Source organism: Aplidium turbinatum, chromosome 6, assembly GCF_918807975.1.
Source record: "Aplidium turbinatum chromosome 6, kaAplTurb1.1, whole genome shotgun sequence".
Classification (NCBI taxonomy): domain Eukaryota; kingdom Metazoa; phylum Chordata; class Ascidiacea; order Aplousobranchia; family Polyclinidae; genus Aplidium; species Aplidium turbinatum.
In genome coordinates this window covers 28,260,777-28,326,317 of record NC_137477.1, presented here as the reverse complement: position 1 = coordinate 28,326,317, position 65,541 = coordinate 28,260,777, and the positions used below count along the sequence as shown (strand labels likewise).

The 65,541-nt window shown below is 39.3% G+C and overlaps 2 protein-coding genes and 1 non-coding gene across 4 annotated transcripts; 1 reads left to right on the top strand and 2 right to left on the bottom strand.

The window, feature by feature from the left end:
• The first annotated feature begins 7,265 nt into the window (after positions 1-7,265).
• On the top strand, positions 7,266-25,242 carry LOC145771574 (stabilizer of axonemal microtubules 3-like). Its single transcript, XM_082583280.1, has 5 exons — positions 7,266-7,440; positions 7,684-7,884; positions 20,762-21,051; positions 21,527-21,738; positions 24,995-25,242. The coding sequence occupies exons 1-5, from the start codon at positions 7,321-7,323 to the stop codon at positions 25,183-25,185; spliced, it is 1,014 nt and encodes a 337-aa protein (XP_082439406.1). The 5' UTR covers positions 7,266-7,320; the 3' UTR covers positions 25,186-25,242.
• LOC145771572 (formin-binding protein 4-like) lies at positions 25,088-51,123 on the bottom strand. Of its 2 annotated transcripts, none has more exons than XM_082583278.1 (18): positions 50,982-51,123; positions 46,007-46,273; positions 44,957-45,139; positions 41,657-41,720; positions 36,823-36,908; positions 36,014-36,100; positions 35,513-35,546; positions 35,003-35,089; positions 34,597-34,656; positions 33,980-34,030; positions 33,626-33,788; positions 32,068-32,172; positions 30,635-30,768; positions 30,023-30,177; positions 28,070-28,648; positions 27,434-27,639; positions 26,684-26,874; positions 25,088-26,315 (listed from the first exon to the last, which is right to left on the bottom strand). In XM_082583278.1, exons 1-18 carry the CDS (start codon positions 51,055-51,057, stop codon positions 26,228-26,230), a joined length of 2,616 nt encoding a protein of 871 aa, XP_082439404.1. In that variant the 5' UTR covers positions 51,058-51,123; the 3' UTR covers positions 25,088-26,227. The 2 variants fall into 2 exon arrangements, with proteins under 2 accessions (XP_082439404.1, XP_082439405.1); XM_082583279.1 differs by having other exon boundaries at positions 25,089-26,315; positions 44,957-45,127.
• On the bottom strand, positions 43,231-43,333 carry LOC145773083 (U6 spliceosomal RNA). Its single transcript, XR_014289494.1, has one exon. It is a non-coding gene; the product is annotated as a U6 spliceosomal RNA (small nuclear RNA).
• Positions 51,124-65,541: the final 14,418 nt, after the last annotated feature.

The following is a 65,541-nucleotide window of genomic DNA, read 5'->3' as shown; positions in this document are numbered from 1 at the left end:
CAGCATTTTTTACATGGATTCAACGTGTCCAGGCCTTGAATCAATGAGAAAATTCTTGGAACGCAACACGTCTCTGAACTTTTCAACCCAACGCCCGAAAAGACTTTTGATATTGCTACTAGAGATGCAGCGAACGCAAAATTTTTATTCGCACACACTGCACCGCACCTGAATCACCTATCCGCACACCGCAATTTATCTGGAACTTTGACACTGCACCGCACACCGTAAATTACAAAATTTTCAAAAAATATTTTAACGCGTTATTTTTTAGAAAGTCAATTGTGGCAAAAAAACACCCATGGCATAGCCTATAACTGGTAACCTATACCAGCACAGTTGTGCACTAATTGACTAGGCTAACCAGATCATATTGTCTTATCAGCAATGCATCTAAGTTCTAAGACATCATGCTTTTTCAAATAGAATATTCCTGGATCCAGTATCAGGACTTTTGAACACTTTTTGTAAGCAATACCTAATGCAATTTTAATGTCACTGGTTGAATGAACTACACAGACAGACAGACGTCAAGAGTAAAACTTATAGCCTGAACTCACTGGGCTAATTGTTATAGTAACTAATGCAATAGTTGTGCTGGGCCTATAGCCTGGTAACTGGGAGCTGAGCTTATCAGCTAGGCTTTCCACCAAAAACACTCGTACAGCTTCCCTCACAAGCCAGCCCCAAAATCCCTGTCAACTGCAAGTCATTTGCAATTGCATAGCTTTCCAGCTTAGGGTTTCCAATTTAAATTTGAAGTTTTATGTTCGGTTCAGTTGTTTTTATTTCTGACCATCACAGTGTAGCGGACGCGGTAGTTAGCACGCGCGCTTATATGCAGCCGTCCGTGCTGACGGCGACATTCCTGGGCAGAACCGAGATCAGAACTGGCGAGGAATGACCAGGACACGATAGTCTTCTTCACAGCCTATTTTATTGACTAGTTGACAGAATAATACTTGACCACAAGATAGACTCTTTTAAGACGTTTATTAACTTGACCGCTGGTTTCAGAAGAACAGAATCCAAACATAGAAAAAAAAAAGAGAACACCGAACTATTGACAATCCCGCTACCGAAATACTAGCATGCTAGCGTACTACACTAGGAACTTCATCACAACAAAAAGAACTTCAACTTTGGGGAAAAGAAACTTTGTTTACAACTGCATCTTCCAGAGAACAGAATACTGCATATTACATTTCACCATTTAACATTCTTGATTACAAACGGAATAATAGCGAGTCTGAGTTGAATAATCCTCGAATCGTCTCGAACAGTATAGTATAGTGAAGGATCATAGTTGCAGTTTCTTAAAAAGAACTCTAGTTTAAATTGGAGAGGCACATCCACAGGCATTGCCAATTCTACATGCGATCATCTAACGTAATACAACGGTGGATTCACTAGTCGATGAAATACAGTGGTAGGGGAAAGTGGGGTTGGTTGAATCATTTTAAGGTTTTATTCCGCTTGTGGGCGCTACAGACTACAGATCATGGTGAAAATTGGTCTGCTGATACTTGGACATACACTTTACTGGATGAAAATGGTTTCAGATAGATACTACAAAGCAGTTAAAACTGATGCAAATTTCAAAAAAGGTACTATTTTTTGAGACAACAGGGTTGGTTGAATCACATGGTGGGGTTAGTTGAATCATTCATAAAATCATTTTAAAGAATTCCTTGTTGTGTTGTATAACATAACACATTATTTCGAATAACTACAAACTAACTTAGCAAAATATTTATAGCATTCCACAAAAACAAGCAAAACAGTTTAACATATTTTGTGCAAATAAACAGCCCATCTGTACAGAGCTCATGATCCCATTACGATACATTTCACCCAAGCTTCTCCTGTCAACACGGTTATTGTAATTTTCTCCACATTGGTTGCTTAGCCATGCTCTTCCATCTGCAGTAGCTGTTGAACCTTTTTTTCCTTTTTCTTGTGATTGAATCTTGTTCTTCTTTTGAGGCTTCTTAGCAATCCTATGCTCAATTGCTTTTTTTCTGGCGTGTCCGTCAGTATCGCACACTTGAGGCGTTTTCTTCCTCCATTTCTTTTACCTGTTTTGACAAGGGCCTTGGGGAACGCACGCACCATTTCAGGGCTGAATGGCATTGAATTAACTCTGGGACGTGTCAATGCGAGTCTTTTCTTACATGAACGAGAGGTTGAAAGTGTATTGACCGGTTCCTCATCGCTTGTGGCGGCCAACAGGCCTTGCACCTCAGAAATTGAGCTTTCGTTCGAGGCTGGTGGCTCATCAGCAACACCAATGCTCTGACATCACAGACGTTTGAACATGCATGATCACATATTATTTGACTCATCTCTGATTAATGATTTCATCAGGTGAAAATATAACGGGGTTGGTTGATCACGTGATTCAACCAACCCCACCAAGATATCATAGAAACTAAGAGTAAAAGCTATCTTACGCTGAGTTTGAACTTGGCCGTCATTACTGATTTCTTAACACTTAGCTAACTGGCTACAGAAATAACTTCCACCTTCTCATCTGCACACTATCTAACTAACGCTAAACGAAAAATACAAACAGCACTGAAATGTTACACACAGCTATAAAATATGGGGGTACTCAAAAACGCCAACTCAACACCAACTTCGAAACTCGTACGTCGCAGCATGTTGAAATGATGGCCATGCCATGCGAAACAAGTCATCTGATTCGGTTTAATGATTTTAGTCTTAGAGCAGTCGACCGTGATTCAACCAACTCCCGATTCAACCAACCCCACTCTCCCCTACTACGATTCAGGCACAATGCAAAGGTTGATTACGAAATTGCATTCCGAGAGCACGCGGTATTTGTTGATTGGACGGAAGGTTCCAGAATTCGACGTGGCGTCATAGAAGTGACGCGCTCTGCGTCAGAGAAAATGGCTCTCTAGCGTCACAGAGAATATTCTAGAATACGGCTTGACATCATAGAAGTGACGCGCTCTGCGTCAGAGAAAATTAGCTCTCGGGCGCCACAACAGCAAAAAAAAAGTTTACGCGGCAAGCGGCGCGGCTTTGTCATTTTAACCTTCCACGCGGCGCGGCTTGCATCGCTAATTGCTACTGCTGGTCGCTGGTGACGTATTCTCGAGCAGTGTTTCCAATTTTGCTAATTTTGCAAAAAATAAATGAAACATTGGACTTTGCGCCTTGCCAGCGCCATTGAAAACAATTTTTTTTCAGTACTTTTTTATGAAATGCATTCTTGAGTGTTCAGTTTACACATTTTAATGCTTAATTCTCGTTTGAAAATTTCATATAGTAGGACTTTAAGTTTGATAGGGCAATCAGTCACAACTACAAGTTTTCAATCAATATAAAACATAACCAATTTAGATAAAAGTAGGCTATAGTTTTTTTGGAAAAGTGTGAAGACCGTAAAATATAAATACAGTAGCCTACTCTCTTTCGCAATTTTTGTGTTTAGTTTGTATTTTCAATGTTTTATTTCCCCTTGATTTACTAAATTTTGCTTTCTCAACAATACTAATTTCATCAAAAATTCCCCTTTTCATGCATTTGTTGATCGGATTTCCTTAAATGAAGAATTTTCCTCACAAGTGGACTCGCAGCTCTGCTCGTACTCAACCACCACTGACCGCCATTACTTACGATAACCGCAAAACAATGGCGATTAAAATAAGTTACATTGAATTTCTTAGATTACTTACATTAACAGTTCGACAAGATGCACCAACTTCAAGTAGAATCTATGAATCGTTTCATTGGAACAAAAAATTTTTGGAAATCAAATAGCCTACAAGCAGTAGCGTATCTAGGGGAAGGATAAAGGGCGATGGCTTCCCCTAATGATCAGGTAAAAAATAAACAATCAATCAATCATTTTATTTTTCGTCATTAACGCGTCGGGACGAAAAAGATACTAACTACAAAAATCGATATAGACCTACAAGCACGTTAATGAACGGGAAAAGGTGGCAAAACCTTGAAAGGTTTAAAACGTGCCTGAATGAAAAATTATGTAGTAGGCTATATATCAGTAGTTAGCACGGCCACAAAACCCAAAAAACAAATAGCAAAAAAAAAATAGAGAGAAGCACACATGTAGTAATGAATGACAGCCCAATGAAAAATGTTGTGGATTGAATTTGCCAGTTCCAATATTGATGTGGATGAGCAGTCACAATAATAATAATAGGATGGAGAAAGAAAACTGGACATAAAAGAAACCCATCCTCAGGCAAAAGCCCGTTTCGATGTGGCCCAGGAGAGCAGGTGTTGAGCTCTTTCTATGGTCAGACTGCACATCATACATTAGCCTAAGACGATTGAGGTTTGATATCCAGTTTAAGTTATTGTTTCTTGTCCTGGTGGTGATGGAATGGATGAGCTGGTAGATGATGATGTCTTGATGGTGTTGATGAAGCTCTCATCTCCTTTTGCGACGTGTCGTGTTGATTATGGAGTGTTGCGTTTGCTGTTAATATTTACAAACATAAAGTAAAGCACAAGCAATCGATATTATTGTTAGGTAAGCCTAATCTTTTGTAAAAAATTTCGGATTTCAACTAAAATCTTCACAAGAATGCAAGAAAGCCTTTCTACGTTGTCTTTCTATTGCGTGTCCGTTTTGCTTAAATGTTGTTTTAGTTTGTGAATAAAAAGTGACTTTGTATCAGTCTTTCTAATTGAAGAAGGAAATTCGTTCCATGTTTTCGCACCTGTGAATTCTATTGAATGCTGAGTGAGCGTTTTTGAGAAGTATGGAATATTTAAAGAATCATTATCATGGTTTCTTGTAGACATAGGCTGTGAACCTCTTTGACATATTTAAAAAGATTGGAGAAGCAATCTGGTAGTAAATTGTTGTGAAATTTAAACACGAAAACACCAATTTCCAGTTTGAACAATTGCTCAATTGATATCGGGATCTTGCTACAACTATCATTGTTGGGACGGAAAATACGATGAAATTTGTCACAGATTTTTTGAAGTTTTTGTTTAAGTCCTTCGTTGCCATATTTCCAAGTCGTAATGCAATACCTCAGGTTACTTTCAATTAAAGAATGGTATAAGCAGATCAAATTTGACAAATTAAGACAGGGTCTAATCTTGGTAATTATGCCAAAATTTCTTAGAAGCTTTGCAGCAAATGTTGCATGTGTGGTTTCCATGAAAGATTTTCATTTAGAGTCAGGCCAAGGAAACTGATATTTTGTACTCTCTCAATTGGTTGATCATTTATACTTAAGATTTGCTTACACTTTTTCGCACGTAAACTGTTAGTATCAAATAGGCTACCATGTATTTTGTTTTGTTTACATTGAGTGATAATTTATTTGCTACAAGCCATTTGACAACTTCTTGCATTTCTGTATTGGCCGCTTCATGCAATTTATCCACACTCTTACCTGACATCAGAAGATTTGTGTCATCCGCAAAAATGATAGAATCAGTACAATTTGGGAAGTCGTTAATGTAAATTATGAATAATAGGGGGCCTAAAATAGAACCTTGGGGCACACCACACTTTGTCTCTAATGGAGTTGAAACACTAACACTACCAGACTTGCACAAATCGAAAATTCTCTGCTGACTCATTTAAAATTTTACGCAAAGGCAAATCCCAATTTGACACAAAAATTCAGGAAGCGCTATTAATCAAACGCTACAACCCAAATTTAAACAAACAATTATTTGCTGGTGGCGCGTCCTTTCTACTAAACATTTACTAAGTTAGATGGATCACGTTCCCTGTGGTGCTAATTCGTTTGTAGTCATGTAGTTGCCTTTTTCTAATGTAATTTTGTTTTCCGTCCGTCTGTTTGTTTTCCACACTATTGCTTTTAACCGCTGCGTATTTCTTGATGCTTACAATTAGTTAGCTAGTTACCTTCAAGAAGTTGAAATTTATTGCATTTTATTAATATTTTCAGATTCCTGATGAGGGCTTAGGTTAAGCCGAAAACGATTGAATGTTAAACTATTTTGTAAATATGTAAAATATATACTGTTGTAATGCTCAACCCTGTGGTATTGTTGTGTCTTGCCTGTCTTTGGTATAAATAAGCAAACTCTCTCCCGAAACTAGATTATTTAAGTAGCTTCGAAACCACTGGAGGAGTGTTCCTCTGATACCATAGTGATAAAGTTTTGTCGGAAGTATTTCATGATTTACTGTGTCAAAAGCCTTTTATAAATCTAGAAAAATGCCAAGGGTTGCTTCTTTATTTTCCATTGCTTTGTAGATCTTGTTAGTTAGTAGTGTAGTAGCCTGGTTCGTGGAGTGGTTATGTCTTAAACCAAACTGCTGGGTGTAAAAGAAATTACTCTGATCAAGGAAATAGTATAATCTTGAGTAGCCTACATGACTTTTTCTAAGATTTTTGAGAAGCAAGACAAAAGACTAACTGGTCTATAGTTACCGGTACTGCAATTGCTTGGGTCTCCTTTTTTATACATTGACACTACTTTACCGATTTTAAATGCTTTTATGAATTCACCATGTACCAAAGATAAGTTAAAAATATGTGTTAGTACTTTTATTGTGTTATCGGGGGTATGCCTTAAAATTTTGCCTGGAATGCCATCAGTACTATAACTTAACTTTGGTTTCAAGTTAACAAGTCTAATTTTAACCCAAGTAGAAAAATTTGAACCAATTAACAGCCATTTTCACCAAATTTTAGCTTTCTGTGTACTACCGTTGAGACTACCCCGTGCATACTACCCCCAGACCCCCATTGGCCTCCAGAGTCAGCCGCTACGCGGCTGACTGACACAATGTCTTGGCCGCCCCCTAACAAACTTTCTAAATAGCCTACGTCACTGCCTACAAGCCGTCACCGAATAGTCACCAAACAAAAAAATCCTGGCAAGAAAACTCAAAATGCAAAATAAGAGAACATTTGAACATTTTTGAGTGTCCTCGAAGGACCATTCATTCTTCTTGTCTTTGTCTTCTTGTCTTTGTCTATGTCTTCTTTTCAGAAAAGAAGACATATCTTCTTAAAAAAGGACATATGGTAGCCCTATGAAGGCTATGGTGCATTTAATGTCGCCCAGTAAGCTAGCCTATGTGTTGTCGTGTAGGCGTATGACTTTGACTTCACATAACAAATTAAATTTTTAGTTAAATGTTTAGAAAACAAATTTAGTCCTTAAAAAATTTGTAAAATTAAACTTTTATCAAACTATCAATATTTTATGTTTCTATGACAACATGTCAAACTGACTTCTGCTTAATCTGCAATCAAGTAGCACATGTATAGATACCATCCATAGAAAAGCTTAGACTGACAACTGTGGTAGACTACAAATAGAATGGAACTTCGGCATGGTGAAGTTGGAATGCATCATAACAGGCAGGATTTAAATCTGACAAGCACTGGTGTGGGCCATTATTATACCAAAGGATATTATTTTCCACCGTCCAGGTTTGAGGTAAGAGCGGTAAGATACCGTAGCCTACAGTTGCACAATTGCACATGTACCCGATCATCATAAACAGTTTACAGTTGTGTTGTTTGTTTGCAGACAAATTAATTTTTTGTACAACTATTCTGTTGAGGGAAAAAAATAAGTAAGTTTTTTGCTACGTTCTAATCATGCTAAACCACATAAGCTAGACCTACATGGTTAAACCAAGGCTAAACCTGTAGGCCCATGTTTAGCTTCATTTTACAGAGGATGTTTCTCAATGAGCTTCCACCTCCATTGACATCTCCAGATGAAGTAACAGCTAACGACGCGATAACAAAGCACTATCAAACTACCACAGGAGCAGCTCATGATTTCAAGTATATGGGTGGGAAGTATGCTCATCCAAGTTACAATAAAGCTCCTGGATCGTGGAAAGTTTTCTATGTTAAAGACATCAAAGAAAAGGTATTTAGGCTATGTATTTAAAGAAAAAATAACCTAAGCCTAGCGAGAAAGAATTTCCAGTGGAGGCTATAATTAATGAGCAAAACTTCCGGCTTTGGTTTATAGCCTATTTATCACATAGTTTGCTATTCTCATTTTTAGTTCAAAGCGTTGGGGCGGCGATTTAAGAGACCATAGACTGCCTAATAGAATGAAGCAGTCTAGACCTATGGTAGGCTATAGCCTACATCCTTTTACCACACCTGAAAGTCAATGCTTGTATCCGGGCAAGCCTGCAAGAAATAGGCTTGTTTGAAATAGGTTTGGCACATTGAATGTCGTAGCGGTCACAGATGAGTTGTGCCTCAGTCCACCGACCCGTGTTCAAAACTCAATGCTGCCACAGAAAACCTCATTTAACTCTTAAAACTTCCTGCCCGGACTAGCCTACATATAGAGGCCACTAGGCATCAGCCACTTTTTGTTTTAATCATTTGAAAGAAGCCTTGCGCAAGTTAAACTTTATTTCATGATGAATTTTATACTTACCGTACGGTAGGCTACTATATATAATTGTAGGCTAGTTCTTATGACTGATAAAAATAGTTAAGTTACCGGTAGGCCATAGCCTTCTAAAAAAACATTGAATCAGAAATGAATCAACATTCCAGAAATTACACATTTAAAACTTGTGCCCTATAGCAGCGGTTCTTAACCTATGGGTAATTGTCAGAGGTGTACAGGAACAGGATCTGGACCGGATCCAGATCTTACTGTTTTTCATCGGATCCGGATTGGATCTAGATCTTGTTATTTTGAAAGAAACAGGGTTCGGATCCGGATCCTAAATTTGCATAATTTTTTTGTTTTGAACACAAAGATATAAAATTTATATAAAATTTTATTATATAAAATTATATAAAATTTTAACGAGCTCTTTGGAGCATTTCCAAACCCGGAGAAAGTGTTGAACCATTGCGTTTATGGCAACACTGAAGATTTGGTCAGGTCAAAGTTGATGCTGTTAGAACAGGGTTGCACAACCTTTTGCTATTGCCGGCCCCATTCAGATTAATTTTATAAAGCACGGCCGCTAGTGAGTTTTAAATGATATTTTTAAATTTGAGTTATCTAAGAAAAGAATTTATTGATTAATATCTACTAACTTATCATACTTATACGTAATATCCTAGTGTCATGAAATATAAAACATTTTTTGAAATGAATTTATTCGTCTGCGACATTGCAACTAGTGACTCAATAGATTTTGCATACGAGCAGATAAACTTCCAAAGTTGGGAACCTCACGAGATACCATCAGTCTTAGTTGAGACTCCAGGTTTCCGTCCAACGATCGCGTTCAGTACTCGTTTTGTAGGTAGCCTACTTGATTTGTGAAAAGGCAGACTCGCACACGTAAGTGCTTATGAAAAGAACAAGAATTTCTCTTGCCAATTCTCGCAACATTGGAAAATCCAGTGCACTTTTCCACTTGTCAAGCAAATTTTCTTCGCACTTGAACTTATTCACAAGCGGCTCATTGTTTTTTAATTCCACCAGTTCTATCCAGGGCCTACGAGAGGGGGGTACGAAGGGTACGGCGTACCCTTGAGGGCCCAGGCCTCAAGGGTACGGCGTACCCTTGAGGGCCCAGGCCTGTGGTTGTTAGGGGGCCCGAAATTGTGAGTTTATAGTTTACGTGCAAAAATGTTTGGTTAAAACCATCCTAAACGACTAAATTCAAGCATAAATGTTGTTATTCGTTAGTCCTTGGGGGGCCCGTAATGTAGCAAAAGAGCCCGGAAAGAAATTAGGTGTCTAAAGTGGTGACTTAATGCCTTACGTGCAAACATGTTCTGTTAAAAGCACCCTAAATTAAATCAGAAAAGTTGGTTATTCTCCTGTCCTGGGGGGAAGGGCATAGTGTAGCAAAAGCAGGGTTGAGAAAAACCCGGGATTTTTTTTTAAAATCCCAAACCGCTATTTTTTTTTAATACCCTGGTGTTTTTGGGCTTTTTTGTGTTTTTTAAAAACTATTTGAAAAAGGGGGCAAACTTGGTTTTGAATCTTTATCCTCGGACTGACAAAGCCTTGATAGGATATTTCTGGTTGTTTCGCATACTTGTAGAGGCTCTTGAAGCAGGGCCGGTTACGGAGATTGGCAGAGTGAAATTTCCGATTGTTGAAGTCTTGTTACCTGGGAATTATTACATCCATTAGGTGCCACTGAATGGAGAGCAGTCCTTAGAATGCGTTGCTCAAGCGCACACCCCGACAGTCGAACCAGCAGCGCTTGATCTTGAAGCTTCTTTGTTCACGAAGTCACGCGCTAACCAACTGAGCTACCGGGGTGACTTAAACCTTACATTATGTCATTATTCAGATGCATGGGATAGAATTTAATCTAGGGTAGGCCAATGCCATTCTCTGTTGTTATAAACTTGTATTTTATGATGCTCAGTCTTATCTTATCTGGCAGCAGGGCAGGCCGGTACCCAGTCATTTGGTCGACAGGACGTTTGGTCGACAGATATTTGGTCGACAAGACATTTGGTCGACAGGACGTTAGGTCGACAGAACGATTCATTTTAGGGTTAGTTAACTAACCTTAACCCTAGCCTAACCTTAACCCAAATGTCCTGTCGACCAAATGTCTTGTCGACCAAATATCCTGTCGACCAAATGACGACCGGCTACGAGGTAGGCCTATATCATATGAGGGAAATGACATATTTATCCTCTTTCATATTCAGTATTGTTGTGCATAGCCTATTAAAATTAAAGAATAGTTTTATTGCAGCTTGATGCTATTATTGCGCACAAATGTCCAATTCTGCAGTAAAATGTTGTATGGTGTGCAATACGCCTAAGCAAACATCACACGTTTTGCCCAAGACAAAGGAGGCCCGGAGTGAGAGGGGGGCCCGGAATGACTCTTCGTACCCCTAGTGAAAAGTTCTCTCAGAGGCCCTGGTTCTATCTGAAAATGTAACGGAGCACTTTCGGTTTCAACCAGGTGTGGAAAGTCAACGAGTGGTAGGCCTGGTGTTGGCAAATTTTTTTGAAACTCTTGAAAACGATCAGCAAAATCTTGCAACACAGTATCAAAAACACCAGAAAAAAGAGTGGTTAGAATGTTGTCGACCTGTATTTCACAGTTGTCGATGAGAGCCGTAAGTTGTGTAAAATAGAAAAAATTACGTTGCTGAAGATGATTTTTAAGGAGAAGACACTTGTATTGTCACGAAAGTCCGATACTTGCTGCTTTGCAGTAACTCCTTTAACAGTTTTAACTACTTGACTGCATATTAGATAATATCATAGTAACTTATGCGCTGCCGTCTCGATCATAAAATAATCTAACTCCTATTTGGAATTGAATGCCCTTTTCACCTCTGCTACTGTTCTTTTTCTTTTTAAGGACATAATGCAATGTAGGCTACCGTTACAATGAAATTGGGTTGAGGAAAAAGTTTTGTCTCGAAACGATTTTAACAATAGCCTATAACCTATAGCCTACAAAAAGTTATGACGAAAATGCAGTGATGTACACGCATACAAAAAATATTGACGCCGTCAGCGTAAACGCAAACGTTCGAAAAACCATACGCCGTATGCGTCAACACAACTTGTAAAAAAAGTTGGCGGCGTCAGCGCATACACTAGCGTAAACTCATTTTGTTTGCTAGGTGCCAAACATTCACACGGTATAAACCACTCGAAACAAACAAGTTTTATTTTGAATTTCCACGAAGAAACACAAGCATCTGAAAGTGTTCATCTGACATTTTGTTGTGTTTTGATTCCAATATGTCTTTTCCCATTGAAAACATTCTTTCAACTGCAGCGCTGGAAGGTATTGGCGTGTTGTGGCGAAAAAAAGAGATTAAAAAGTATGCGTTGACGCTATACGCTAAAAAAACGCGAAAACTTTACGGCGTAGCCTCAAGCGCAAACTATCCAAAAAATGTGGCCGCAAGCGTTAGCGTAAACAAATTTGCTGGTATGCGGCGTAAGTATTGCGGTATGCGGCGTAGAGTTTGCGGCGTATACGTACATCTCTGCGAAAATGCTTTTCAAGCTCTAAAATTTGAAATATTATATATAATTTCAAGGGTATCCAATAGTTCTAGATATCCCTGTGTATAATATTTTAAATACATTTCATTTTTTTAATGAAATAATTTTTTTATTTCAGCAACAGGGCACGGCCGCCAACACATGCTTATTAAATTACGTGTTAACGGCCGCATAATTATTCATCGACGGCCGCGTACGGCCGCAGGTTGAACACCGTTGTGTTAGTTAGATCATAGTTTTTCCAATGCCACTAGGCCAACGTTAAGTTGACAATTGATGATAGCCTACACTTTATTTCTTTCTTCAGCTTAAAAGGCTACATGTTTTAGTTATTGCTTTACTATACACTGAATGGTTGTTTCAGCAACCATAGTGGTTGTGTCCTGTAGTAGGTATGCAATTATTAATTTGGGTTTTGTGGCCGTGCTAACTACAGACATAGAGTTCAGTAGCTTACAACTTAGTAAATGTACAGTAGGCTAGTAGGCTAAGCACTAAACACCTACTGTATCAGCTTCGCGCACAGCGCCGTGGAGCGTGACGCTCGCGTTCTGATAAGATTTTCCTTTTTTGTGAGTAAACGCGACCTGGCAACACTGGACACACTCAGTAGATTTTTGCAGGACGGTTTACTGTGGAATAATAATACAACGAACATAAATACATAAAACAACGAATTAAGCGGTTACCACCAAACTTGCCAGTGCACTTACCAAACTTTTATGTGCTCCACACGTACTGATCACATTGAATCACATGACAATTCACAGCCTAATTGTCTTGAAAAACATGAATACAAAATAATTAGGCTAACTGTACAGTGCACTGAAACCGAACACACGCGGATTTCACTAACAAAAACTACTGTACAATACGTTCACTATACACTTAAGAATTCCCTTACTACCTCAAATCGGCTGCTGATATTTACAGATAAAAAACTGCACATAAAAATATTAGCTAACTTGCTTACAAAACAATTCTGTCATGGTAAACTTCGGAAGGTTTCGCAGCAGCAAACGACGACTAAAATGTGGTAACCGCAACTACGAAACAATAATAAAAAAATAAAGGGCGTAAAATCTCATACACTCCCCCACCAAAATGGGGACTGCAGAATCAGTACACATTTTTACAAACACGATACACAAGATTTTACGATCACATACCGCATCACAATGACTAAACGACAGAGAAAGCGGGTCGTGTAGCAAGAGCATTGCAATACAATAGAAAAAACGATGACATCAACACTACTCTTTAGCAGGAATTAGTACGGAGTACGGACAGTTTCACAATAGGTCGTTCACGTACACCCTTTTGTGTAAGTACAGAACAGCTACGAACGACGCCATGTTTATCATGATTAGGGAACGTTCAAATATTACGTAACGCCTTCGAGGGGGAGGGGGGGGTTTATGCAAAGCGTTACGTTAGCGTCACATCGGGGGGGAGGGGGTTCAAGCAAAACGTTACGTAACGCTTTCGAGTACGGAATGGTAGTTTTTTGTGCTGAATTCGTAGTGAAAAAGCGTTACATGGGGGAGGGGGGATTGAAAAAAGCGTTACGTTGGCGTTACATGGGGGGGGGGGGGGGGGTCAAAAATTCGGAAAAAAAGCGTTACGTAATATTTGAACGTTCCCTTAACACTAATTACTCTACCCAGAGGCCATCACACCTAGCGGAATCCTAACTAGCAATTAAAACAATGTCGCCCAGTACAGGAATTTGGCTTCAGATTATCCAATGGCTTAGGCCAACTCTCTGGGTTTAATTTTAAAAAATGAGGGCCTTCCAACCACATACCGGACTTTAACATGGCTTCAGCAGTGAGTCCACGAGAAGCTTGATCAGCTGGATTCAACTCTGTGGGGACATATCGCCAGTCGTATACACATGTATGTGCTTGAATTTTTGCCAAACGATTTCGGGTGTAAACAGGAAAACTTTTACAATCTGCCAACAAGCTACGCAACACTGCGGCAGAATCAGACCAAAATATACAGGTGCAGTCATTTAACTGTAACTGGCGTTTAACGTTTTGCGCCATTCTTACGGCATCCAATGCAGCTTCAAGTTCAAGCTGTGGAATCGTGCGTTCCTCGGAGTCGGCTAAAAAAAATTTTGCAGTCACAATGTTACACTGAGCCCTTCCGTCCGAATATATTGCACGCAAGTAGCAAACAGAACCTCTGGCATTATTAGAAGCATCAGCGAATATGTGCAGTTGCTTCCCAACAATAGGCGTGTTGTCAGACCTCATCTCATAAAAACGTGGTATGCGTACATCACTCAACTGTGCTAGACTTTGAACCCAAGTTTCCCATTTCTTGCCAATAGAAACAGGCACTCTTTCATCCCAGTCCAAAGCCAGCCTACATGTCTCACAAAACAACAATCGTGCGGCGAGAACTACTGGCACGACCAAACCTAAGGGGTCAAACAAGGAGTTCATAATAGATAACATTGAACGTCGTGTCAGTATTCTATCAGGAGGGTTTACGAAAAAAAACGAAAGTCATCATCAACTACATTCCAAACTATCCTTAACACTCTTTCATGCTTGCCGGCCAAGTTCAATTCTTGCATAGGTTTCGGCGCATCTGGTCCTTGAAGGGAGTTAGTCACTTCATTACAAGTGGACACCCATTTTGTGAGATTGAAGCCGCCCAGAGATAAGAGCTGTTTTGTGTCACTGTCCAATTTTATAGCAGCATCTTTGTTGTTAGCGCCGGAAAGAAAATCGTCCACGTAAAAGGAATTCAACACGTTCTGTGCAACATTAGGGTCAAAAAATTTACCATACTCTCGAGCACATGTGCGCAAGCTAAAGGCGGCACAACTAGGCGATGAACGAGCACCAAACAAGTGCACTCGCATTCGATAAGGGACAGGATTTTGCTTGATGTCGCCATGAGGCCACCATAAGAATCTGAGAGCATCACGGTCTCGCACTGTCACTTTCACTTGGTGAAACATCGCTTGTATATCAGCAACAATTGCAACACGGTGGCTGCGAAACCTCATCAGCACACCTACCAAAGAATTGACCAGGTCGGGACCTTTCATCAAATAATCATTTAAAGATTGATCATGTGATTTTGCAGCACAGTCAAACACAATGCGTGTCTTATCCGGATTTTTTGGATTTATGACTGGGTGGTGTGGCAGATACCATGTTTTATTTTTGGTGTTAATTTCATTTTCAGGCACAATTTTAGCATGAGCTTTCTCAACGTAATCTTCCATCTGTTTCACATAACGTTTGCAAAGCTCATCATCTCGCAATAGCCGTTTTTTTAATGTGGATAGACGTTTTTCAGCCATGCTTTTACTTTCAGGCATTTTAACGGCATCATTTTTCCAGGGAAGAGGTAGCTCATAATGCCCATCAGAATGGACAATATGGCGTTTCATCATGTCATGAGCAATTACATCTTCTTTTGAGTATTTCAACCCAAACTCTGCTGCTTCTTTGTTGTTACTAATCCATGTGAGCAAATCTTCAACATGGGGTATGTCATGTTCCAACGGTGAAGGATACATAGTTCCTTCATCATCAATAATTACATCAGACAGCAATTGAGAATCCTTATAATCAAATGCCGATGAAAAGAATCCGGAACTGGAAATTTCTTCCTGCTCAGCCAAGGCAGGACCTTTCAATAGCCAGCCTAATGGCGTCTTCACTGCGTCTGGGTACTTTGTTGAGTCAGGGGAGAATCTACTTTCAAGACACCGATGCAGCATCACATTGTCATTGCCTAACAGCAACGTCACATCTCCAGTCACTAAATTAGGAAAAGAAACATCATGCAAATAATCTAACTCACTCAACAAAGTGGCATCAGGCAGATTGTTGGGTTTGGCTGGAATCTCATCCAACACAGCAAGGCCATTAAGTTCATATTCTCCTTCTTCTACCAAAGGAAGCACAGTTAAATTAACAGATGAAGTATTAATAACTTCAGGATGGCTAGTGGTGAGAGTTCTTAAAGTAAACTGAGTTTCCACATTATCAGCACAACTCACATTCAACTCATCAAGCAAACTTTGTTCACAAAATGATTTGTTGGAGCCGGAGTCCAACAAAGCATAGGTTCGTGTCTCCTTTTCACCACTACGTACCCTTACAGGTACGATATCCAAATAAGGTAAGGAATTCATAGGAACAAGTGAACATTGCATACAATTTCTTGCTTCGGGATTATTCGCTACCATCGAAGCACTTCTTGGGCCAGTGGGGGACAAGTGTAGCAAGCGATGGTGACTCATACCATGGCACTTATCTAAGTTACATCTCACAGTGAGTTTGCATTGGTTTGCTCTGTGGCCTCGGTATAGACAATTAAAACATAATCCAAGTTTCGATGCAAACATTATTCGCTCCCTAGGAGTTTTTTGTTTAAATAGAGCACAGTTATCTAATTTGTGCTCTGCATTACAACAAACACAACGCTTTTGATCAAATTTTGAATGTGGGGTGGGTTTGGATGATTCATCAGCTAGAGCTGTCAATACCCGGTGACTACGGCCACTGTCGTTTGTATTACTCCTTACAATTTTTGGAAATAGCATTTTACTATACACTGAGTTAGCCTTCAGTGATTGATAAATAACAAATTCTGCAAAGTCTGAAAATTCAGCCACTCTCCAGTAGTCCTCTTGCACATTCATAGCTTTATCTACCCAATCTTTTCTTAGATCCACAGAAAGTTTATTAACAAGAGAACTAATGAAGTCCACAGAATTCATAGGCGAAGGTGTTACAGCATCATCCATTGCTGCCAAGCATCTTTTCATTAAAACTGCAAAACTTTCTAATGCTTCTGCATCATTTTGCGAAATTCTAGAAAATTCTAAAAGACGACGCTCACAACACCGTGAGACAACATGAGGTTGGCCGTACCTACTATACAACTCACGCCACACCATACTGTACGCTCGAGACTTGTTTCGTTCACTGGCAAGATGCTTCACCTTTTCATATACAGATTTACTGCAATGTTGAAACAGATAAACCAATCGAAGATCATCATCATAAACTTTATTTGCCACATGGACCTCAAATCGATTTACAAAGGCCCAATAGTCCATTGGGTCACCTTCGAATTTCTCCACAGAGGGTTTGGGGAGAAATCGATCTCCAACTTCAATATGACTACACTGAGGTACAATAGGATCCATGTGATGAGACTGAGGTAAAACAGGATCCATATGATGACGCTGAGATGCAACATGATCTATGTGATGAGACTGATGTGCAACAGGATCCACGCGATGAGACTGAGGCACAACTGGATCGATATGGGGAGACTGAGATACGACAGAATCGATATGGGGAGACTGAGATACGACAGGATCAATGTGAGGAGACTTCTTATCCTCTGATTGATAGCAGTCTAGGGGGATATAACTACTCATTTGCGACATGCTATCCCACAATTCAGCCTCAGCTTCTGCCATTTCAATTTTTCTTTTTATCTGATTTCTTTTCTCAACTTTTTCCTCATCGAGGTGCTTCAAAGCGAGTTTGGCCAATTCAACTTTTATGCGGCCTTCTCTACGTTTAATACTAATTGAACTATGACTAGAATGATGGCTTTTGGTTGAGTGAGCCTGAGAAACACCTTCAACCAAGCTTTTGGATTTTGAAGCCCTCCCTGTGGAATGCACCGCCACCTCCGAACCAGGCCCATCTGTCTTACCCAACACTTCCCCCGAACCACGCTCTTTTGCAGTCACTTGATCAGCCATGGCCCCCAAACAGATAAATTACACCAAGAACAAAAATACACAATAAGCTACAAAAAGCACAAGAATATCAATATAAAGGCACAAGAATAAATTATTGTTCAATCCGCAAGAGAAAGATACCTCTTCGTTTTTGATGAAAAGTTTGTAGACTGAACGAAGGATACCTCTTCGTCTCGATGAAAAAGTTTGTAAACTGTATCAGCTTCGCGCACAGCACCGTGGAGCGTGACGCTCGCGTTCTGATAAGATTTTCCTTTTTTGTGAGTAAACGCGACCTGGCAACACTGGACACACTCAGTAGATTTTTGCAGGACGGTTTACTGTGGAATAATAATACAACGAACATAAATACATAAAACAACGAATTAAGCGGTTACCACCAAACTTGCCAGTGCACTTACCAAACTTTTATGTGCTCCACACGTACAGATCACATTGAATCACATGACAATTCACAGCCTAATTGTCTTGAAAAACATGAATACAAAATAATTAGGCTAACTGTACAGTGCACTGAAACCGAACACACGCGGATTTCACTAACAAAAACTACTGTACAATACGTTCACTATACACTTAAGAATTCCCTTACTACCTCAAATCGGCTGCTGATATTTACAGATAAAAAACTGCACATAAAAATATTAGCTAACTTGCTTACAAAACAATTCTGTCATGGTAAACTTCGGATGGTTTCGCAGCAGCAAACGACGACTAAAATGTGGTAACCGCAACTACGAAACAATAATAAAAAAATAAAGGGCGTAAAATCTCATACACCTACTAAATAGTATAGCCTAAGCTACTTAATTTGATGAATTCATTTTGCAAATTTCTTTTAGAAAAATGTATGTCTGTCTTGCGGTGAAATACTTTTATAATAAAATTTTAGACACAAAATTTGCTCGGATCTGTTTCAGATCCAGATCTGAGGTATTTAGAAATAGCCGGATCCGGATCGCAAAAACAGGATCGCATCAGGCTCCTAAAAATCTTGTATCCGTTCACTTCTTGTAATCAAGGCCTATGAGAGGGGGATACGGAGGGTACGGCGTACCCTTGAGGGCCCAGGCCTGTGTTTGTTGGGAAGCCCAAAATTGTGGTTTTATAGTTTACGCGCAAAAATGTTTGGTTAAAACCATCCTAAACGACTGATTTCAAGCATAAAAGTTGTTATCCTTTGGTCCTGGGGGGCCCGTAATCTAGCAAAAGGGCCCAGAAAGGTAATCGAGTGCTTTGCGAGCAAATTAGGGGCCCAAAGTGGTAATTTAATGCTTTACGTGCAAAAATATTCTGTTAAAAGCACCCTAAATTAAATCATAAAAGTTAGTTGTTCTGTCCGGGGGGGAAGGGCATAGTGTAGCAAAAGCAGGTTTGAGAAAAACCCGGGCAAAAAGCCCGGGTGTTTTTTTGTGATTTTTAAAAACTATTTGACAAAGGTAGTTTCACGCTTATTTCACTTCAAAATGAATTTCGGAGTTAGAGCAGGAGCCGGAGAATACTTTTCGAGTAGGACCGGAGCCGGAGTCAAAAAAAGTGACTTCTCTCGTTCACCTCTGCTAGTGCTGGGCATGTGGTGAATGCAAAAGTTAATGAAGAAAGGTTATTGGTCAGATGATTAACTTGATTATGTTTTAACAAGATGTTATGTTTGAGCCTTGGTAGAGAGCTTGGCTGGTACCAGATACATATAGGCGCAGCACTCAGTAACGTTAACGGATTTAACATCAAACACACAAATAAAACATGAAAAAAATACTAAATCCAACGTTTTCGACATCACATAGTGTCCTCTTCAGAAATAAATACAAGCTACATCTAAGGGAAATAAAAAAATGAATTTAAAAATTTTACATTCAAAGATGTACAAGCGACACCTCTCAACAGCACCATCAACAACTGACACACGAATTCAATGCAGGATACATAAATTGGCGAGGGATAGATCACATGATATGCACAACACAAAATCATAGTTTTATTACAGCCTGATACTATTATTGCGCACAGATGTCCAATTCTGCAGTAAAATGTTGTGTGGTGTGCAATACGCCTAAGCAAACATCACACTTTTTGCCCAAGACAAAGGGGGCCCGGAATGAGAGGGGGGCCCGGAATGACTCTTCGTACCCCTAGTGAAAATTTTTCTCAGAGGCCCTGCTTGTAATTAGCCCAGATGGGGTTTTCCAGGGAGTAGTGATAAGCAGGACAGAACAAAAATTGATTGCTACTAATTTTTAATCAAAGTTATTTGATTGTTGGTTTTGATATCCCATTCAACTGATTGCAAAACAACAATTAGTACGGAATTAATTTTATGCTGCTATTTGAGAGATTACGCCACCTGCATGATTATGATGACTAGCGCAGAGACGAAGACCCTCTGAGGTCAACCAGGAAGTGATGCCTGGATCATGCAACCACTTACCGCGGTCGAAAACACAATTTCTGATACCCTCGTTCAGATGAAGTTCCTGAGGCTGAAATAGGACAACGGTTTGAGAAGCGATTTTCATGATGGTGAAAACGTGGTTTTCTTCTGGGTAACCCAGAGAATTGCCCTCAGCTGGCAGAGGAAGCCCTTACAGTTTTTGTCCAGGCCGCATCAATGTATCGCTGTAAAACAGGGTTTTCAGTCATGCTAGCTATAAAGACCAAATCTCGAAATAGACTTGTTATTGATGGGGACTTGAGGTGTTGCCTCACTACTTATGTCCCACGGTTCAACCGTTTGATGTTAGCGAAGCACTTTCAGGTCTCTCATTAATCATGTTTCTTGGGATTTGACATAAACGGCATTGCGTTCTCTGTTGGCTTCTCTGTTCGTATTTTGGATGCTTGGTTATTGGGGACTCAATAAATTGTATTGTTGCTCTATTCTTCTCGGACATGTGTGGGGTAGGCGGTAGGCCTACTGAAGATTCCCAGGTTAGCTTACTCAAGTGGGTTAGCAGGACAGAAAAGGTTCAGAACCGCTGCCCTATAGGCTAATATGCTATTGTCCACTATATTTACGCTGTAACTAAAGCATTTTTACTTGCGTACCGGTTATGTGTTTAGTTAAGAGTGAGAGAGTGGAGAGATCCGCTGACAATGGGAAACCAAAAGTCTGAAGTTCAAGCCAACTACAATGGACAACCAGGCTTGCCGTTGGCTCACAATTTTATGGGCGGACTTCAACCATTTAATCTATCGGGACATCACTGTGATGGACCATCACAAAAAGTGATAGGAAGCACACAGAACAAGGCTATGTCGGCTAAGCCCTTTTTTATAAGGGACAATGGAGCATTAAATCTCAACGACATTTACATGACATGTACACAAAAAGCGCACAGATCTTTCAAAAGGTATTCTATTATTTTTCGGTCAGTTCAATATTTGCTTGAAATTTATCATGGTGGGTTAGGTAGGCTACATATCCTATTGTGACAGGCTTACCACTTAATGTTATTCCAATCAGGGAAAATAGTAGGGAAAACAATTAAATTGTTATTCCATAAGTAGGGAAAACAAGTAGCTCCAGCAAACTAACAATTTTTGGTTTGTGCGGATGAAAACTTTGCAAAAGAAAAAATGCGTAGGCAACCGTAGTTTTAAAAGTAGAAAAGCACAGCTCTACAACTAGGCCTATCCGAAATTACCAGGAATAATCTACCAAGAGTTTGTCAGACCGAGGATGAAGATTCAAAAACCAAACCAATCTGGTGGGTGTGGAGAAAACCAACGTGGTATCCTCCAGGCATATCTTTTTATTTTCGCGTGCTGAGTAATCATCTCTAAAGCGATTGACTATTTTGATGTTTTCTTGTCTCGTTTTTTTAGTGACGAATTATTGGATTATCCCAAAAAAGACTTTGCAACATACTGGGAATGTGAAGATTACCCAAAAGCTTGGGGGCACGGATCAAAATTTAATCCTTTGCCTAAAGAATCGGTTCCGAGGGATGTTCTTCCATTACGTGACCCCATCTGGTTTCCTACAGCAACAAAAATACCTCGCTTGCCAAAACAAATGATTCCAGTTCCACATATGGGTAAGTTTACGAGAAGATCCCTATACGCTCAGACTCTAGCTAACTTTCACGCTATTAGCCTACTTGTCACGCCTCTCTTCATTCGGAAACAATCAAGGTTTTGTTTCAGTAAGTTACATGACGCAGTAGCATTCAATTTTACAAAAAATTCTGCTTTGCACTAAAAAAATAGTGTTTTACACAAATATACTCAGAAATAGGGGTAGTGTAACTTTCCAATTTGTTTTTATGCAACAGGCCCGTAGCCAGACATTTTCAAGGGGGGGTTCCCAAATCCAAAAATATGGACCTTTTGAAAACGCTTTCTTCTTGGTGTGTCCACAAGCAAGCAAAATCATAAGAAGCGGCAGTACATGTACCAACAAACAAAACAAACTTCAAATTGTCAATTATAAAAAAACAAAATAAATAAATACCGGTACAAACAGTTTTCACACTAACAATAGCACATCTACAGTGGAACCGACAGGGTCGCCGGAAGCGGTGGGGGGGAGAGGGCAGATGCCCTTATAAGGTCATGTAAGCTACTGCACAATTTGCAATATAACAATTTGCGCTACTGGTGGTCCAAAGAGAATTTTATTGGTTCACATAATGGACATCAATTGCCAATGGTCTATGGAATTTTTTTCTTAAAAAAATGGTCCATGGGACAATGGCACAAATACATGTAAGCTTCAGCGAATTTCACTGTAATTCAGCTTAAAGTATATCTTACACTATCCACTAAACCAGTGGTTCCCAACCTGGGGTCTGCGGACCCCTTGGGGGTCAGTGAAAAAGCCTTTGGGGGTCCGTGATTACCTTGATGAATTTTGGAAAAAAAAACGAAAAGCGATCTTTTTACTTTCATTTCTCTCCTCTAACAAACAGCAGGTACTACATTTAACTTATTTCTTATTTAGCAATAACTTAAAAATAAGTTTCGTTTTTCACGTAGTGCAGCTTTAAAAGAAGGTGAAAAAAATGATCTGAAAGATTTGTAGGTTGAATAAAAAGGCGAAGAAGAGAAAAAATCAAGTGTTTATTTTTATTTTCGCCATGTAGCCTACATACATACAAACCAGTTTTAACCTTCTGTACTTAATTTTAAAAACTGGTGTTAAGCTACACCATAACGGTGTAGCTTCCACGCTAGCCATTTAGACCATCTAATCAACTATATGTTTTTCGGCAGCCGTTTTGTAGCATGAATTGACATCAACAAGAATTGAAATGGCTAGTGTGGACGCTACACCGTTGTGGTTAGCGAATCGCAACTGCTCGCTGTACTAGTGAGTGCTCAACTGCTCAACCTTGTGCTGATAGCCGGGAAGAACGCTCCTTTCTTCACAATGAGGTTGTCATCTTAGGCGCAACAAGGCTATTTTGATTAGTTTAGTGAGGATTCGTAGTCCCATTGCTTTCATTTTGAGCCTACTTATTCTGCCATGACATTGTTTAAGCTTGATGAGTTTATTACAACGAAAGGTGGAAATTAAATCACAAACTGATAGAACCAGCATACTAAAAACAAGCAAGTTACACGGGATTTTTAAACGTTTAGCAACGTAAAAACAATGAAAAATTATACATTTTTGCTATCTGGGTAGTCTTGGCCTGGCAAAAGCTTTTCAACCAAACGACAAGCGCCCTTAGGTTGCACATTACTTGTCGAATAGTTTTTGTACGACTACACAAATCATTTGGTTTACATGTTACATCTTATTATCAACTATGATAGCCTATTTGGAGAGTTTGGGCAAACACTTTATTAATTTTTCAGAAACCCCAATTATGATGTAATGTTTCTTCCCTTATACTCCAGTCCTCAATTACGGTGGCCTTCATTACTAAAACCTACTATTATGACACAACAATGCGGTTGAAATTGGATTTTTGAATCTTTAATAAATTATACCAATTAAAAGCTTTTTTTAATAGTTTTATGCAAATAAGGTAAAACTTAGCATTTGATATAATTCCTTGCAAATACCAAACTTGCTTCTTTTTGTACACCAAAGTATCGGCCAAAATATCGGTATCAGTATCGGCCTAAAAAAGTGATATCGGGATCGGTATCGGCCAAAATATTGGTATCGGTACATCTCTAATCTTCCATTTATCTTCCAGAAACCTCTTATTTAGAACTATCTGGAAGGTTTCAGCTGATCCTGTGATTATATGTACAGTTTGTACACTACACCTTCTCCAAAATGTGGACCTTTTCGGCTCAAGGGGGGGTTCCCGGGAACCCTGAGAACCCCCCCTGGCTACGGGCCTGTGCAATGTAACCAGAGACTGAATCTGAATGTCACTTTCATTTTTTTAAGGTAGGACACCTGTGCAAAAACATAAAAATTTTCAAAATTATCATTTTTTTTCTGGAGCAATTTCGTGAATGTTTATTCAAGTTAGAACAGTGCTGTCTAGTTTTTGGGTAAAAGTTAGGCGTTTTCAGTGGTTTAAAAATGGGCGCCACCATAGCAATTTGCATTGTTTATTGGTTTTTGCAAAATGAAAATTTTTAGCTTTTTTTAATATACAAACAAAAATAGTTCAGCCATTTTTCAACTAAACTCTGTCAAACTTTCAAACTACTAGACAATGCCATCACAAGAGACCCTAGTCTAGTCACAATTTATTGAATTTTTTTTTTTATAACTCTCTCCAGCTATTTTTTTAATATTTGGTCAAAGATTCAGTAAGATGCAAAAACAACTTTTTCTTCTCACAATAATATCACCAAAAGATACCGACTTGGAACTTTACTTTAGAAAGATGCTTAGAAACAACGTGTAAAAATTCGATTAAAGTACTTAGTGAGACACATGTATTTAAAAAATACTTGTGTTAGGGTTACTACCACTAAAGGGCAAGTTTTGATCAATGGAAGCGCTCGAAAGAATTTTTCTATGCTTTGTTTTCCATGCATCATTTAAGCAACAAGAATTCACTTTTAGGTTGATAAATGCACAATTTGATTTTTGCATGTGTGTCCTACCTCAAGTAACTTAGGCCTAATACTGGGGTATTAGTAATTTTGAAACTTTATCGATAAAAAAAAAAAAAATACAATTGAAAACATTTCCTAAAAAAAATTGTTTGCAGAACAAAATGCCTGAAGAAAAGACACATAGGCTATAACTTTTAAATTAAACTTCGTTTTTGTTATTGAAAATACATAAAGTTGTGACGTTTTTTTAAGCATTTCTAATTCAGTTAATCTCTGTGAACCGTGTTTTAACCATTTACCACGATCGTGCTTCTTGTACAGGCCTGCAAACTTTAGTTCAAGGATCGTACAAGACGCCGTCAGACATTAAAATGAAAGAAGTCTTTTATTGTCCAGTTGACACTCCGTATATTTTACCGAAAGCTGGACCAAACGAAATCATGTCGATTCCAAAAATGTACAAGACTGAAAGTATGTCGTATGGCGGCAAGAGACTGGTACTTGTGACGTAATGTGATCCTATTGTTTTATCATCGTGTATACCACTATCATGAATCGACGTAACGACTGCTGTGACACGTGTAATCATAATTTTCAATATTTTGAGGGAAAATGGATACGACGGTAGATTAAGAGCAGAGGTACCTCGTAGGGTACAAACAATTTCCGAAAATTACTCTTTTAAAATTTAGCAATTCTGGCACGTTAACAATAAATCCCTTTTCGTTCAACTAGACAGCTAACTTTTGAAACCTAAATATTCTGGCAGAACAGCACGTTAAACATTCTGTAAAAGACAAAACGGTTATATTATAAAAACGAGAATAGCAACAAAGGTTGAAATTGCATGATTTGAGCCAAAAATCGGCAAAATCAACTTTTAGGCAGTACCACGACCACATCTATTAATGCATTGAAACAATACCAACTTCAATGACTCAAGTTTTCATTGTTTTCATATCAAATGAAAATAACGTCCGAAGTTATAATTTTCTCACAAACTTGCATGGCAGCAACGGGATTTCAAATAATCTCGTGCACCAAACTTAGCATAAAACGTTTCTAAGCCTGCTTTACAATTTCAGTTTTGCATGTTGAGTTGAAAATTTCGTAGGCCTGAATTTACTTTAGATCAGGAAAGTTAAAGATCATATTTACAGGTCAGCACAAACAAATGTGGCAGCGAAGCTGGGCTCATTGCTGGTAAAGCAATGAGGTACGTTGGCTACTACAGCTCGCGAATTAACCAGCAAATAGAAACATATTCCACGTGAACTTGCAAACCAGGGCTTTTTACCCGCCGTCTCCAGCTGAGGGGGAGTTGCTGAGCGACGTTTCAGATTTCTGAATCTTGGTCGCCTTTTTTTTGAAGAATGGGCCCATCGGGAAAATAACGTTCCTGTTTTCCGCTAACCGGACGCAAAGTTCTCGATGTTAGCGCAAAGCGTACCGACAGTGAAAACGATCGCGTACAAGCGCAGTCTTGCTGCACGTGTGCTGCCGGTTAAAAGGCACATATTTCGCTACAGCGAAAAACGTGATGTTTGGAGCAGGTCACGTGATTTTGTTTTTGCGTTGCTTCACTCGCTTCTTCCAGTCGTCGCTGACAGGTTGAAAGTTCGCGTTCATGGCTGCTTTCCCACTGCAAGAAAAAGAATGGTTACTTATTGACTGGGAAGTGCTTACGACTGGTTACTAGGAACCTAGCTCATTAAATCGGACCTATTTGCGAACATTTGACGTCTCAAATATGGCATTTGTTTCAAAATGGTGACAAGCAGCTTCTTCCGACACACAAAGCTCCATTGCTGGTTCGTGAATTGGAGGTAAATTATTAACGTTTAGTGAAATTAGTGATGGAACCAACACATTTTGTTGCACTTTTTAACATCGGCATAAGGGTTAACAAAATATGTACTTTGTGTGAGAGGAATACATTTGACTTTGCAATACTTAAACAGTGATTGGGTGCAAGTGACATTTTGCCACCAACCACTGAGCACTCTTCACCTTTGAAGTTGCTCTGTCTTCCATTGCTGTATCCTATGATTGACATCCGTCTCCCTGTCAAGTTCCATTTCACTCTCCATGATTAAACGCTGCTCCTCATCTTCAATATCCTGTTTAGCCTTCTGCCATTTTGCCACCATCCCGAACATCTGTTTTGGAGGCTTTTTCACAACCGTTTTTTCTTTTTTCATCTGAAGCGTTTTGCAATGACAGAAAAAAATCAATGAGAAATTTATTTTTTCACCCAACTAAGTAAAAAAAAATCGCTCTGCAGACAAAAAAACAAATCGTTTACAGCTTAGAAAATCCAAACGACGTTTTTTCACCATCTGGAAGGTAGAAACGATTACTTGAATAACAAACATCGACGTTAAAGCATGCATCAGAAGGTGGCTTGATCACTACGAGAGTACGAACGTCTCGAAATTTAGTCCACACACATAACTGCTTTCGACATGTGAAAATAAACCCATCTTTGTCGACAGGTAAAACATTCAGGGTAAGATAAAGCTCAAATTAAAACACTGAGCCTAAGAACCGAAAGTCGTTGTACGGTGATAAATACAAATGGTTTCTATCCTAGATTTCTAAAAAAAAAATAATTCTCTTAGTATGTGTGCTATTGGTGTTAATGCTCTATATGGGCTATATCTTCGTGGCATACAATACATAATTTCAGATACAGGTTCCTCTGTTTCGTTGGGCCTCAGGTGGATAAAAGTAATTAAAGTCTTCAAATTTCAATATAACCTTTTTAGTCTTTTTTAGCTTGGCCGCATGCGCTGTAGGCTGTTGCGTTGCAGGCGATGGTTTAGGAAGCTCTACGGGTTTCAACACAGGAGCACTGCTGAGCACCGGAGCTGCCGTCAGGACTACAGTAGGAGGTGGTGGTGGTGGTGGAAGAGCGGAGTAGTCCACGAGAGGCTTCTTCACTTCAGCTCCGATTGGTTGAAATCCTGACACAAGGTTAACAGTTAATGAGAATGTACAAGTTGTTAAGACAATCTTCGAGATTCTGTTCTCCTGGTCTGTATCTCCTAGTGAAAGTTACCTTGGTAAAATATAGTTAGATTTTCAGATAGACAGATGAATTGTATGTTATAACTTATACAAGAATCCGTCAACTAGGATACAACCGAACGATTGAACATATAAAGTACACAAAATAAAAATCAGCTGGAACAATTTATTGATAAAACTTTCACTATTGCAGAAACGACTTTTTCAGTATTTTATTCAAAGAAAATCTTGATTACAGGGATGTTTTCATAACATAATACTGTATATTGAAAACATTTTTCGCAACAATGGACCCGACATGCATGTATCATGCAAAATGAAATATCTGAGGTTTCTCCCTATATTATTGTGACCATTATTTCTTACCTCCAATAACATTTTCCTCCTCAGAATCACTTATCTCCATTTCAATCCCATCGTCGTTGTCTTCATGGGTCTCCTCAGGCAGTGGTGGAGGAGGAGGAATTAATTCTTCTTCTCCTGGAGGAAGAGGTGGTGGAGGGGGTTGTTCCACAGATGGAGGAAGGGGAGCAACATCTTCACCGGGAGGAGGTGGAGGTTGGTCATGCATGGGTGAGTTCCTAAATGTTTCATCACAACCAGAAGCAGTGGATGACCGATCGTAAGAGCCATATTGCATCCCATAATTTTGCATATTCCAGTAATAGTTTTGCATGTTGTAAGAACCATAATCCACCATCCCACCACTGGCACCAGGATAAGGAGGAGCTCCTGGGTGGCCGGTACTCTCTTTGTTATCAGATGACAAAGCTAAATCATCTGTTTTCAAAGAAGCTTTGTCATTTTTATCATCTAAAGAAGTGTTAACTGTATTATCCTCAGCAGCAGGAGTGAGTTTATCAGTTATATCTTTGGAGGAAGTTACATCGCTTTTAGAAATATCCGAAGTCTTTCGAATCTCTGGTTTCGTTTCTTCAGGGATATCTGTTACAAACACACAACTATTTCATCAAATGCTTATAATAATAATCTTACATTTATTCAATGCAACACAAAAAAGTACTTTAAACTTCATTCAAGAACAACAAAGTTTTTGTTTAATCAAGCACTGTAAAAACATCACCGTTATCTCGTGATCCAACAACTTTTTTATGTGTTTTTGTCACATTTTATTGGCATTTACATTAAATAAGGGAATTATTTTGCTCATTATTATTTTTTCAGGTTCGAGGACCGTGCTGCCACTTTGGTGTTGTACAATATATTTTGACGTTGGCTCCTCCCTTCTTCTTTCGTTTGAAACTAGATCAAATTTCAGGGCAGATGATGGAGAGCCAGGTGAGTGTAGCTTCGTCCAGCGTTGCTATACCATACGTTCCATTTGGTGCCTTGTAGGTGGGACATTAGAGAACGACATGGTCAGCAGTTTGGTCCTCCGCGCCGCATTTGCAGGCCGGTGAGGGAGCCAGACCCCACTTGTGCATGTTGGAATGGAAGCGACCGACTCCGGTTCGGATTCTGTTGAGCTTGACCCAAGTCGGCCGAGGCAGGTCCATACCAGGGAGGCGGGGTGCGCCACCGGGTGGGGTATAAAACCATGTAGTTTGGTGTCGGTGGCGCACCACGCTGCATTCCAAGTATCTTCCATGAAGTGTGCTGCGCTGATGGCATGATCGCTGAATGGATGTTGTAATTCAACAGCAGCTGGCACAAAGGTACCCGGTCAATTGGTCGACAGACATTTGGTCGACAGGACATTTGGTCGACAGACATTTGGTCGACAGGACGTTTGGTCGACAGACATTTGGTCAACAGGACATTTGGTCGACAAGACATTTGGTCGACAGGACATTGGTCGACAGAACGATTCATTTTAGGGTTAACTAACCCTAACCTAACCCTATAACCTAAACCTAACCCAAATGTCCTGTCGACCAAATGTCTTGTCGACCAAATGTCTTGTCGACCAAATGTCCTGTCGACCAAATGTCTGTCGACCAATTGTCTGTCGACCAAACGTCCTGTCGACCAAATGTCTGTCGACCAATCGAACGGTCACCGGCACAAAGGGGTGTCTTGACTGTAGTTGCCGGGGGGATTCCTGAGGTGGGATGTTGAGTTTTGCATGAAGCAAGTGGTTAGGATCCCCTGCCCGGCAAGCCAGGTGTATGATGGCTCCCTTTCGGCGGAGCTCAGCAGGTTGGATGCCTGCAAGGATTGGTAAATACTCTGTTGGAGTTTGGCGCAGGCATCATTTCGACGTTGGTTCAACGCCAAAGTGACAACATTAAAAGGTAGTCCTCCGTTCTTTGACTAAGCGTTTTAAAAACAGACAATCACTTTGGTCTTTCGAATTACCTTTTTCTACAGTTGTTTGAGCAGTCTGTGGAATAGGTGGGTCACTTTTTGCAGGTTCCACAGCGGCAAATTTTGTTTCTTCTGTCTCGACCTCGGTTGGAAAATCCCACTGCGTTGTCCCCCATTTGTCAGTGAAGTAGTATCGCTTAAAACGGCTGTGCAGACGTGACCATAAAATAAAACAAAAAAGTATTACTGGGTGAAAAAATATCAAGGAAAAAAGAGCGACGGAGATACAAGCGGACAATTAGCTTCAAAATTGCAAACTTTAGACTTAGAATTAAGAACTTACCATAACAAGTACCTCAAGCGCTATCCTGTAGTAGGTGTCTTACTTCGTGGCGTCGCACTGACCAAACTATATTGAGGAGTCTTCCTGGTGCTGGGGGGAACGGGCTGGTGAATGCGATTTAAAACAAAGTGGACCTACTGTAACTTCGTCACGTCGCCCTAGGCTCTGTTCGTCGCATACAAACCTCGGCGACTTTTCGAAAAGCGGTTGCTTTGATTTCTCAAAGTGTCACTTCTGCTGCCGTGATAACGCAAAGTATCTCAGAAGGCAAATTACTTGTGAAACAGTTAGTGAAAGATCTCTCTAGTGGGTGTCCGTACCTGTCCCAATGGCAGGTCCACCCGGTCGGTATAAGACCGTTCTCGTATTGCTTAAGCTTTTGCAGGCTTTCTTCAAGTTTTGCTCTAACATAACTATCAGACAGTTCTCCAGCTTTCCAATCCGCCATTCGAGTCTGAAGCAAAAGAAATATATTTCAGGGATCTGCTGCGCAGTGGATCACGTGCCGTCTTACTCAACTGGCAAAAATAGTTCTTTCCACATTGATTCAACGGTTACATACGTTGTAAGGGACCGTTCAAATATTACGTAACGCTATCGAGGGGGAGGGGGGTTATGAAAAGCGTTACGTTAGCGTCACATCGGGGGGGAGGAGGTTCAAGCAAAACGTTACGTAACGCTTACGAGTGCGGTCGTTTATTTGCGCATACTTTCCGAGTCAAGCAGCAAAAAAGCGACACATGGTGATACATGAATAGGTATGTTGTAGGTGTACCTATGACTGTTACATAGCCTAGGCCTACACATGTTCATTAAGAACTAAACGACTTTGACACAAACCTCTCAACAGGTAGAAGACATTCATACGCGCGTGTCTGAAGAAGACAATTATGCATCAAGTTCGAACCACACAAGCGAGAGTAGGCTACTGCTCCAATATATAGAGACATTTTTGAAGCATTTATGACCCCAAGTTCGAAGATGCTTAGCTTTCCTTGCGGTTTCTTTTGTGATGTTTCTTTCAATACATAACCAAATAATGAAAGGTTTGGATCGAAACATTTTGGACGGTGGGCTACTAAACGTTTTCAGTAGGTACATAACGTTTTAATTCCAAAAAAAGAATATAGCTAAAATTTCATGTCTCAAACGTAAGCTTTAGGTGCATACTAACCAAGATATTTTATCAGCACGTGTTTCCACGTCATAATTTTGATATAAACTGGCGAAACGGGCTTTGTAATAGAAAAGCGTCACGTGGGGGAGGGGGTTGACAAAAACGTTACGTTGGCGTCACATGGGGGAGGGGGGGGTCAAAAATTCGGAAAAACAGCGTTACGTAATATTTGAACGCTCCCTAAAAAATATATCAATGTGAAATAGACCAATTTTGCAAGCAGGGCAGTACAGGATTGTTAGAAAACAGATTCTACAATAAGAGAATCCAATAGCAACGAAACTAGAAAATGAGATGCTGATGGGCTGGTAGTGACGTAAGATAACATTTGCATTTAAAGCATGAAAACAGCAAAGATGAAGTGATGTGGACGAATATGCAGCCGCAGTCTAACAGCAGCCCGAGTTGAAGATGGCAGCAACAGTATACGAAGTGTGATACCAATGCATGACTTGCATAGTAAATTAATTATGCGACTGCATCTACGAGCAACTTCTGTTACTTCGATCTATGAAAACCTTATATATTAAAAAAATATGTATGCACGAAGATCTAAAGAAACATGATGAATATTACCTCCACTTCTATTTCGAGAATATGAAGCACTGGTATGGCTTCTCTTGTCACCTTCAAACATTCAAGTTTGCTGAGTGTGGTACACAAGTCCTCTTCGATCTCCACCTGAAAAGGATAATATTGAATTCATTCAAAACACTGAGGGTGATGTGCGACAAACTTCCTTGGGGGACAACACAATTTGAATTTAAACCAGGTATATGTATCTATAAGTAAATCAAATATAGTTATTGGTCTCTAAACCCTTTAGAAGGGTTGAGGAGAGGGTGTAGAGGATTAGATTTAGAAGATTTTTAAGGGTTTAGAGCAGTGTTTCTCAACCTTTTTTGGTCCAACGCCCCCTTCATGAACTGGTAAAATGTTACCGCCCCCCCAACAAAAACGATTAATTACGAAAAGCGAATATAAAACAATAAATGCTATTAATACTACAAAAAGTGCTCAATGCCAAGCAAAGCGAATTAGCCTACATTAAATATAGGCTAGTTGCCCGTCTCTAAAACCCTTACAGCCTATTTTACCTTAAAAGGGGGATTATCAGAAGGTCTTTATTCAAATAGAATTCTATATCTATTAGAATAAGGACCTTTTGATGATCCCCCTTTTAGGGTAAAACAGGCTGTAAGGGTTTTAGAGACTAGTAAGTAGTAACTATATTTGATGAAAAGCAAATATATATTTGCGAGCATGAAAACAGTAGGCAAAAGGCCTACTGGTAGTCAGTGTGAACCTTGGGCTTGGTGAGAAAGAGCCAGTTTCTTCACATCCGGTGTAAAGCCAGTGAGAAACATTCGAAGATCACCTCTTATGGATACCGTAATTGGATATGTCAAATGGGCTTTGCTGTTTGGTACGTAGCAGAACAACACAGCTGAATCCCTTTTCCACAAGGTATGAGGTAGGAAATGCTACCACGAAGATACGAGCTTTGACGAAATCGTTATGCTGGGCGGTAGATGTGTTAAACCAGAATGGTCCTAATAATCAAAACGCCCCCCTTTAAGCCGAGGTAATCATACCGCCCCCCCTGCAAAATCAAAATGCCCCCCGGGGGGCGGTACCGCCCCCGTTGAGAACCACTGGTTTAGAGACTAATAACTAAATTTGATTTAATTCGCTCTGCTTGGCTTTTTGCTTGACATTGAGCACTTTTTGTAGTATTAATAGTATTTATTGTGTATCTATAAGTAAGTATGAGCTAGAGTGGCTGCAACTACATAAAGAATGGCTTACAGTGAAAATCATTAACCTTTATTCGGCACCTGAATATCGGAAAGCGGTTTTAACAAAATTAATGAGCCGGGAACGAGGTAATTATCAGCTGCAGAAATTGATACACTGCTAAGCACAAGAAAAATGGGTTAAAACCTAGCACGGTTTAAAATACGCACAAACAGCTTTTAAAGCAGTAACTCCCACTGGAATGAATCCTGGTGTAAAACTGAACTATCAGCCTTTTTTTTTTCAAAATTTTCCCTATATTGACCTAAGACGTTTGCGGATGTTGAATTGATAAAAAAGGAACTATTTGTTGTTTGGGTAAATGCCAAAACACAACCTTTTCTTTGATGTATTCTTCTATTGTACCCTCTGTCTTTTGAGCGACAGAAGGCGATTTTCCATCTTCTCGTCTAGGCTCCGCAGCGTCATCTTCATCGTTGGAAAGATACTTTTGGTGATCCGAGCTTGCGCTTTCGTCCATAGCCATCATGTCGTATTTACTGAAGGAAATGTTCGCTTGTTAAAATATCACACTACACACGTACACAGTCTTTTTGGAGGCAAAGAGTAAGAACGTCTTTATCGGTACCGATGAAAATCAAATCTTGGTAACGATTCTTCTGATACATCATATTTGAGTAATATTGCACTTCGTCAAACACGTGTTAACGGCAGTGTTTTTTACTCTTACCTTAAATCTTCGTCTTCACTTTCCTCTTTTTCTTCACTATCGTAATTCTTACTGCAATTTAAATACATGTGTCTGTTGGTTTGTAGTGTTCAACAATAGAAAGAAAGGTCTAACGGAGTTGTGTGCGGCCTGCAATATCGCAAAGCAGCAAAACATGAGTGCTAAGAGAGAGTGAACTGGCAATTCTGAGAAGAACGGAAAGGGCAATGGTGAGAGCAATGTGTCGTGTAAAAAGCAGGAGGGAGAAAAAGACTGAAGAACTGATGGATATGCTGGAGATTAGGCAGACTATTGAACAACTTGGCAGAGCAAACGGAGTAAGATGGTATGGACACGTACTAAGAAGGAAGGAAGTATTCTTCGAAAGGCTTTGACTTTGAAAGTAGAACTAGAAGAGGAAACAGGGACCTCCAAAAAGAAAAGGTGAAGAATGAGGCAGACAAAGTCGGACTGAAGGAAGAAGATGCAATGGACAGAATAAGATGGAGAATAGAAGTGAAGGCAATCGCGATGATAATTTTAATTTGTTTGACAAATTTAAGTAGTTGAAGACTACAAACCAACAATGTCGTGCAATCGCAGTGAACAAGTAATAATTTCCATACAAAGGGGCCTACCTTGCTTCTTTCAAACCATGGCTGTCTTCACTTTCTTGGTTTGATTTTGACATTTCTTCTCTGAAACATTGTTAAAACACATATGATAAAGATAAAAGATTGATAAAATGGTTCGGTAACTGAGAATGTGAAAAGAAAGGGACATCAAAAAGGATCTGAAGGGGAAATGTATCAATATGAATATTGATGTGGGCGATGAGAATGCAGAAGTAGGTCGCACAAGTTCAAACGCAGCCAAAGCTTCCTGCTCACATGAATCAGAATAGAGCTAGAAAAATCATACTATGCATCAATAAAGACAGTTCTATCTATTTCAGTATTCCTTGAGATAAGCCAGCTTTCGAGCTAAAAGGCATTTTATCTTTTTATACATAACAAATATGTGAAAACGATGTTTGACACGTACTTATTTGACAGCTCATCTTCCCACTGTTGCCACAGTTCGGTCTTAGCCTCCAAATCAACTTCTTCATCATCATCATCATCAGTTTTGCTGTGAAACAAGCATGTGTTGTGAAGAAATAAGATGTATAGTAGTTGCAAAATGATCACCACTTCAAATTTCTCAATCCTTTTTTTTAATACAAGAAAAATGATTAAGCAAAACCTGAATATTCAACAAACAACAATTAGCACTGAGCTCTATGCTTGATCAAATGGGTGTATTCGATTAAACCAGTTACTAAATGGCAATTTAGTGCGAGTTACATGATAATAATTTCTTTAGGACTGCTAAGATGTGGCTCCGACACTGGATGACCAGAAAATACACCAGGCAAGGTGTATGCTAAGTAGAACCACACCTATGACTAACCAAATTCACGTGCAGAGTATTTAAAATATGATGAGTTTGTATCCAGCACAGTTTCTGAAAAATGAAACAAAAAAATGAAGTGTTTTGTCACGCAATTCTCACCTTTCATGTTTGGAAGGTTGGGTGGCCTCTGAAACTGCAAACAAATAATATGCCAAATGTTTCTAAGCTAATGATGTGTCAAAAGTACCAAAATGAATCATATTGTAACCCTTTACGGTTATTACTCAATAGCCGTAACAATGTACTAATACCTACAGCAAAGAAGCAATTTATGAAATTAAAAACATTATCAAAAATAAAGAGTCAAAGATATTCCATTATCACGATTGCATTAAAACTTAACACAAGATATCCAGAACAACCCTTTCCTTATTCTTCGCGGTTCGGCGATCCTTTTGATGAATATGTGGCACCTTGCCCGACGCCATGAAATTCAACTGTTTTTGATAAATCACTAGCACTCTCCATCATGCCGAACATGGCTCTCATGATCTTCCTTTAAAAACGTCCAAGCTTTTTTCTTTTTCCAGGTGAGTTTGCCAACATTTAAAAATACAGTATATGCAACGTATCAATAAATCATTGAATACAAATGGATACCATCAAGTGGGTGGAATTTCTTTCTTTTCAAGGGAATCTCGTCATTTTCTCCAGTAGGTACGTCGTGCTTCCTAGAACGGCTCTTCTCTGTAAAATATTTGAGACAACAATGAAGGAAATCTAATAACATTAGAAGAGAAGTATTTGTACTAAACTGTAAACAGACGATGCACAAAAAAGTGGACGACGAAAAATGAAGCGCAAAAATAGTTAAATATTTCTTATAATGTTATGCGTTCACTATCACTAGTAGCCTTTTTCGGATGTGATTAAAAATTGGTATGTTAGGTACCATACAGTTTGAATGATGTTATTCAATCCAATTACTTTGTCGTCGTTCATCTTTTCATGGTACAGAAAACTTCAAAAAATGATCTCTATCACTGAGAAAACCAACAATCTTTGTTGCTTAATTTGACATTAAACACAACCATTCGGCCCAAACGGCTATTATAGTTACTCTGATTCTATCACCAAAACACCATTCCAAGCAAGGTGATGTGAGTGAAAAAATATAATTAGTACGTACGAAACTAGTTAACACAAGAATAGCAACAAAAGAATGAATTAACAAAGCCGATGCATTTGAGAACAGTGCGGAATGTAGCAGCGGCATTCTTATGGTGACGTTTTAAAGTCACCGGTCGATGATCACGTGACAATCGTGACATCGTATTGTGGCAGTGTCCTTGAAAAACCTTAGAAAGATATGCTAGCTCAAGGAAACGCAGATGCTACCGTAGTTCAATGAGTCGTTTATTAAGTCTATCAAGATGCAATTGCAGCAAACGCAAATTTAAAAGCGTTACCTTTGCATTGTAATGCATTGTCCAACTCCGCATCGATATCAAAGTCGTTTTTTTGCTCGTTTTCTTCCCACGGATAAACACTAGTTCTACAAATATAATCAGCAGCCAACAATTAATAAAGTTTTCATACAAAAAATAAACCTAATTTTAAAGGCTGTGGCTTAGGGTGTCCCACTTTTAGGCGACTTTTCAGGAAAATTAGGTTCGGGTCAAATTCTGAATGGATTTTCGTCACTGATTTCAAAAATGACGTTATTTTTTCATTATGACGTCATCTTGATGTGCCAGCTAGCGGATTTTGCTATTTTGGCCTTATCACGAATATGGCATGAGCTAGAGACTTGGAACTTGTGCCAAAATGACCGGAAGGGACGATTTCCTATTTGTTGTCAATACAATATGAAACGCTAACTGCAACAGAAAAGGAGTTATTTTGAAAACACATGTTTTTGCTCATTTTTGGACAAAAAAATGAGAAACACGGCAATTTTGCTACAGTGATGCTTTTATTTCGATTGTTAAGTTGCTCCACCTTGTTTAGCAATTAAGTACAGTGGTAGTAGTAGTGGTACACACTCTTGAATGTCTCTTCCATGTAAATGAGATTTATTTTACACACGCAAAAAGCTATTTGGAAGGCAAAGTGAAAGGCCCTAATGCATACGAAGATGGTGGTTTGATGAACATAATTAAGAAAATTTTAAAACTTAAGCCTCAACATCTGAAAATCCGACAATATTGTAAAGTTTCATCACAGCTATAGCCGCAAATCATTTAAAAGCCAAGATCTTATGGTTTTCTGAGCACAAGAAAGAAGCTAAGATTCATCTTTTCGGAGCGACCATATGTGTCTTCTTGCTATGGCAGTTCATTTAGTGATGAATGTTCCAGGAAATTTGAAACTATTACTTTTTTATCGTCAAGAAAAGTTGTCCCATGCGCGTTGAATAACAACAGCGAGTGGTTACTTAAGATTGCTGATTTAAGGTATTGTGTTGGGCCTCAGGATATCCCTAAACTTCAACGTATGGTTTCTTTTATTGTTTGTGTTTATTAGGGTGGCTCTTAAAATTGAGTTTTTGAATTTTGCTTGGGACACCCTTTCAAATGGTGAGGTTGTCAGAAAAAATAACTCTTGCAAATTTTTTTTAAATTTGAAGTTGATTTAGAGGTGGCCCTCTCCCCCTAAAGTTCTGTGCCCTCCCTCGAAATACCAAATCTGCGTATCTCGAAAACCACTTGAACTAGAGATACGGTTTTTGTGTTAAAAGATGCAGAAAGCATGGTTTTCTATCTGCTTTCTGAACATTGAATGCATCTATCTTGAGTAGAAAAGCAGTTATTTAGAAAAAACGCATTTGACCAAATCTTGATTTTTACAACCTTTTTTGTGACCACGAAACCGTCTACAAAATTTCGTTTTTTTGTCTTAATTTTTGCACCTTAGAGGGAACACTGGTAACGATATTCATTTCAAAATGTAATTCTGGTCAGTACTGCAAGAAGCGATATTATCGACAATATTTTATATATTGCCTTGCGTGTCATGGCAGGATGCCTGCGACCTACACCATCGGACAATTTCCCTGTCCTTGCAGGCAACCAACCAGCTGAGTTTCGTCACGAAGAAGCCGTCCTGTCTCTTTCTCGCCGCACTACGAACCCCAACCACTTGCTCCACTCAAGTCTCTACGAGTCTGTGAGCGAGCAATCGAGCATCCTCAGCAACTGAAATCGAGACACCCATTTGTATGTGACGCACAACTCCTGATGAAAACCGCTGAAGACCAATCCATCAGCGCGGCTACCTGGGAGGACAACAAGTGGAGCTCAGAGTGGAAGAAAAACTCCTCAAGACTCTAAAGTTGTATCTCCGACACCAGCCCCCATCCAACCGGAATGCATAATTCGCCAAGGAAAGCCTGGTGCGGCTCAACCGCCTGAGTACTGGGCTACTGGAGTAAGACTATTCCGCTCCAACATGCACAAATGGGGGATGGCTGCATTCGCAATCTGTGAGTGTGGCAAAGACGAACAAACTACAGACCACACTATCTGTAACTTCGCCAAATGGTGTGCGTGGTCTGCTTGAACTGGATGACGAATCAATGGACGAATCAAAGGATTGCTGCTCGACACCTGTTCAAGCATCTAAACCGCATCGCCACTGCCCAAAGGGGGTAAAAGACAGAGCCCTTGACCCCTGGAGTAACAAAGAAGGTTTAAACGAAGAAGAATCGACAATATTGTTCTTGGAATTCGGAAGCAGTTTTCTGTGTACAGTAACAACTTGCAAAAGAAACTGAAGTTGGTACTCATCTTCAGTTAAGATTTTGTTAAAATCCTGGATTAGACTTAGAGCAACTCCTCTCTCTGCTCTGTCATTGACTACTGAAAGTCCCTTCGCCATGTGTAAAGCTTGAATAAATGCACCATCTTCAGTCCAATGAGCAGGATCCTTTGAAAGTATAATAATTATTGCTTCATCTTCACCCCAAGCCATTTTGAATTAGAGGTGCAATACTGTTCTAGACCCTTATTGCTAAGAAACGCATCTACTTTGATGCTTGGTCTCCTTGGTGGACGTTCTCCTGTTTCATCTAACATGATTGCCACCATTAGCTTTTTACTTTCCACAGACAATCGAGAGTCAAACAAGGCTTGTCCACATTTCTTAGGACAGATACCATAAATGCAGACCAAGCTTTTTGCATAAATCGCCTTCGCCATCCAACAAGTGCGATGCATAGCACCTCAGAAGCTTGAAAGCGGATTCCACGCTCAGGAGTTTCTCCAAGGAATATGACAAAAAACGGCATTTTAGCTATGCATGAATGCATAAAAGTTTAGGAATACTTATTTCGTTTATTGCTTTACCAGTTTTACAGGTTAGCTTATGAACTTTGTTTATTGAATAGCTTGGGCCACAATACTTGTTTAGCACTGTTTTGTGCTAGAATACCGAAAACAGGTTTTTTCTAAATAACTGCTTTTCTATTCAAGATAGACGCAATCACTGTTCAGAAAGCAGATAGGAAATCATGCTTTCTGCATCTTTTGACACAAAAACCGTATCTCTAGCTCAAGCAGTTTTTGAGATATGCAGATTTGGTATTTTGGAGAAGGGCGCAAAACTTTTGGGGGGGAGGGCCACCTCTAAATCAATTTCAAATTCAAAAATTTTTTGCAGGAGTTATTTTTTCTGACAACCTCACCTTTTAAACGGGTGTCCCGCACAAAATTCAAATTTTTTTCATTTTTTGCCAAATAAGAGCCACCCTAGTGTTTATTTGCCAGCATTTTTAGTCATCCATCTTAAACCTTCCGCTGCTGAAGGTCCCTCAATTGGTACTGCTTACAAGAGATTTATTACTTGCATATAAATCTGTGAATGAACCAGTATTCAACGCTGTTCTGAAACATTTCGTTAAGCATGCATCCTAATGGTTGAGCCCTAAAAACGTTGGTTTAAGTTCTCCACGCTGAAGTTCCGCCTTTTGCTGCTGATGCGGCAAAATAGAAAAGTTTTCCAAGAAACGTTGATATCGAGCAGACGCTTTTGAAGCATGACAACTTAAGTGATTTTTTTTTCCGAAGAAAGTAAGATGGCTCCACGCATTGCATGTTTTTCATCTCCATCAGTGTTTTTGCGTATGATCAACAACAACAATCGAGGAACAGAGCGCTTTATTGGCAGACTAAAACGCGTTGTGAACGGCTTGATTCGAGATGACCAAGATGATTTGGCCAAAACAGACTTGCTCATTTGTGCTGCTTTGCACAGTGTGATAAATAATCCCATTGAACTGTGTTGTGTTGTTGAATGGTGGTTTTGTTTGATAGATCTCTGAACGAAATGATCAAGGGTTTAAAGTTAGCTAGTATTAGTAATTGCAATATGCATGTAAAAATCAACGCTGAGGTATATAATCAATTGTAAATACAATATGCTAGACTAACTACCACTGTACTTAATTGTTAAACAATGTGGCGCAACACAGCAACTTAACAATCGAAATAACAGCATCGCAGTAGCAAAATTGCCGTGTTTCTCATAGTTTTGTCCAAAATGAGCAAAAACATGTGTTTTCAAAATAACTTCTTTTCTGTTGCAGTTAGCGTTTCATATTGTATTGACAACAAATAGGAAATCGCCCCTTCCGGTCATTTTGGCACAAGTTCCAAGTCTCCAGCTCTTGCCATTTTCGTGATAAGGCCAAAATAGCAAAAATCCGCTAGCTGGCACATCAAGATGACGTCATAATGAAAAAATAACGTCATTTTTGAAATCAGTGACGAAAATCCATTCAGAATTTGACCCGAACCTAATTTTCCTGAAAAGTCGCCTAAAAGTGGGAGACCCTACTGTGGCTATTTTTCCAATAAAAGTGTTGCCAGATAAGGAATTCTGCTCCAATTTGAGAAAAGTTTGAAGCTGTTGAAGACAAAGACTTGTGATTAAAGTCCTTGACAGAAAAAAATCTTAACCCTAAGCTTTAGCCTTTGCTCTAATTTAACCCCAACTTTAATTTTAACTGCGGCCATACCTGCTACGAAACAATGCTTTTTGATCGCAACCATGGCAACTCACGTAGAAAAACAGGCACTTCGAATTTTAAAACTGTAAACTTGAATATAATGTACTGCATGCAAACAAAATGCCAATGAATACAATTATAATTTTATACTTAGAACATGTTTGCCAATGCATACAAGTTTTTTAATGCAATATCAAGTTCTTGGATACATGAGGTTTAAAATTACAGATTTCTGCTTCCAAAAGTTTACAATTTTATTAAAACCACAGAAGAATCAAAATAAAATAAGCACAAACCGATTAGCGATAGAATCCTCAGGAACATTATTGTATGAAGGTTCTTCTTTCTTTTGTAGTTCAGCTGAAAGAAAAACATTTTTAGATATATGAAATATAAAATTCAAAATCCCTTTTCACAAAACACATGTTAAAGAATCTTCACAAATTTGACATGTCTTGTAGCATAAACACATTGGTTGCAAATCACAGTTTTTCAATGAAAAATTTTGTCATACGAACACAGCGCATTCAACTAAACTCACCATAACCTTAACAATGAAATAGAACCCTGTTTATTTTTGAAAAAGTCAAACTTTACATTCAGATACAACTTACAATATCCGGCATAAAAGCAAACGGCCAAGCTTCCTCAATAAAAAATGCAGAAACAGAAACACCTTTACAGAATATAATCACAGAACACTGAAAAATGTCTTCAAACCACGGAATGGCCCGTTTCGGCGAGTCCGATTCGGCGAGTCCGATTCGACTAGTCCGATTCGGCGAGTTCCCTATTCGGCGAGAGCCCTTTTCGGCGAGTGCCCTATTCGGCGAGTTTTTGAAATTTTTAAAAGGAAATTATCGGGTACCATAGCCTAATTGCAATTGCCGTTTTTACATCGTTTTAACGTCGCTAAACGTTGAAATCGTGCAGAAAGGAATAAAAATAAAATGTTTGAACTATTAAATTAAAATTCGTCTTGTCAGTTCAGTTATTTTTATTTTTGACCATCATATCAAAAACAATACACGTTAACATAGCAAAGGTAGAAGCGACAAAATGCGAACGTTAAAACGTGCTTGAATTCGTCATGTCAGTTCAGTTGTTTTTATTTCTGATCATGATATCAAAAACAATTCACGTCAACATAGCAAAGGTGTAGAAAAAGGTAGAAGCGACAAAACGCGAACGTTAAAACGTGGTTGTGACCGAAGTAAGTTATTGAGTTGAAAGAAATTTGGCAAGGTTGCATCACTTTCAAAAAAATTTAAGATATGAAGGAAAAATAAAACAAAGAAAATGTTACAACAAAAAAAAATGTTTATGTCTATAAGTTAGTACAGGGGTCACCAACTGGCGGGCCGCATGCGGCCCGCCACGCTGTATCGTTGCGGCCCGCGGAAGGTATCAGCGTACAAGTATAACCCAAAATACTTTTCTTGAGGAGTTAACAGCATGAAGGCAAAAAATACTTTCCGAAAAGCATATTTTCGCTTTGCATGCGATTCCACCGACCGACCAATCAGATTATAGTTCTAGGTGGGGGTTGCTTAAAGTTATTCCAATGCGATGTCCAGCCACACTGTCCCAGTGGTTGATTAAAACGTCTGTTTTCGAATTTCGAAATTGTCTGTGAGCATAGGGTTGCTTATTTTAAGTTTGCAAATGTCATGTAAACACTAGTGTGCGTTTCACCGTTATTGTGTTTCACGAGCAGTGTTCTTATTATGCAAGTTTTTGTTGGCAAAATAGGTCGGTGTGCCAACTCAATTTATAATAAATTGGCAAAATATTATATGTAAAGTTAAAGACTTTTTCTGATTGTATTATGAAAATATTTAGCTTAGTACTGCAAAATGTTATTGTTTTAAGAAATATGGAACGTTTCACCATTTTGCGTGTCATCCTTGCGAAGCATGCTAATCTTCTCTGTATCGTTACAATTTTAGTATATGTACTGCCGAAGCAAGTACAGCAAAATGTTGTTAACCAACAAATTCTTGCCATGCTGATAAACACCGCAAGTGACAGTTGTCCATAATAAAAAAAAACGGTTTTATAGACTCTCACAAAAAGGATGAAAAACCAACTCATTGCTTTTTTAGAGGGAAGACTGTTCATGAATTACGATTTTTCGGTGATTTCCACAAGCGTTTGTTTCATGGTGCCTGGTTTCTTTTTCCCTGGTATTGGAGCCTATTTTTCGCTGATATGTTTGCAGGTCACTAATGTTGCCTGTATTTCGATGTGTCAAACATTTCCTTGTTTACTGAAATTGTTAATTGCAAGATATCTTTAGTGAAGCGAAGTGACAACACCACTCTTGCTTGGCGATGAATATTCTTATGAAACCGCTCGCCTCGCTATAAGTGCACAAAACAAGTGGCCTCGTTTATTAGGCATTGTTAAAAAAGTCAAAAGTGCTGTAAAAGGAGCTGCCTGGCAGTAGCGTTGTTCGATTAATTTTGTTGCTGCGGTATTCTAACATAAATATGAACAACATGTAACGCTGGATACTGGGTACGAAATGCGTTCTTTTCTAGCGTAAGAGTCAACCTACCTAAAATTTTATTAGTGCGGCCCACCACAGCTCTCCTTAGTGCCAAAGTGGCCCGCATGCAAAAAAGGTTGGTGACCCCTGAGTTAGTACTTTTGAATAGTTAAAATCATAGGCGCCTAACTATTTTTTTGGCCGTGGGGGCGAAAGCGTGTTTCATCAGCAGCAACGTAAATTCAGCGAAATATCACGCAGATGGATAACGTAATTATGTCGTTACACTAAGATTGCTTTTATTGCCACACTCGGAGTTATCGCTACGTTCGACCTACCGTTAATTATTATAAACAAAGCTCGACCAAAACACATGCTATGCGTCTGCGTTGGCTAGCGGTTGATGGACTGCGACTCTTTAAGCCAGTGGTTCTCAACGGGGGGCGTTTTGATTTTTCAGGGGGGCGGTATGATTACCTCGGCTTAAGGGGGGCGTTTTGATTATTAGAGGGCACTCTGGTTTAACCCATCTACCGCCCAGCGTAACGATTTCGTCAAAGAGATACGTTGCATTTTTAAGATAATGTATTCAGACGTTGAATCAATGTACAAATGAAATGTTATGCTAAATGGGTTCTTGGAACAAATCGTAGGGCTTCTGTGAATGTTTCTCAGTTTCAAAGTATCCTAGTCAGCAAAAGCTCCCTTTTTTACACGATTTCAACGTTTAGCGACGTTAACACGATAGGCCACACATTTGTTTAGCCTTTTCATTCTGTTACTACAATGTAAAAATGAACTGTGTTCTTGAAACAAATTTTTGCTGGTCGGGATAACTAGGCTACGGTACCCGATAATTTCCTTTTAATCCAAGCTGTAGGCCACACATTTGTTGGTCCAAACTAATCATTTTAACTATTCAAAAGTACTAACTTATAAACATAAACATGATCTTTTTTTTTTTTTCACTCGCCGAAAAGGGCTCTCGCCGAATAGGGAACTCGCCGAATCGGACTAGTCGAATCGGACTAGTCGAATCGGACTCGCCGAATCGGACTCGCCGAATCGGAATCGCCGAATAGTAGCAGACCCTTCAAACCAGCACCTGTGAGCTCCTGCATTTTTACTTCATTGTTCGGAATAGATGCGACGTTGCTATCATATTGTTTTGCTATTTCCTCAGGTACAACCCATGTCACTTCGTTAGTTTCAGTGTTCCAGTAGTATGGATGCTGTGTGTTCTCATCAATACATTGCTGCCATGATCCCCAAGATACTGAAAAATTAACTACGGTATCTCTAAACTTCAATCATGAAACTACATACAATTGTTCAATCTTCATTGTCATTACAATAGCATATTTTTGAAGAATGTAAAAATCCAATAAATATATATTTTAAGAACGCATACTAAAGGTATGATAAGTATAATTATGCAGCATTAACATTTAAATATAATTGGAAGTTCGATGTATTTTAGAATAATTAATTAAACTGAACTTGAAATACCAAACCCATTTCAGTTTATCTTAATTTTTAATTGATGCTTTTTTTCAAGTGTGTCAATGCATTCAAGAAAAATGTACGATGAGTCCAAATTACATCAAGCTATCTTGTTGTGTATCGCGTATTCGAATATTAAACTCTCTTCAGCACAACTTTATAACAGGCATAGTAAAATCTTCAATACCGGTAGGTCAGTTCAAGCATGCAGCAGTTAAGTGGTTTCTTTCTAAACTTAGCTGCTGCATCCTTGAACTGACCTACCGGTATTGAAGATTTTACTATGCCTGTTATAAAGTTGTGCTGAAGAGAATTTAATATTCAAAATCGCAATACACAACAAGATAACTAGATATAATTTGAACTCGTCATACATTTTTCATGAATATATAATTATCAGGACAGGCAGTGCATCCTATGGACCCGTGCCCCGTAATTGAGCTTCTCTCTAGTACCAGCTTGCTGGGCGGTGGGCGTACAGTTGTTCTCTTACTCTTACGTTATACTGCCTTTCTCATTATTTTTGTGTTTATGCATGTTTAATTGTTTATAATAATTATAATGTTCATCAACGCAATATATGTCATTTCAAACCAACAGCAAACCAGCACTGGTTGGCTTTTGAGTAACTCACTTTTAAAAATTTACTTACTCTTAAAATCTGTTTCTGCAGTATCTTTTATTTTTTCTACTTCAGTTTTCGTCGGTGGCTTCTCTTGTTTTTTAGGTTTTGCTGCAGGAATTACTCCTCCAAGATCATCTATTTCCTTGAGAAAATCTGCCACCTTTGAGTCAAGCGTACTTTCAGGAAGCTTCACTTCTTCATCACTGTAGTCGTCTTCAACTGGAATGCCATCATCACTGTCATCACCATAAGAGCCAAGAAGTCCCAATCCTATTCCTGCGCGAGCTTCGTTTTCTGAAAAGCAAAAATGATCTGAAATTTTTTGAAGAAAAGTTTTTTGCATGGCACTTGAGTAACTTGAAAAAGTCGGCTGCATAGCCGAGTGGTGAGAACACTGGAACGGCAATCGAAAGGGCGCCGGTTCGACACCGCTCAAGAGCATGCGGCTGTGTTTGTGGCAGGACACTTAAAGGTATGCCTGAAGGTGGACACGAAGATTGGCTTCCTTGCCTTCCCGTTCACTTAATCTAAATCTTCAATCACCGGGTGTAAGCCTGTATACAACAAACAAAAACTTGAAAAAAAGTTTTTAAAGTAAAACAAACAGTGATAATAAAAGTATAGCAGGCATAGACCGCAATGGCCAGTTTAGAGATAACTTGATTCAAAGACAAGTCTTTTTTGGAGACCACTAATTAGATGCAAACGTGTTGTCAAACAGCGTTGCATGATTAAAATACAATCGTCTGTTTTGAGATGGAAGTTTTCAAAAATTCCATGGAGGCATCTGTTTACTTAAAGAAATTACAATAGAGACTTTTCAGGGGTGAGATTAACAAGTTAAAACCTAGAGCCATTATCTCACTGTCAAACAATGTTTCAAGATTAAAATACAGTTGTCTGTATGGAGACAGAAATCCCATAGCAGCATTTGTTAGTTCAAAGAATTACACGGATTATTCAGAAGGGTGATCTACATTCTAACAATTCATTGCAAATTAAAACCTAATTAAAGAAGTTTCACATCACAGGTGTGATGTTTCGCAAATCGCACCTTCATAAATTAGGGTTATACAATGTAATATCTATAGGTAATAACAACACATTAACACAGGCATAACAACACATCCATCACCACAGATGACATATCAGAGCCAGTGATCGCCGCCTAAAAGTGTAATGAAATAACTTTATTCAGCAATACTATTTTTTGTCAGGTGCAAAAAAGCGAAATGATATTATGAAAGCGAAATTCTATTTGAATAAGGAAACTTTTTTTCGATTGTCATAATCAAGGCTGACTGGCTAGGGATCTCGGAGCAGATTGGAGCCCTAGAGGTGCAGTGTGCAGGGCCCGCTGGCATGCGGAAACGTCCCGGCACTCACCAATCCAATCCCCTGCCACTGGGATATGTTGCGTCTGTTATCTCTGGATAGCCTGTCATAACCTGGATGACAGTAGCATATGCAGCGGGTCACTGTTATATTTTTGGGACAACGGTGCATTATGCAAGTGGAATTTCCCACAACTGCCCTAGTTAGCTGGGAACGGTGGAGATCTTGGTCTGCCAAAAGTGTACCAAGTTAGTCAAGGAAAGGCATCCGGCTGTAAAAACTGCCTAAATCAAAACATGTCAAGTCGAAAAAGAAGAAATAAGCAAGGCAGTGCCAGTAACAACAAGGTAACTGGTAATGTCTCGGGCTTGGCGGACCTCCGGGTGCGTGGGTCTGCAGGGTCCGGCCATTGTGGCAAATACTATGAACGCCCTAAGCCTTTCCGTGTGGGATCACTTAATGTGGGAACCATGCGAGGAAAGGCAAATGAAGTAGTAGAGACAATGACTAGGAGAAGAATAGACTTACTCTGTCTTCAGGAAACCAGATGGAGGCATGTTGGAACTAGGAAAATTACTGGGAAGGACTCGCAAGCCAAGTTTCTCTGGTCTGGTAATGGCAAGGGCACAGGAGGGGTTGGTATCATGCTGGCTGAAGATTGGTGGGAGAAGGTATTCGAAGTGAGACGCATTTCCGACAGGATACTCTTAGTGCGTTTAGTTGTGGGTAAAGTTGTGTTTGCTGTCGTCTGTGTTTATGCTCCCCAGGCTGGGCTCAGCGAAGATACCAAGACTCAGTTTTACGAACAACTTCAGAGCCTTATCACCACTGTCCCTGCCACTGAAGAACTGTTTGTGTGCGGTGATTGGAATGGCCACATAGGCAGCAATCCAGACGGATACGTAGAAGTTCATGGTGGGTATGCCATTGGCCAACGCAATGAGGAAGGTGAAAGACTACTTGAATTTGCTGTAGCAAACGACCTGGTGATAGGGAACTCCGTATTTAAGAAGGACCACAGACATCTGGTCACTTACCAATCTGGAGAAGTTTTGACGCAGATCGATTACATCCTATATCGGCGCAGGTTCAGAAAGCATGTTACAAATGTAAAAGTCATCCTGGGTGAAGAATGCGCATCCCAGCACAAACTCGTGGTGTCGGACATGACGGTACAAGCTTCACACAAACAAAAGCGACAGTTTAAGCCCCGCATAAAACTCTGGCAGCTTAAAGATCCAAACAAACAAGCTGAGTATGCTGAACTCTTTGCCTCCAAGATTGAAGGAGCCCATACAAGCACCACTGTAGAAGAGATATGGAGAACTCTGAAGGAAGGAGTCACTGAAGCTGCACAAGAAACTTGTGGTGTTTCATCTAGGCACCGATGGAGAAAACAAACCTGGTGGTGGAATGATACAGTGGAAAATGTTGTGCAGGAGAAGAGGAGATGCTTTAAGGCATGGAAGGCAGGAGGAAGCAGAGAAGCATACAACGATGCCAAAAGAACTGCTAAGTATGCCATATACAATGCTAAAACCGAAGCTGAGAAGACACTATTTCACAATGTCAACTCAAAGTCAGGGACCGTCTACAAGCTGGCTAAGCAAATGCGGCGTGACAATCAAGACGTTAGTGGTGATAAACCCATCAAAAATGATGCCGGTGAACTCTCCCTCGACGAGGAAGGAAGGAAGGTTGCTTGGAAACAATACTATGAACGACTTCTCAATGTAGAGTTCCCCTGGAACCCGGATAATCTCTCAGACGAACCATCTGTTGAGGGCCCTAGTGTACCAATCACCACCGAGATGATCGAGAGAGCCATCAGTAAGATGCGCATGGGCAAAGCTCCTGGTCCTTCAGGAATAATAGCAGAGATGCTGAAGCCAACAGGCAAAACTGGAGTTGCTCTTATACGAGATCTTGTAGAAGCTATTGTTAGCGAGGGTCGTATACCAGCAGACTGGGAAGAAAGTTACATCGTCAATATCTATAAAGGTAAAGGGGATGCCCTTGATAGGGGTAATTACAGAGGCTTGAAGCTGCTTGACCAGACCATGAAAATACTTGAGAGAGTGACAGAACAATTGATTAGGCAACAAGTACAGATTGATGAAATGCAATTCGGCTTCATGCCAGGCCGAGGTACAACTGACGCCATCTTCATCATCCGTCAACTTCAAGAAAAACACCTTGCCGTAAACAAGACTCTCTATATGGCCTTTGCAGACCTAGAAAAAGCCTTTGATCGAGTGCCAAGGAAGGTGATCTGGTGGGCCATGCGAAAGCTGAGTGTTGAGGAATGGCTAGTACGGATAGTACAATCAATGTACCTGAATGCTAGGAGCTGTGTGCGTGTTGGGGATGGGCACAGTAACACTTTCAAAGTAGGCGTAGGTGTGCATCAGGGTTCTGTATTGAGCCCACTGCTCTTCATCATTGTCCTGGAGGCCCTGTCACTCGAACTGCGCACAGGCTGCCCTTGGGAGCTGTTGTATGCGGATGACCTTGCCATTATCGACACCTCATTGGAGTCACTAGTTGACAGAATCGCCGCCTGGAAGAAGGGAATGGAAGCAAAGGGCCTAAGAGTGAACATGGGTAAGACCAAAATAATGATCTCTGGCATCAACCAGAACTCCCTAAGAAGATCAGGAAAGCACCCTTGCTCGGTATGCCTAAGTGGAACCGGTAGCAACTCTATCTTCTGCACCAATTGCTCCCACTGGGTCCACAAAAAGTGTAGTGGAATTAAAGGGTCACTCAGACCGGACCCACACTACTCATGCCCACGCTGTCAGGGCACAGCAAGACCAATAGATGGCAGGCCGGTAAGCGAGGTTGAGATTGAAGGTGGCACACTTGACGTGGTAGCTGACTTCTGCTACCTTGGTGATACCATGTCTTCTGGAGGGGGGTGTGAGCATGCGGCTATAACTCGGTGCAAGTCAGCCTGGAAAAAGTTTAGAGAACTTCTCCCTATCCTCACAAGCAAGCAACTTCCTGCTGCAACCAGAGGACAAGTTTACTCCAGTTGTGTGAGGAGTGTCATGCTCTATGGCTCTGAAACGTGGGCTACTTTAGCAAGCACCGTCAAGCGCCTACAACGTAATGACAGAGCGATGGTAAGATGGACCTGTCTGGTCGGGCCTGAGGACAACATCCGGTTTGAGACTCTGCTATCAAAGCTCAAATTAAAAGACATCAGTGAAGTTCTCCAATTAGGCAGACTGAGATGGCTTGGTCACGTTGAGCGCAGCTCAAGCTGGATCTCACAGGTCAGATGTGTCAACATCGCAGCACAGCGGGGTCAAGGACTCAAGGTAGACCAAAACTTTCTTGGGAAGAACTTGTAAAACGTGACCTTGTAGCCCTGAACATGGACTCTGCCAACCCAATAAATCGCGAAGTGTGGAGGGGAAGACTTCGTTCTCGACAGACAGACAGGCCACACCCTCGACAATGAGGATTAATTCATGGCCTGTATAATCTAAATTGGTTGATGATGATGATGATGATGATGATTCAAGTGACACTCATTTATTAATCACAATCCTTCATTCAGTCTATGCCATTCAGAAGATATCTGCTGAAATCATCCTTTTGTCTCTAGCCTATACAATGGTTTGCATTTTAAGCAAATCATTTGATAGCCCTGACTTACTTGAAGTTTCTTTGTCAGGGGTATTTCGATTAATTGCTCGAGGACCAAGCTTCAGTGCTGGTTTTCGTCGGTTCATTTTTGCAAAAGCGGAATTTTACAATTTTGTTGTCAATGGCATCAGTTAATCAGTTATACAAGAACAAACTTCATAAAGTTTAAAAATTAGTTTTTGAACACACCACCTAATACACAAAACATTGTGATGACAAACTCAAAAATGTAATTTGAATCAAAAATAGTACACTGTTAGCCAACAATCCTTGAACCTCTTATATATTACAATTGGTCAATCAAGAAAGAACAAGCCATACCAATTCCTAATGACAAAAAACCAGATGACAATAAGCAATACGATTGGACTGCTTTTAATGCTAGTATTTTAAGATCTAGAATGATTTATTATTTTAGATTTAAACTAACATATTAAGCTTTTTTTACAACTATCCACAATTCTGACATTACAACACAGTCTGAAAGTTTACCAACAAATTGCATTTCGTTGTCAATCACATAGAAATTACAATGAAAAGAGCAAAGATACAGTTACCATAACAACATTCATCAAACAAATTTGGCTATCAGAATGCCATTTTCAATTAGTTTATCTCCATTACAATTCAGGTATATTTCAGATAAAGAAGCCCATTTTGTGAACATAAGTCAATCAGTAGTGTTCAACAAAAACAATTAACTTTATTCTTCAATAAGTATTTTTAGTGTTTTTTCAGTTCATCTGGTGTCAAATCCATTGGCAACCTTCCTTGTGGAGAACGAATTCCCATTCCTGGAGTTTTTGGGATGAGATATCCAGAATTTTGCACAAACCAAGTTGTGATGATGACACTGATCACGCCAACTGCTGCACAAACGTTTCCACTGAGTCCAACAGGAGTAACTTTCAAAACAGGGAACTTGTTAAATCCTGAAGACATTCGAGTTTGCATCTGGCGTGCATTGATGGTCCTTGAAAGAATTCTGGACAACATGTTGCCAACAAAACTATTTATTCTTAACCTTCATAAACTAAAAATACAGGTAAATATGATATTTCATTTCATGTCTATGATGTTTCAACTAATGTAAGCATCAATCAAAAGCAAATTCTCAGATATGATCTGAAACTTTCAACCATATGATCTGAAATTTTGGCATCCTTTACCATGTAATATGAAATAAGAGCTTTGATTTGTGGCAATGTTGCCAGATGGATGCAACCTAATTCGTACCATGAACAATTCGTACCGTCAGTTTGTACCTTGAAAAGATCGAGAGAAAAAATTAAAAAAAGCCGAAGTCTCTGATCGCAGTTTCCGATCAACCCTAAACCTTTTAAAATGTTTGCGGAAACTGCGATCAGCGACTTCGGCAAACTCTTAGGATCATTACCAGAAATTTTAAAATGTTTGCGAAAACTGCGGAAAAACGGACACTGCGATAGTGACTTCGGCTTTGTTTTATTTTTTTCTATCGATCTTTTCAGTTTATTTGTTTGCGGAAGCACCCTAACCCTTTTAAAATGTTTGCGGAAACTCCGATCAACCCTAACTTTTTTAAATGTGTGCGGAAACTGCGATCAGTGACTTCGGCAAACTCTTAGGATCATTACCGGAAATTTTAAAATGTTTGCAGAAACTGCGGAAAAATGGAAACTGCGAACAGCGATTTCTATTTTTTTCTCTCGATCTTTTCAGTTTGTTTGTTTGCGGATACTGCTAACCGATACCCTAACCCTTTTAAAATGTTTGCGGAAACTGCGATCAGCGACTTCGGCTTTTTTTAATTTTTTCTCTTGATCTTTTCAAGGTACGAACTGACGGTACGAATAGTTCATGGTACGAATTAGGTTGCACCCTTGCCAGATAAAGAATTTCGTCTAAAATTTAGTGTTTTTTTAGCAAAACAGTGACAAATTATGCAAATTGCACAAGAAAAAAAATATTTTAATTTTGATAAAATTCCTACTTTTTTGTGATTAAACAATTGAAAGTAATTCTTGGCACATTGAGTGCATCCATCAACTTTGACACATTACAACAGTAACTCTCAAAATGGGCGATGTTGCTTTTAAACAACATCAAGATTCAAGAGGCAAAAAAACTCAAAAAGGGTAATTGGATAACATTTGCAGATTAGAGGGAAAAATATTAAACTAGCCTACCAACTGGGTATATTGGCTATAAATAAATGTTCACTGTTTGTTTGACAGCAAACGTATAATATGATAAGGCAACATCCATTTTTTAAAATCATTCAAACAACTTGAAGCCAGTTATTCTTTCTAGAAAAGAATACACAGGACCACCAAAAATATTTTCAAAAGGCTTGTTGCTCGAACTACCGACACGGCATGTAAACAGGTTCACATGTCCTATTGTTTCAAGCAAGCATTGAAACAGCAGACTCCTGTTCTTAGATGGTTTAACCTAGATAAAACCTAATTTGTACCCTGAATAATGCATACCCTCATTTCGTACCCTGAAAAAATGGAGAAAAAAATTAAATAAAGCCAAAATAGCACACGGATCGGAGTTTCCGCTTAACTCTAATCCTAACTTTAAAATTTTTTGCGGAGACTCCGATTAGCGACTTCGGCTTTGGGAGCTCGTATACAAGTCCCCTCCCCCCCTTGGCAACTCATGACAAAGAGGAATTGACCAAAACATGTGGATTGAAGTGTGTGAACAGTAAAGAAAAGTAAAGTAGTTTCACCCTATATGTTTGGTGGAATCCTGTCTTTGTCATGAGTTACCAGGGGGGGGAACCTGTCTACCCAGGGGTCAATCTTAACTTTTTTTTCACTAGCCCACCGGACTAGTTGCTTCGCGTTTTCACTAGCCCGCACGATTTTTCACTAGTCCAACCAATTTACTGACTTTTCACTTGTCTGATGACGTATTAAGATAAGTGTTTTGGCTTGGACTGAAACTAACTAAAGTAAAGGCTTTCAGATTTCAGTACGCACAAGAGAACAACAATACGCACAAAAACACCTTCTCGTATACAGACGCAAACAATGCAATTTTAAAACATAAAAAATTAATGTGGCATGCGATGTGCTTAATATTTATTCATGTTTTAATATTACATTGTGTGCATCTGTAGTACGAGATGACACGTCACTCGCCAGGGTGGTACAATACATACTATTCGTTCACTGTCAAAAGAAGTGGACTATTGGATGGATTGCGTTTGGTTAGGCCTCTACCATCAGACTTGTCTGGCTTGTTGGGTCAGCATAACTCTTTAGGTCACGGAGGCACACGAGCTCTTCAACTACGACAAGGTAGCAATCCAAAGAAGAGGGAAAAAACGAAATAAAAGTCAAATAAAATATTGTTGTGTCTAGCGAAGTTGCGAGAAAAAAGTAGTCACGTGCTCAGTTGACCGACTTTGCAGCCTTCTTCAAGCAATTTCGCCTCTAGCTAGCAAATTTTTGCAGTAGTTCAGAGTGACATCGCCATTTCATAAACCTAGTACGTACTGCAACATTAGCGTTAAGATCGAACCCTGATACCAGCTCCCGGCTTTCTGCTATTTTTTCTCTTGATCTTTTCTGGGTACGAAATGAGGGTACGAATTAGGTTGCATTCGTTTAACCTAACTCAATCCAGCCTTTAAGTTTAAACCTACTATGAAAAAGAATCAAAATTATTCGAAGAGTACATCCAAGTTTTGTGCAGTGCAGGGCAACACTAAAAGGCGGAAATGTGGAACTAAGCCGGGCGTAGACATTTTGTAAAGTTGAAACGATAGTAAACTACAAGTTAAACAACGACTTTAATTTATTATGAGAAACAACACTTTCAAATGCGTCACATTAGGTTGGCTTTTGAGTAAGCAAAAAACTCAACCAAATAAACATACTGCGTTTTACGTTTCTGTCTTGTCTGATGACTTTTCAATGTTTCTTGACGGTGGCCCAATAGATAGATAAATTTACGCTGTTGGAAAGCAGCCTACTGGTTTTAGGCATTCACTGCATTCAGTTTAACCTCTAGGTGTCTTGTTGCGTGTTTTAATTCTGATTCTTGCTGCTTACTTTATTCATTTTATCAGTACGTTTTTGTGTTGTGCCATCGTTGCTGAACAGGTTGTGTTAACCTGTTTTAGCCACCTTGATAAAGTCAGTCGTGCTGACTGACGAAACGTCGGAAATACAAAAGCTAGTTATCATCTTTAACATCAGGAGGTAACCTAGTAAATAGTCACCAGAAGAACGCAAATTACTTTTATTATAAAATGCCTGGTGAACAGTCTCTCTCTGTTTTTAAACATATATATATATACAATTACGAAATCTCATATATTTGCTTTTTGTCATAAAGTATGTTCACAAAATTGTCATTTAGGACTGCATTTGAAATATTGCACCATCCTTCTTATTTTTTAGAAGCAAAATACAAATGTTGCAATATTTCATTCTTTAATGAAGGAGTTATCGCGGGTGCAACCTAGTTCGTACCCTCAGTTCGTACCCTGAAAAGATCGAGAGAAAAAATTAAAAACAGCCGAAGTCGCTGATCGCAGTTTAATAGCACAAAGCCGATCAAAGTTTCCGCAAACAAACTCGAGGGTTAAGGTTAGCGGAAACTGCAAAAAAATGAAAAATTTTGTGGATGCGGATAAATATTTGCAGAAACTGCGATTAGCGAGGGTTAGGATTAGAGCATAGATTACTCTATGGTTAGGGTAAAGGTTAGCGGAAACTGCGATCAGCGAGGGTTAGGGTTAGAGACCATAGATTACTCGATTGTTAGAGTTAGGGCCGAGTTAGGGTAAGCGGAAACTGCGGAAAAATGTTTGCGGAAACTGCGATCAGCGAGGGTTAGGGTAAAGGTTAGCGGAAACTACGGAAAAATGTTTGCGGAAACTGCGATCAGCGAAGGTTAGGGTTAGAGCATAGATTAGTCTATGGTTAGGGTTAGCGGAAACTGCGATCAGCGACTTCGGCTTTCTTTCTCTCGATCTTTTCAGGGTACGAACTGGGGGTACGAACTGTTCAGGGCACAAACTAGGTTGCATCCAGTTATCGCTATGTTAAACAATATGGACGCCAAGATCGTATTTCCGCGTTTTCTACATCGGTGTTAAAAAAGCGCTACTTCTGCGGACAATACGCCATTTCACGCCCGGCTTATTTCCGCCTTTTAGTGTTGCTCTGCAGTGCACAGCTCCTTGTTTTAAGCATTTAAGATTTAAAAATTATGCAAGCTAGGCTTTCAGAGCTTACCTGAATGTTAAGGGATGCAACCTAGTTCGTACCATGAACAGTTCGGACCGTCAGTTCGTACCTTGAAAAGATCGAGAAAAAAAATTTAAAAAAAGCCGAAGTCGCTGATCGAAGTTTCCGCAATGATTTTAAAATTTTCCCCCTAAAAAGATCGAGAGAAAAATATAGCTCAAAACTGAAGTCCGCTGATCGCAGTCTCTGCAAACATTTTTCCGCAGTTTCCGCTAACTCTAACCATAGAGTAATCTATGCTCTAACCCTAACCCTCGCTGATCGCAGTTTCCGCATTTTTTTTTGCAGTTTCCGTTAACCCTTACCCTAATTCTAACCATAGAGTAATCTATGCTCTAACCCAGTGGTTCCCAACCTTTTTTGGTGTCGGGGCCGAATTTCAAACTTCAGAGTACATATGGAGCCGCATGAAAACACTCAAGTAATTATAACGAAAATTTGAAAGCATGTACCAACGAATAGCAACACTAACAAGGAAAATAACACAAATCAATTTAATGTCCAACTTGGCATTGGCTTTGAGCTTTAACGAGTTTGTCAAAGCGAGGCGCAATTGCAGAAGATGCAGTATGCAGTAGGTGCTTGAGATGGTCATCGGTCAACCGATTACGATATTTATTTTTGATTCTGATCATTTTGCTGAAAAGTGCTTCACATACGTAAGTTGATCCAAATACAGAGGCGTTTTTCTGGGCATTAGTTTTCAAGTTGGGATATTTTCCCTCTGGAACTCGATTCCAAAATTCAAGTAGGTCTTCACTTTGAAATAATTGTTTGAGCTTGATAGCTGACTGCATGTCTCGCAACTCCAATTGAAAATTATCAGGAGCAGTGGCCAGTAGCCACATTAACTGCAATAGGATTTGCAAACGTGTTCATCATTGGCAAAAATAAATTCATTCCGTTAATGCGGCGGTTGAACTCATCAATCAAGTTACTGATAAGTCTGCTGTATGCTTCAAATGATCCATTGGTTCGATGGTCAGATAGCGTTGGGAAATGTGTTGTAACACCACTTGCAAGCTGCGTTTTCCAAAGTAGACAATGGGCCATTCTACAAGGTGTAAGATGTAAAACGAAAAGTTCAATGACAGTGCAACCTCTACGACACAACGACAGTGCAGTTTGTAAACAATTTTGACAAGTCAAAAAATAATCGCCCTAATTATTATAGCCTAAATAGATATTTTTCGTGGGATTTTCAGGGGTCAATGAGAGCCGCAAGAAGGCTAGCTCGGAGCCGCATGCGGCTCTAAGAGCCGCGGTTGGGAATCACTGCTCTAACCCTAACCTTTGCTGATCGCAGTTTCCGCAAACATTTTTCCGCAGTTTCCGCTAACCTTTACCCTAACCATAGAGTAGCCTAATCTATGCTCTAACCCTCGCTGATCGCAGTTTTTCCGCAATTTCCGCTTACCCTAACCATAGAGTAATCTATGCTCTAACCCTAACCCTCGTTGATCGCAGTTTCCGCAAAAATTTTTCCGCAGTTTCCGTTAATCCTTAGGCTACCCTAATTCTAACCATAGAGTAATCTATGCTCTAACCCTAACCCTCGCTGATCGCAGTTTCCGCAAACATTTTTCCGCAGTTTCCGCAAACATTTTTTCGCAGTTTCCGCTAACCCTAACCCTCGAGTTTGCTTCAAATTGTTTGGGGAAACTCCGATCAGCGACTTCGGCTTTGTGCTATTAAACTGCAATCAGCAACTTCGGCTTTTTTTCTTTTTTTCTCTCGATCTTTTCAGGGTACGAACTGACTGTACAAATGGTTCAAGGTACGAACTATGTTGCACCCAATGTTAAGAATGTAGTCACCCACCGAAGCATAGTTGAAAAAACAACCAAAGCTTTTGAAATTACTATGTTCAGGAGTAATTTTGCAGAAACTTCATTCCAAGTTGCTCTTCAAACTTTTTTTGGGGAACAGCAGGCTGGATGACTCTTTTGAAACACGTTCATGGCTATCCAAAATGATTAGGTACCGTACGGTAGGTGCTCCTGATCTAAGCTAATAGAACAACCAACTTTGCTTCTTCACAAATATTGCAATGATATTTGAGAAAAAGTTATACTAAGGCCAGCCCAAGGGATACCTACTTCCCAAGAATTCAAGTACGAACTGAAATGGCGTGTTAGCAGCAGCACATCAAGAAAATATACGGTATCAAACCAGCGACCTTCATTGAGCAAAATTACAAGCTCTCCGCCTTTCATCCTGTTTTCAGAGTTGCCAAAGTCAAAAAGGAAATTCTTTTTTTTTAAGTTCAGGACTCCTTTGCAACGTTCAGTCTGGCTTGTTTCTACTGGTGACCACCACAGCAGAAAAAATACATGTTTTACATTGAAAGGTGTATAAATAAGGAAAAAACGGGAGCCCGTAATATGAAGAACCTGGGTGTGTCATTAACCGGGTTATCAATCAATCAATCAAGTTTATTTTCGGCATAGCTCCACATGCATTTTCAAAGTACACATCAGGAGATATAACAAATAGCTTTTTTTTTTATATGGAAACTACACCATGGAGGCACCGAAAAAAACCACGCGGTCAAGGTGCCCCCACATGGGATGTTTTACTGGATACAATATATAATTGGATTAATATTGTTACGGTTATTGGTATTGGGTTGTTGTGATTATTACTTGCATTTTTGTTTTGTTTTTTCCATGTTTGATAGTAGCTTAAGTATGGACCGGTTGATCTGAAGTAAATGAATAAAATAGAGAATTCTCTCTAAAATGAAAATAATATTTCAAGGCAGATGTGCTTTTTGAAGGCCTTCTGTGCTTCAAAAAATACAAAATCTCTTTTTATTAAATATGTTGCAAACGCAACACTCCATAATCAACACGACACGTCGCAAAAGGGGATGACAGCTTCATCAACACCATCAGGACATCATCATCTACCAGCTCATCCATTCCATCCCCACCAGGACAAGAAACAATAACTTAAACTAGATATCAAACCTCAATCGTCTTAGGCTACTGTGTGATGTGCAGTCTAACCATAGAAAGAGCTCAACACCTGCTCTCCTGGGCCACATCGAAACGGGCTTTTGCCTGAGGATGGGTTTCTCTTATGTCCGGTTTTCTTTCTCCATCTTATTATTATTATTATGACTGCTCATCCACATCAATATTGGAACTGGCAAATTCAATCCACAACACTTTTCATTGGGCTGTCATTCATTACTATACATGTGTGCTTCTCTCTGTTTTTGTTGTATTTTTTGCTATTTGTTTTTTGGGTTTTGTGGCCGTGCAAACTATTGATATATAGCCTACTACATAATTTTTCATTCAGGCACGTTTTAAACCTTTCAAGGTTTTGCCACCTTTTCCCGTTCATTAACGTGCTGGTAGGTCTTGTTCTATATGTAGCCACCCCTGCAACATTGCTTTATTATTTTATTACGGTTGAATGCCTTCTACGTGTATTCATTGAACTTGAGGTCACCTGACCAGCAGTTTGTCTCATGTAAGTGAATGACTGTGCGAACGGCTTCGTGCTAATAAAAGTTATATATGCACAGATATTACATGGTGTCAGAAGTGAATTAAAAATTGGGATAGGTTCATTCAAAGATTTCGCCTTTACGTAACCGCCATTAATTACGATTCAAAGCCTGACAAGGTAAAGACTTCGCTGCACAATAATTTTTAGAGTTGCAAATTGCAATGCATGCAACATACGAGGCCGCTTTTACATCGGAAACATGGTCTTTCGCGCCACCTCACGATCAACTATTTTATTATTGTGTTTTCTTTTTTCGTTGGAAGTATTAGTTTTTAGTAATTGTCTTAAAAAAATAAAATCTCTCTCGCCAAAACATGAAACTTACTGTTTTAAGTGCATTAAATCTTTAGATGAGTAGATTAACCAAAATTGCAAGAACTTGCCTTGAGACGTGCGGTTACGTCACAAACTCAGATTAAAAGATAAAATTTACACACAATAACAACACAAGATCGGTTATAGACTGTAAGATCGATTTTTTTCTAGCTTGGCGATATAACTTAATCCAAAAATAATAAACAAATGCATAAGTGCCATTTAACTTAAAAAGTTAACCCATTTGTGCCTAAAGAGAAAGTAGGCTACTTAAAAAAAATTTCAGAAAATTTAAATATTGCATAATTATGACCTAAAAAACATATCACAATTATTTTTTTCCTAATTGTGTGTGTACTTTTTGAGAAAATAGCCGTCCTATACAGTCGTGGCCAAAAGTTTAAGACCACACTTGATTTATGACGTTTTTTGTATTACTTCATAATACTGTATCAGATATTGTTTCAGTTGCATCATCTTTATTCTGGGTCAAAATCTGATGTAATCAGTCATTATTGAGCAAATATCAATTGAACATTAGCCAGTACAGATTACTTTTCTGTATTATTTATCTGCCTAAAATGGGTAAAATGTGCTCTCTTTCTGAGGTTCAGCGATGTCAAATTGTTGTTCTCCACAGGGAAGAATGCACAGAACGTCACTTTGGTGAGCAGCTTAGATTTAGTAAAACTGCTGTGCATCAAGTAATTGTGAAATTTAAAAAATCAGGAACTTATGCTGATGCAAAACGCAGTGGTTGTCCTTGAAAAACAATTCCTAGAGATGATGTACCGACTGCTGTCTTATATTCGTCACCAGCCGGTATTCTGCAGTGCAGTCCAACGTTCTCATAATTCTGTACTGTTTAGCCTGCTTTCAAGTTTTAATTAATTAGCATTGCGTCTGGCAGCACTCGTCAAGGGTGACTGATTTCGCCTATAAAACAGACTGGTGTGGTAATCTTCTTTTCTTTTCGATCTACGCTCTCACCACGGGAAGTCAGTGACGTTTCTGAATCCGCCTTGATCGCTTCACACGTGGCGTAATACAAGATTTACTTTCTGATACCAACAATCTAGTGTCGTTGTCAGCCACTCTTAGTCAGAAGCATTCAACCGGCAATCCCAGTAACGTTACAATGACACCTTCATGAAAAGGGAAGTGGTGAAGTCTCCAACATGTTCAGCCAAAGAAATCAGGGTCAATGTAAATGAAGCTGGTATTCCAATCAACAGGAGAACTGTTATAGCCGCCGTTTAGTTGTAGAATCAGGTCTGAAGTCACGAAAATCAGCAAGAAAACCGAGGCTTACACCAGTGATGAAGAAGAAGGGCCACCTGTTTGCATTGCAGCACAAAGAGTGGACTTCTGCCCAATGGTCTAAAGTTTAATTTTCGGACGAATCAAGTGTCCAACAGTTTGGTGCAAGAAAAAGAAATGTCCGTCGACCCTCAGGAACACAATTTAATGAAAAGTATACCCGGCAAACGATGAAACATCCACCAAGTGTGATGATATGGGGAGTCATTTCGACCAAAGGTACAGCGGAACTCCTTTTTCTAAAACCAGGAACCACGATGAACGGCCAAAATACTTGAACTTAATGAAGGAGAAGCTACAACTGCACAATAATGCACATTTCGATGCATGAGTGCACTATTTTTGTGCAAGATGGATCCCTATGCAATCGTTTAAAGATGGTAACAGAGTTTTTTAGGGCTAAAAAAATTACTCTTCTGCAGTGGCCGGGGAACAGTCCCAATCTTAACCCTATCAAAAACTTTTGGACTTTTTTCAAGAATAAAGTAGCTGAAAAGCATCCCTCGAGTATTCCTTCCCTAATTGAAGCAATCAAATTAGTCTGGATCCGTGAAATTCCTGAAGAACTTTTCAAAAATTTAATCGAAAGTATGTCCAGACAAATCAAGGCCGTCATCAAAGCGAAAGTAGGACACACCAAATATTAAAAATTTGAGATATTGATGCAAAATACAATATAAATGCTTATTACGTTTTCTTATATATAGTTTAGCAAGAAATAAGCAAAAAAAAACACAAGAAATAGAATGGAGAACTGATTTTTTCGAAATTTGCGGTTTGGTCTTAAACTTTTGGCCACGACTGTATATAGGCAAATCCGTTATCAAATTTCACAAGTTTCTTGTGCGTAATGCTTAAGCGTTATTACATTTTACTTATCGCTCAAAGTGATAAATGGGAAATGTCTTGTTCATGTCTTGTCATGTCATTATTGTAATCGAGCATTTTATTGAAATGAAAGTTCAAAAAATATGAAGATGAAAATTAGCAAAGTAACACAACATCACTGAAACAAGTCATTGCGGAATATGATATTGCCTGAAGCATTTAACATGCAGACCGACATCACATTTTTTGCATCTTGTAGTAGTTTTTGCATGACAATAGGCGGGTCGAGTTGCGTGGTAAAATTATGCTAAATACAGTATAACCTTTCTCATTTACTGTAGCCTACCTATGCGACATAGCCTACCTCAATCAAATATTTTTATTCTCGCTAATACAGTGCCTACATTGTAATTCTTATCTCAACAACTCAGCGTTCTGCCATTGCTTTAATGATGGTGTTCACAAAGAAAACAAAAAAAATTATCTGAAATTATCAGTAAATTACGATAATTATGTTATTGTTCTTAAACAAACACGACTAATTTGACAAGCTTGATGGATTTCACAGTATATGCACATTTTTACTACCAATAACGCTTAACATTACTGATAAATTTTCAAGAATTTTGCGTTTTTGGGAATTTTTTCAATTATTGCTGACTTTGCTGTAAACAGCCCTTTAAGCAGAAAGCAAAATACAATGTTTGGAATTTTTTATGGTATTCTCATTTGATTTAATTATTTTGCCTACTGCACGTAACCGGCAGTGTAACTCAATTGATAAAAGCATCCAACTGGTATCTGAAGGTATAATTATAAGCACGCGGTTACCTCAGTTGTTTGATACTGGATCAAGAGGTTGAAGATTCGATACCCACTGCCGCTGTTGCGATTCTATTTATGCATAACTTACAAAAAGTTTTGTCCCTTTACAGTATATTATGTTCGATTTTTCGTCATGTTGATGAAAACAGTTCGTGCTGCATGGGATGAGGCAGCGCTAATCAAGAAAAAAAAATTATCGTTATCGGACATTATCGGCGATAATTTATCGTTTATCGTTATCGCTTAACTTTTTTTTGATTTATCGTTTATCGTTATCGCTTTAGGCATTTTTCGTTTATCGATTATCGTTATCGCTTAACTGAAAAATGAGTTATCGCGCCCAAAACTGCTTATAGGCCTACTCTCCACTCTCCAGGCAATGATATCTGTGAGAAAATAGCCTACTATCTATTGTTTTGTTTTTTTACAGTAAATGCAAGCTGAACTTGTATGATTTCTGTATGTCTGCGGCCAAAAATAACTCATTGTGCAGCAACAGGCGCGGCCCATGCAAAAGGACTTTCTAAAAAATTAAATGAGTTATGTTCTCATACATTGACAATAAGGGCTTTGTCTTTGGATACGATGATAAACAAAATTGATCGAATATATAGCCTGCCTGAACGTTTCAAAACATAAAACGTTTTGAGGTTTTATTTATTTTTTCTCTTGTAAGCTCATTATGGCAAAATCGTCATTTCCGTAGGGTGGCAATTGACTCAGAGCCATTGACTAGTAGACCGTATGGTCATCTCGTTGTCTCCCTGTCGGTATGGGAACCTCTGTGATGAGAACTTGTGTAACTTTTGCATTGTGTATATTATTTTCATATTTCAAACTTGTACCCATGTTCCTCTTACTGACAAATAAAACATTGATTGATTGCCTGTATAGTCTGAGCGTAAAACGTATTGACCTGGAATAAATTGCGACCTTAACAAATTAGGTATCGTTGGAAAGCTTAACTCCTCTAGATTAAGATTTTCACTCTCCTCCAATCAGAAACCCTTGGCAAAAAAAGTTATGGCCGTTTTTGAAGCAGCACCTTGCGCCGCTAGTGGCGAAACTGTATTTTTCCTTTTTGCACAAGTTTTTAGGCTCATTTTTAACTTTTTTCCCTATGTGTATAAGAAAGAGACAACTCACATTTGATAAAATATTATTTATATTTAAATGACGTCACTCTGACGTCATCAAATTAAAATTGCTTACCTATTACTCTCAGCCCATTGATAATTGCAGATCCAATACATTTGTTCTAAAAATCGTTTTTAGACATAACGGAGCTTCATATAATGATTCAAGGGGGCATTTTGACCCCAGGTCCGGTTTAATGACGAAACTAAACGCTACAAGTGGCTAGAGTATATTATGGGCATTATACAAAAAATGCGAAAATTTTTAAAACTTTACTTCAATAATTATGCCGTGGAGTGTTTTTGTTTTATTATCTTTATCCCGCATTGCGGGAAAGCGGACTTGAGCGCTATGCATCGGTGTACGCCTTCCGACGTACACCTGACCCACGCTGCAGCCGACTGCAAGGTCTGTTTCCGGTTGTCTACTCTACTTATGACTAAAATTTGGTACTACCCATTACTCGAAATCGATCACTGGGTAGAGGCAATTATCGTAGTTTCTTGCCCAGAGAAACAACAGCAAGTGCGGGTGGCTGGAGTCGAACATGCAGGCTCTCGAATGCGAGCCCAACGCGGTAACCACTCGGTCACTGCTGCCAGTGCCCAAGGCGTGTAACTATTGTTCTTGTCGACGGTGAAAATTCGACTCACACTGCTAGTGGATATGCCATGTCTGAGGAGTACAGCTCAACTATCCAGTGGAATCTTTCGGGTAGGGGAACGTTCAAATATTACGTGACGCCTTCGAGGGGGAGGGGGGGGTTATGCAAAGCGTTACGTTAGCGTCACATCGGGGGGGAGGGGATTCAAGCAAAACGTTACGTAACGCTTTCGAGTACGGAATGGTAGTTTTTTGTGCTGAAATCGTAGTGAAAAAGCGTTACATGGGGGAGGGGGGGATGGAAAAAAGCGTTACGTTGGCGTTACATGGGGGAGGGGGGGGTCAAAAATTCGGAAAAAAAGCGTTACGTAATATTTGAACGTTCCCTAGCTCAAATTTGGGCAATAGGCTACACAAATAATAATATTTATTTGCATCAGACAAAGCTGTCAATAACAAAACAAAGAAATAATACACAAACCGCAAATGCACAAATAACGAACAACAACAACGAAATAATACACAAATTGCAAATGCACAAAATCTCACTAAATAGGCTATCTAATGTTACAAGTTTACAGACAATGGTACGGTAATGTTGCAAGTTAGAAGAACTGAAAGTATTCAGAACGATAAAAACAATCAGATGACATGGCAGCCATCAAAACTAGATATGAGCATACATAGAATTATTATAATGAAGACGATAATTTGATATACGATGGCAATCGGACCTCATCAGGGAGGCAACAATAGAGTTTGTTTGTT

Coding starts and splice junctions, on each gene's coding strand:
- LOC145771574 (XM_082583280.1), top strand. CDS start 7,321: ATGGAACTTCGGCATGGTGAAGTTGGAATGCATCATAACAGGCAGGAT. Junction 7,441..7,683: donor TTCCACCGTCCAGGTTTGAG/GTAAGAGCGGTA, acceptor TTCATTTTACAG/AGGATGTTTCTCAATGAGCT. Junction 7,885..20,761: donor TTAAAGACATCAAAGAAAAG/GTATTTAGGCTA, acceptor TTATGTGTTTAG/TTAAGAGTGAGAGAGTGGAG.
- LOC145771572 (XM_082583278.1), bottom strand. CDS start 51,057: ATGAACCGACGAAAACCAGCACTGAAGCTTGGTCCTCGAGCAATTAAT. Junction 35,090..35,512: donor CAACCTTCCAAACATGAAAG/GTGAGAATTGCG, acceptor CTTGTTTCACAG/CAAAACTGATGATGATGATG. Junction 28,649..30,022: donor TCAAACAACTGTAGAAAAAG/GTAATTCGAAAG, acceptor TGTTTGTAACAG/ATATCCCTGAAGAAACGAAA.